The 72,089-nt window shown below is 40.6% G+C and overlaps 1 protein-coding gene across 1 annotated transcript; it reads right to left on the minus strand.

The window, feature by feature from the left end:
* Positions 1–3,847: 3,847 nt before the first annotated feature.
* Positions 3,848–32,915, minus strand: LOC124136147 (beta,beta-carotene 15,15'-dioxygenase-like). Its single transcript, XM_048399628.1, has 11 exons — positions 32,739–32,915; positions 29,813–29,922; positions 28,709–28,967; positions 19,845–19,983; positions 18,641–18,782; positions 14,710–14,921; positions 11,942–12,187; positions 10,849–10,951; positions 10,099–10,205; positions 8,081–8,195; positions 3,848–5,883 (listed from the first exon to the last, which is right to left on the minus strand). Exons 2-11 carry the CDS (start codon positions 29,901–29,903, stop codon positions 5,732–5,734), a joined length of 1,566 nt encoding a protein of 521 aa, XP_048255585.1. The 5' UTR covers positions 29,904–29,922; positions 32,739–32,915; the 3' UTR covers positions 3,848–5,731.
* Positions 32,916–72,089: the final 39,174 nt, after the last annotated feature.

Raw genomic sequence — 72,089 nt, forward strand, 5'->3', positions numbered from 1 at the left:
CAATATTCCAGCTGTATGACAGCGGTCTGTAAATAATCAAGTGATTGATATCACGAGCATCAATTCCCGCAATTGGATGACATGCATCAACCAAGTCAGCGAGTCTGACCACCCGATCCCTTTAGTCGCCTCTTACAGCAAGAATGGGATGCTGAAGACCCATTCTACCGCGAATCTTTACGGGCTGATAAAATACTTACACAAGTCAAGTTGGCATTCACATGAACATATCTGATAACTTTCAGAACATTTTCTCAAAGATTTGCTCATTTCTTAACTTAAAAAGTCACACCTTGTCCTTAATCGAAGGTAAATACCAAGACACACACCAACAGAATACATAACAGGAAGAGTTCACAACTTTAAACATATCCTTTCTCATTTATTTCACCCTTAGTATTATGTACATGGCAATATGATTCAAAACATTTCAAAATAATTACATTGACCCACAACATCCAAAATGAACAAGAACTAAAATAGGAGTCAGTGAATCCAAATAAAGTACATACCATCTAAGTTATACAAGTCAAGTATTCACGAACTAGATCAGCGACAATTAAGGGTATGCATAAGTAATACAAGCCAAGTATTCACGAACTAGATAAGCGACAATTGAGGCTATGCATAAGTAATACAAGCCAAGTATTCACGAACTAGATAAGCGACAATTGAGGCTATGCATAAGTAATACAAGCCAAGTATTCACAAACTAGATCAACGATAATTGAGGGTATGCATAAAGAAGGAAGGTTTACCTGTATTCACACCCTATGGCCTAACAGCTTGATGATGGACGGCAAGGAATTATGTCCAATAGACAACACATATAAACAGGTACAATTTAAGATATGCGGCCATATTATAATTAAATTTAATAAATATCTTTAATAGATAAATGCAAAAGTCCATGTGACCACTTGTGACCCATCTTCCCGAGGCAAGAGAGTTAACTGACTATAAAAGTCCAGTTTCCACCCTTGCCGAACTAGGCTGGTCTTATGGAGTTGCATTTTGGCTGAACTAACGAGTTGATGCAAAGTCCAATCAAAATCGCCCACCGAAATCGAAATCCGGTTCGTAAACTGTCGTGCAGATTTTGGTCAATTGCAGGATTTGCAAAGCATGAACACCACCATCTCGTTGTCAGCAGATATTTGCCAAATCTTTTCATGTTTTCAATTGAGGTGCTCACGTGATTTGATGCATTTCGGGATGTAAGACCCGTTTTGTCACATAATAGATCTTGATTATCGATCAGATTGTCCTGACTGGGCGCCACCATTTTGTGTGAAGCAAACGCAAGTGATACGAGAGGTGGAATCTGATTGGTCAATAGAGGGACATAGTAGGGACATAACTTGTAATAGCCACTGATGGCACTATGATCGAGCCCAGTAATTCCAGCCTAGTTCGGCAAGGATGGATACTGGACTTTTAATGTCAGTTAACTCTCTTGCCTCGGGAAGATGCTTGTGACCAGTATGAAGAAAGAGGTTCACTGGAAAACTATCTACATCATTGTGAAGATGTTCATCAGTTTTGGAATATTTTGTTTGATGCTGCCAAAGTATCATAAAATGATATCATCACTTATGTATGTCAAGCTGTCCAGCACTCCAGGCACATCTTCATAGTCTTCATCTTTCAATTATATTTCACTCATTGACAATTTTTGAGTGTACAGGTCTAGAGTAACACATGGAAACTGTAATTTTGTTATTTTATTATAAAGGACTTTAAAGATAAAGAATATCATTATTTGTTTAGAAAAGGAAATGTAAAGACGACGGATTAATGTTACAGAACATGAAAATATTTCCAAGCAATTTCTCAAGCAATAAATTAATAAAAAAATAATCGCACTGGTACCTCTTGCCAGGAGAGATTGTAAGGGCAAAAATGTATGAACTGTGGCATATTACGTGATGGAGTGAAATATACACCCACACAGAATGGCAAGGACCACTTTCGTGTCTAGAGTAATGTACAATCTCAGCAAAACAGGAAATAACATACTTTCAAATATCATTCACAAACTTGATTGTTAGTTCTAACCAAAAACATATACTGCAAATTTCCAGATTAATAGTTCTAATTATTTTGCTTCTATCCTCACAACATTAAAAGATACATATATTGTAAATGAATAATGCTTTTCCCACATCCATGTCATTGGTATATTAATCTGATATAGTTTGTAAACAAAATATGTAAGCTGTGTGCAAAAAGGATTTGTGTTGACTGATATTGATAATAAACAACTGCTAAAAATGGTGTAAAAGCGCCATGAATAGTATAACAGTTAAAATTGCAAACAAGTGAGTGAGTGAGTGAGTTGGGTTTAACGCCGCTTTTAACATTATTCCAGTTATATCGCGGCATGTCAGCTTAATGTGGGAGGAAAGCCCGAAGTGATGCAGGTCCCAGACGTTTATCACTTCGGTGAAACCCACGAGCACGGGTATGGTGCTGACAAACCTAGAAACATAATTTGGGCGAACCGGGATTCGAACCCACAATCATAGGTTTCTGGCGTGCCCAAGGGACGCAACTCTGCACAGCGAATCGCGGCGCCTTAGACGACTGGGCCACCCGTGCCCCCAAAATTGCAAACAAATATATACAGTATATTTATAATAATAGTCTCATCAAAATCAGATCTTCTACTCTGATTTTTTACCTCCCTCAATGAGACATAGTCTAATTATTTTGATAAGGCTGGAGTTTAAAGTTTACCACAGATTTTACCGGGTATTCGTCATCGACATGTTCAACAGATAAGTCAGTATTATCAATAGGTGGACAATACAACACAGACACGGTGACATCACAATTCTATTGTAAAAAGTGCAAATGCACACGGGATCACAGGTTCTGTTAAAAAAATGTTTTTATGATAAACATATGCTTTACAGATGTCAGCATCTTTGCTAAACACTTTTCATACATAGGTATATACTGATTATAGCCCTGTATCATATTTTATTAAACAATATTTGATTTAATTTCATTACAATTACTTTGATGTACATACCGGTATGCTACAAATGTAAGAGTTCTGTAAGCCAATATTTGTCTGGGTTTTAAACATACTTTTATGATTCAATATACATAGAGATTCTCACCCGAGTGTCTTTTGATATCAAATATATCAACACGAGTTGATAAAAGTGGAAAAAATCCGAGGCTTGCTGAGGATTTTTGCCACATATATCAACTCGTGTTTATATCAAAAGACACGAGGGTGAGATTTTATTTATCATCCAACATCATTCTTCCAACTTTTTCAATTTGTAGACAGTAATTAGCAGTGTCTTAGGTGTAAAAAGTACTGCTAACAGCTTCAGTAGCAGAGCCATTAGTGATGTCATTTGATTGTGATGTCATGGTAACCAGTGACGTCACAATGGTCTGCAAAGCATTGTGATGTAATTTCATTGCAGCAATATCTACAGTGTAGATATCGCTTGATCTCATCCAAGCGATATCTCCTGTGGGAGCCAGTTTTGGATGATAAACTTTTATCTGTACATGTTTATCATGACTGTCTGTTTACTATACGTAGTGATTGTTTTGTGATTTTTAATGCTATTTAGGGATTTGTAATTTATTATAGGGGAGGGTGGGGTAGGGGGATTAGTCTTAGGACTGTATCATATTTTGCTGACCACCCTCAAATGCATTACCATTTTTTCATAACCCCTCCCTATAAAAGATGACCAGTCCCTTAATAATGTTCAAATGTATAATTTTTATATTTGAAAAACATAGAACATTTTTTCATGCAGCGTTTCTTTTTCTGAGATTCTAGACCAAGTAGTAAAATAGGACACAAGCAAATGTACAGAGTTGATCATGTTTAATATCTGAGAAGCGTATGTTTCTATGTGACCAGTGTTTCAAATTAAGCAGGTTTTACTGAGGTATCTGTTAACCCTTGTTATATATGTAGTGGTATCCAAGTGGCTTTTACTGCATTATATCCAAGTGGTTATATATAGATTTGTTATATCCAAGTGGTTGTTATTTCATTATATCCAAGTGGTTATATATAGATTTGTTATATCCAAGTGGTTGTTACTTCATTATATCCAAGTGGTTATATATAGATTTGTTATATCCAAGTTGTTATTTCATTATATCCAAGTGGTTATATATAGATTTGTTATATCCAAGTGGTTGTTACTGCATTATATCCAAGTGGTTATATATAGATTTGTTATATCCAAGTAGTTGTTACTTAATTAAATCCAAGTGGTTATATATAGATTTGTTATATCCAAGTGGTTGTTACTTCATAACATCCAAGTGGTTATATATAGATTTGTTATATCCAAGTGGTTGTTACTTCATAACATCCAAGTGGTTATATATAGATTTGTTATATCCAAGTGGTTGTTACTTCATAACATCCAAGTGGTTATATATAGATTTGTTATATCCAAGTGGTTGTTACTTCATAACATCCAAGTGGTTATATATAGATTTGTTATATCCAAGTGGTTGTTACTTCATAACATCCAAGTGGTTATATATAGATTTGTTATATCCAAGTGGTTGTTACTTCATAACATCCAAGTGGTTATATATAGATTTGTTATATCCAAGTGGTTGTTACTTCATTATATCCAAGTGGTTATATATAGATTTGTTATATCCAAGTGGTTGTTACTTCATAACATCCAAGTGGTTATATATAGATTTGTTATATCCAAGTGGTTGTTACTTCATTATATCCAAGTGGTTATATATAGATTTGTTATATCCAAGTGGTTGTCATTTCATCATATCCAAGTGGTTATATATAGATTTGTTATATCCAAGTGGTTGTTACTTCATTATATCCAAGTGGTTATATATAGATTTGTTATATCCAAGTGGTTGTTACTTCATAACATCCAAGTGGTTATACATAGATTTGCTGTATCCAAAGTGGCTGTTTGTTGGTTATATACAAGTGATTATATCCAAAGTGAATACATCTGTATCAGTAAAATAGCATATGTCCAGCCTTGTCTACAGGAACATCAGTCACAACTAGGCATAATGTTAGCGACATCAATATGTCTGTAACCCTCTACAGTCTCTAAATATAGGTGTGTTTCTTTGTTGTTTAACACTGGACTCATTCCAGCCCTATGACAGCAGTACAATAGAAGCAAACAAGATGTACTAATATGGTCTGTGACTGCAACTACACTAACAAGCCTTGAGATTCTGTTAACAATGCAATAAGCATAATTTCATTCACTGCTTCTAACTAAATGGGTTTAGTCGGTATTGAAACCATAATGCACCTCTCTGTTAACCTCCATCACATCACTTCCTCTTACAATCTTCCGCCACTAACATCATAATTCTACTTCCTATGACGTCATCAAACTTTCTTTCTCGTCATCGCCATTGACGATTACGTTCTGCCAAAACATTTCTCCACCCAGTTTTTACAGCAATTCTCTACTTTTCGGCTACATGAACAAGCCTTGAGATTCTGTTAACAATGCAACAAGTATAGTAAGTGGTTAGACTATGCAAAAAAACTGCAAATATAACAAAATTTAAAACCAAGCCATATGAATAAAAATCAACAAAGTAATGCTTACAAAATATCTTTTTCAGTTGGACAAGCGGGACGTATTCCCACAACTTATTGTGAAGTAAAGCTAAGAAATTACTGCCAACTGTGATGCTGTCAATGCCATAGTGATATCTTTGGTTCAAGTTTCCCTCAGGGTATGAACGACCCGTGGAATGAGAGGGGCATCTTGACACCAGGGGGCGTCTCTGCTCTCGCCAGTTCCTTGAATGTCTTCCCATCAAGCACCAGGAGGAAGCCCTTGCGACCAGGTTTCATCGGGAGTACAGGGGAAAGAATTATACCTGAAACAATTATAATAATAATAATTTTGAGCAAGAATGGCATTTAGAGAGGATATACATAAGCAGACAAGGATAAGGAAGAATTTCATAATAAAGAAGTTGACATCCATAAATTATCTTCCTTAAAAATTTTGATGACATAATGTATTATGCAAGACAATACTTTGGTTTACTGATCGATCAATCCAAAAGAACTAAAAAAACATCAAATCTGAAAGGTATGTCTTCTAATATAATTTTGTGTTGATTGCCAAAACCCAAAACGTTCAGACCCCTTGCATCCCACTGGGTCAACCAGTGACACAACAATTACTGAGCTCTCTTTGTGAAACAGCAACCCAAAGCAGAGACCTGATTTTGATCACAATCATGCTCCTACTTCATGGGGTACAATGACACACGATGCAAGCCACACGCATCCATGAGTCATACAACAATCAAAGTGCTTCGATCAGTTATAAGCGGGACAAGACATCCAATGCAGAGGATACCTTAAAAATCCTCCATTGACTCGATGATACACAAAGCCAGCCTTCTGATAAGCAAGATACTTATTCTGCCCGGTATGTTTACATGATTCTACACAACATGATGGCCACATACCATCGTCCTCCTCTGTTCCCCCCCGGCAGTCCTCTCAAGATACTTACTCTGCCCTGTATGTTTACATGATTCAACACAACATGACGGCCACATACCATCGTCCTCCTCTGTTCCCCCCGGCAGTCCTCACAAGATACTTACTCTGCCCTGTATGTTTACATGGTTCTACACAACATGACGGCCACATACCATCGTTCTCCTCCATCCCCCCGGCAGTCCTCACAAGATACTTACTCTGCCCTGTATGTTTACATGATTCTACACAACATGATGGCCACATACCATCGTCCTCCTCCCTTCCCCCTGGCAGTCCTCACAAGATACTTACTCTGCCCTGTATGTTTACATGATTCAACACAACATGACGGCCACATACCATCGTCCTCCTCTGTTCCCCCCGGCAGTCCTCACAAGATACTTACTCTGCCCTGTATGTTTACATGGTTCTACACAACATGACGGCCACATACCATCGTTCTCCTCCATCCCCCCGGCAGTCCTCACAAGATACTTACTCTGCCCTGTATGTTTACATGATTCTACACAACATGACAGCCACATACCATCGTCCTCCTCTGTTCCCCCCCGGCAGTCCTCACAAGATACTTACTCTGCCCTGTATGTTAACATGATTCTACACAACATGACGGCCACATACCATCGTCCTCCTCTGTTCTCCTGGCAGTCCTCACAAGATACTTACTCTGCACTGTATGTTTACATGATTCTACACAACATGACGGCCACATACCATCGTCCTGTTCCCTTCCCCCCGGCAGTCCTCACAAGATACTTACTCTGCCCTGTATGTTAACATGATTCTACACAACATGACGGCCACATACCATCGTCCTCCTCTGTTCTCCTGGCAGTCCTCACAAGATACTTACTCTGCACTGTATGTTTACATGATTCTACACAACATGACGGCCACATACCATCGTCCTCCTCTGTTCCCCCCGGCAGTCCTCACAAGATACTTACTCTGCCCTGTATGTTAACATGATTCTACACAACATGACGGCCACATACCATCGTCCTCCTCTGTTCTCCTGGCAGTCCTCACAAGATACTTACTCTGCCCTGTATGTTAACATGATTCTACACAACATGACGGCCACATACCATCGTCCTCCTCTGTTCCCCGCCGGCAGTCCTCACAAGATACTTACTCTGCCCTGTATGTTAACATGATTCTACACAACATGACGGCCACATACCATCGTCCTCCTCTGTTCCCCCCGGCAGTCCTCTCAAGATACTTACTCTGCCCTGTATGTTTACATGATTCTACACAACATGACGGCCACATACCATCGTCCTGTTCCCTTCCCCCCGGCAGTCCTCACAAGATACTTATTCTGTCCTGTATGTTTACATGGTTCTACACAACATGACGGCCACATACCATCGTTCTCCTCCATCCCCCTGGCAGTCCTCACAAGATACTTACTCTGCCCTGTATGTTAACATGATTCTACACAACATGACGGCCACATACCATCGTCCTCCTCTGTTCTCCTGGCAGTCCTCACAAGATACTTATTCTACCCTGTATGTTTACATGATTCTACACAACATGACGGCCACATACCATCGTCCTCCTCTGTTCCCCCCGGCCTGGCTATGAAGACCGGTTCCCCAGGCTGATCTCCATCTTCTGTCGTCCAGTGGACACAGGTCCTCGTCTTCATGTCAACCTTGGTCAGCTGAAACCGAGCGTATTGTTTGGTTTTTGTTTACTCTGCACTCACAATATTCCAGCTACAAGATGGCAGCAAAAAAAACCCACATCAAGTTTGGACCAGACAATCCAGAGACTGATATTATTAGCAATGAAGCACGCTTTGGGGGTATCAGGAGCCTGATCATCCTCTACATCGTCCTAACGACAAGCTGGTTGCTGGGGACCTATTGTAACGTGGAATCCCCATGGGCCCAAACCTGACAGAATAAAGTGACTTCAGAAAACTAAAACACGTTGAAAGAAATGTTATATTTGGGATAACACATTCTTAGCAAACCCAGTGCCAGAATGAGGCACCTAATTGCCATCACACAAAGTCACCTATCCAACCCACTCAGCCACCAGGGCTTCCACAAAAATTAAAGTCTGACAATTGGTTGTCTTGATCACGTACTTTGTGTACCCATCTGACAAGTATAAATTGTTGTTGGACTTTCATTTTTGTGGAAGCCTCGGTCGATGAGTGGGTTTGATTGCTGACTTTGTGTGCTGGAGATTAGGTGCTTCACTCTGGCAGTGTGGGTTCGAATCCCTGACCGGACTCAACCAAAAGAAAGTACAAGAAACTACTTTACTAAGAAAGTGTTATCCCAAATATATTATTTGTAACATTTGGCCACTTCAAAATGGCATTGTGTGTTCACAAAACATGCTGATTATGCTGAAGTCAATGAAATTTGGACGAGGATGACATGTGAAGTAAGTCTAACGTAAAACAGATATTTCAGCACTTGCTGTAAAATATTGTATATCTCAATTTTGAATAATTAAGCATATTAGGTAAAATAGTATCTGAAAAAGCACACTAGTCTGGTTTGTGGAAGCACCACTTTCAAATATTATGTTTTCTAGTGATCATCAAACTAAGTCATCACCTACATTCCATACTACTGTTGAAGATTACTGCCGAAATCTAAAATGTCATGGCACATGACAATTCAAATTCACAAACTAAGCCCCTGACTTTCTTACTAAATATGCCTGCTTACACCATGAATCTACATGTACAAGCTTTCGAAATTCACGCTAGTCCGCTAGCCCAAGTCTACTAAACAAGTCGAAATCCAATGATGGTAGTGTATGGAGGCAAGGCTAGACTATGTCATCAACCTTTGCAATTCACACTAGTCCGCTAGCCCGAGTCTACTAAACAAGTCGAAATCCAATGATGGTAGTGTATGGAGGCAAGGCTAGACTATGTCATCAACCTTCGCAATTCACGCTAGTCCACAAGCCCGAGTCTACTAAACAAGTCGAAATTAGACTATGTCATCAACCTTTGCAATTCACACTAGTCCGCTAGCCCGAGTCTACTAAACAAGTCGAAATCCAATGATGGTAGTGTATGGAGGCAAGGCTAGACTATGTCATCAACCTTCGCAATTCACGCTAGTCCACAAGCCCGAGTCTACTAAACAAGTCGAAATTAGACTATGTCATCAACCTTTGCAATTCACACTAGTCCGCTAGCCCGAGTCTACTAAACAAGTCAAAATCCAATGATGGTAGCGTATGGAGGCAAGGCTACACTATGTCATCAACCTTCGCAACCGCCCGCCCGAGACTACTAAATTGTGCTGAGAACAAGTCGAAATCCAATGATGGTAGTCCTCATTGACTAATATCATTTGTGGCCTATAATTCCATAGCTGTTCTCCATGCTTTAATTTAGCTGCAAACTGGAACTGAATAAAACGGACAGAAAATGTAAACATAGTAAACTCTTTCAGCTTGTTCAAGCAGGACAACCTACAAACACTGAGGACTAGTGACATATGGTTGACACTGGTCCACTGGACTAAAAAATATCTAATTTCTGAGGCTGTTCTACACTATTCAATGAACTATGGTACAAAGTGAGTTACCATGGGTTTGTCTGTCAAGAATCTGGTTCCATAGGAATATCTGTATTTCTTTGTGTTGAAGGCGTAGTTGATTCTGGGTAGTTCCATCATTACGCCATTGGATGCATCTGGAAATAACCGGAGTGAGCGAGTGAGTGAGTTGGGTTTAACAGTATTCCAGTTATATCACGGCGGGTCGGCCTAATGTGGGAGGAAAGCCTGAAGTGATGCAGGTCTCGGATGTTTACCAATTCGGTGAAACCCACGAGCACGGGTATAGTGCTGACAAACCTAGAAACATAATCGGGGTGAACCGGGATTCGAATCCACAATCATAGGTTTCTGGCGTGCCCAAGGGATGTAACTCTGCACAGCGAATCGCGGCGCCTTAGACGACTGGGCCACCCGTGCCCCTGGAAATAACCGGAGAAAGGGGTTACATGCAACAGAGAAGCAGCCTCATCACCATCTTGTCCTGACTCCTTCCCATCAGAAACATGTACAGGTATCAGGTGACCTTGACCTTCAGTGTGATCCGATCACATGTCAAAACGTTTCACAGGTATACATAGGAGGCATATCAGGTATAAGTCACTGACATCTGTCATAAGTGCATTTTTAAAAAAAAACACACATCACTTGCATCGACCAACAAATGTTACAAGCATCATCTGCTGCAACTTTCATACGCCACAACCATGACAACCATCAGTTGCTATAAATAACTAATGCTACAAGCAACAAATGCTACATCAAACAAATACAACTCACCTCCAGTGATGTAGTCAGGGGTACAGAAGATGGAGCCGTCCGGCTGTTTGACCGCTGTAGCCGACGTGTCCGGTAGCGTCACCAGGTTCTTGCCTGTCTCTGCCTGTTTGGATGAAAAAGCAATTTCACTCAGAAATAGAAACCCTTTTGATGCATCTCTAACGCTGTAGAACGTTATACAATTCAATATGAAGCTCTTTTATGTTACACTTTGCAATAATTTCTGAATTATTATGTGTAAAACATAGCCAACTGATGTGCTGATGCAACTATAGCTGAACACGCTGAATTACCCTCTCAACATCAACATGAAGCACATAGCGCCTCAATTTGGCATACCGTATTCAATGTAATAAGCGCCCAGGGCGCTCTCAAAATTTGAAATAGGGGGCGCTTATTAGAATATTATTTTGAGTTGAAAGATCATAAAATTCGTGCTTTATGCTAACAGCCTGAAATGTTTACATACGACAGATATATTTTTCAAGAATTTAATTGCCCATAATTTAGGGTGATATAACACACGAGTGCGTATTATACACGAATAAATAAGTCTTGTGTACATTGATCAATCGGAAGGGGTGCTGATTGGGATTGTTCACTAGCCAATATATTAGCAAATATCGCCGTGGGCGCTTATTAGAGCGGGGCGCTTATTACGTCGAATACGGTAATATTTTCCTAAGACTCCTTTCTCGACATCACTTAGGTAAAGGTACAGGTCTCAGTTTATGTTCACTGCTGCGCCCATGAGTGTAATTGATACATTGGCAAGCCCTGCTGCTTTTCTCCTGAGAGTGGTCAAGATGCACGACACATGCGCAGATGCCCTTATCTGAGGACGTACGTAGTCTAGTAAACAATCTTACACAATGCTTGAATGCTGAGGGGAAATCCCTTCGCTTCCTCTCAAGCACACGTGCTTACATGACACATGATTAGGCTAAGCACAGTCAAAAACTACATCATATCGCTTAAAGTGAATGAACAGAAGATCAATAAGAAACTTGGTCAATGAAAATGTGCAAATTGTGATAAAACATAATAAACCAGTGATATACTGATGAAAGTATAGCTGAACATTCTGAATTACCTTCTCAACATCAAGAGGTAGCACACAGCGCCTCAGTTTGGCATAATGTTTTCCTAAGACGCCTTTCTTGACATCACTGAGGTAAAGGTCATGCACTACGCCCCCATCATCAAAGGCACAAAAATCAATGACAAGATTGCTGTCCTCTTCATAGCAGTTGATGAAGTGGAAACAGAAGAAGGCATCTGCGGTGTACTGCGTCGTTAGGGTCTTTCCGTCTGAGCGCCGAGCAAGATGAATGAGAACCTATGGTAAAAACGGATGTACCAATTCATGATCTAATTCATATAGTGATCTCTTGTTGAACTACAATTCAAGGAACTGAATCAATTTGTCACTGCAACTTGAGTGATTTGACCTGAGGCCATATACCAAGGGACAAGCCTCAGTAGATTATCATTAACAATCACTGCTGCACCCATGAGCTGCATTCCTCCTCGCAGTGCTCAAGATGCACGACACAAGCACAGATGCTCTTATATGAGGACGTCCGTAGTCCAGCAAACAATCTTATCAAATGCTTGAATGCGGAGAGTTAATTACCTTCGCTTCACCTCAAGCGCACATGCTGACATAACACTGATATTTCAAATATTAGGCTAAGCGCAGTCAAGAACTACATCATATCGCTTCAAGGGAACGAAGAGAGGATCTATAACAAACTTGGTCAAAGAAAATATTAAAATTGTGTTAAAACATCACCAGACATAATGATGTACCATTTCAATCATATTTGCTGTTCTGCTAGGCATTGTTTTCTATGCAAAAGATTTAGTTAACCGTGTGTTCTTGTCTTGTAAACTAAGCTCGAAATGGCGATTAGCAGTTCACACATTTTCTCCCGAATCTACCTGTGACTTGGTTAAAAAATACCCAGTAATATGACTTGAAGGTATTTTGATGTAATGATCGGAAGAAATTGTATCTGAATCTATTATATTTTCAGCAATGATGTATTCCAATATCGGGTTACTTTAGTTGCAGTTTTATAAATTAGCAAGAAAACAGCATTATCACTATCCCCCGCCATGGGGCACATGAGAATTTTGTTTGTTCGTACAGTAGTGAATATAAACTATCAAAAAATGTCATATAAAGCTTTAAAAAGAGATAGCCACTAAGGCTGCTTCATGTCATCAGAAAAATTGATTGAATGTAAATTGATACACACAAAAGGCAACCTTATAACTCGCTCTTGATAAGTATCTCTTACATAAGCTAACTTCAGTAGTTTCTGAGAAAACACGTGCCCACTACACACACTATGCACAACGTTGAAAAGCACGGAGCAAGGGCCATAACTCTTTAAAACATTTGCGACACCATTTCGAACTCATTGGAGGTCATGACCAGTAAAATCAGTGTGTAAAATTTCATTTCTCTGACTTAAATAGTTTTTGAAAAAATGTGTCCCCTTTGAGAAGCGGACGGAAGGAAAGATAGACAGAAGGATGGACGAACGAATTCAATTCCAATATCCCCCCCATCCCACTTTGAGGCAGGTGATAATAATGAGCATTTCTGATTAAATCAATCTTATTAAAATCAGATCTTAGTTTTCGCTACCGCTAAACAAAGATCTGAGGACATCCCATTACGGAACACGTCAGAACGAACTTTTGCGAAATTTTTACCGACCAATGAAATGACCGACAAAAAATCGACATTAGCCAATCAGAAGGCAGCTTTCTCGAGCTTTACGACACGATTTTCAAACTGGTGACTACGCTTCGAAAACATATTTTGACGTATTCTCGATTAAAAACATTAAAACTGATAAGAATATTCTGGAATGGCTTATAGATGGCCTACATTGTATTGATATAATCATAAAACCTGTAACTGTCGTTCGGAATACCCTGTGTTAAATATTTCGTGGTTGCATGATTAGAAACAACATTCCGACTGTCACTTTCATGATCTGGTAAGCGACGCTCTGATTGGTTGGATGAAAGGTCGTTCTGACGTGACCCTTAATAGGATGTCCTCAGATCTTTGTTTAGCGACAGCGAGAACTAAGATATGATTTTAATGAGATTGTGATTAAATGCAATATTTTTATACTTACCTGACACTTCATCTATAGCAGTGTGTAGCATCAGGAAAAGTAAACCAAATCAATTAAGAATAATAACCATAAGCGTTTCAGTCAGAAAGAAACCAAAAAGAAATCCCGTTAGCTTATCCTGAGAAACATATGATTATAGTGGGCAGGCAGGTTTTGGTCAGGGCTGGCAAGTATTTCAGCTAGCCAGTCCTGTGGTCTGGCTGAAATTTTTGGGAGTTTCATACCCTGCTTACACACATCACTATTTTATCTAATTTAAGGTGTTCCGTTTAATCAAACATAACAAGAAGCCAAGGCTTTTACTTATGACTTTGTTTATTTGTTTGTTGAGCGCCGCACTGGGCAATATTCCAGCTATATGACGGTGGTCTGTAAAAATAATCGAGTCTGGACCAGACAATCCAGTGATTGACATCATAAGCATCGATCTACGAAATTGTTTGTTTGTTTGTTGTTTAACGCCACACTCAGCAATATTCCAGCTATATGACGAAGGTCTGTAAATAATTGAGTCTGGACCAGACAATCTGGTGATACACATCACGAGCATTGATCCACGCAATTGGGATTGATGACATGCATCAACCAAGTCAGCGAGCCTGACCATCCGATCCTGTTAGTCGCCTCTTACGACAAGCATGGGTTGCTTTGCCTATTCTACCCCGGATCTTCATGGGTTGTCAACGAGCAGTCGTCTAACCTTTTCATCAGGGTAGTTGTACATACAACTCTCAAATCCAGTTCCGGCGAAAGACATGAGAGGCAGCTTCAAGATGTTGGTAACCAAAGTCTGTTCCAGGACAACAAAGTAGTTCTCCGACATCCCAAAGCTGTGGTTGTAGCCGATGTTCACCTTCCAGCGAGAGGGAAAGGTCGACACCAGGGATGCCCGGTTGAAGGGGTTGTCTCCCCCTGGAACGAGAGAATTGGCAAGTAAATACAACCTGTATCTGACGATGTACATGTTGACAAGATGTTCAAAATAATGGCCTGTTTTCTTAAGTTAAGCAGTGACGATGACACTGATTTACTCATATTTCAAATCAAATCAATCAACTACATTTGAACACTGTTTAAAATTGGATGTTTCAAATTCCTGGTTATCTCGAATTCATCTTCCGGTCCCTGAGATTTACTTCTATATTTATCATCATTAATACTTGGATCTGTCGAGCTGGATGTGCCAAATTCCCGGTTGTCTCAAACTTATTTGTGAGTCCCATGTATCCAAATTATGCATAAAACTCCCCTGTTGACCTCAACAGTTCAAAATAGAAAATAACGTCCCCCACTCGCCAAACTTTCAACTTTCGATTCACTTCACACTAGTGGTGGGACGATACATCGATGGATCGTGATTTTTTACTCCTCGAAACAAGTATCGATCACAGTTGCACACTAAGTACAAAATATCAATTCTGACCTTAAATGTTTGCTTTAATAATTGTTCCACTAAACACTAATCAGTAGTGCAAGTTAATAGTGAGAACATACATATTTTCATTTGTTGTGCCATACTTCACACTGCCAAATGTAAATTATCAGTGTGTCAGGTATTTGGGCATCCTGCCTATGAAAAAGATGGCTTACGCACCACAGTTAAGAGCACATGCAAGTATTGTGATACATATCAGATTGTGAGTGAGGTATCGTGAAACATATCAGATCGTGAGTGAGGTATCGTGATACATATCAGATCATGAGTGAGGTATCGTGATACATATCAGATTGAGAGTGAGGTATCGTGATACATATCAGATTGTGAGTGAAGTATCGTGATACATATCAGATCGTGAGTGAGGTATCGTGATACATATCCGATCGTGAGTGAGGTATCGTGATACATATCAGAACGTGAGTGAGGTATCGTGATACATATCAGATCTTGAGTGAGGTATCGTGATACATATCAGATCGTGAGTGAGGTATCGTGATACATATCAGATCGTGAGTGAGGTATCGTGATACATATCAGATCGTGAGTGAGGTATCGTGATACATATCAGATTGTGAGTGAGGTATTGTGATACATATCAGATCGTGAGTGAGGTATCGTGATACATATCAGATCATGAGTGAGGTATCGTGATACATATCAGATCATGAGTGAGGTATCGTGATACATATCAGATCATGAGTGAGGTATCGTGATACATATCAGATCGTGAGTGAAGTATCGTGATACAAATCAGATCGTGAGTGAGGTATCGTGATACATATCCGATCGTGAGTGAGGTATCGTGATACATATCAGAACGTGAGTGAGGTATCGTGATACATATCAGATCTTGAGTGAGGTATCGTGATACATATCAGATCGTGAGTGAGGTATCGTGATACATATCAGATCGTGAGTGAGGTATCGTGATACATATCAGATTGTGAGTGAGGTATTGTGATACATATCAGATCGTGAGTGAGGTATCGTGATACATATCAGATCATGAGTGAGGTATCGTGATACATATCAGATCATGAGTGAGGTATCGTGATACATATCAGATCATGAGTGAGGTATCGTGATACATATCAGATCGTGAGTGAAGTATCGTGATACAAATCAGATCGTGAGTGAGGTATCGTGATACATATCAGATCGTGAGTGAGGTATCGTGATACATATCAGATCATGAGTGAGGTATCGTGATACATATCAGATTGTGAGTGAGGTATCGTGATACATATCAGATTGTGAGTGAAGTATCGTGATACATATCAGATCGTGAGTGAGGTATCGTGATACATATCCGATCGTGAGTGAGGTATCGTGATACATATCAGATCATGAGTGAGGTATCGTGATACATATCAGATCATGAGTGAGGTATCGTGATACATATCAGATCATGAGTGAGGTATCGTGATACATATCAGATCGTGAGTGAGGTATCGTGATACATATCAGATCATGAGTGAGGTATCGTGATACATATCAGATCGTGAGTGAGGTATCGTGATACATATCAGATCGGACAGTTGGTGTATCATCCCAGCCCTACTTCACACACAGATGAGTGACCTCACTATGGCTGTTGCAACTACATCAAAGACAGGATGCCTTCTTACAACATGTGAACACCTCATCAAGCCAGAGTAACAAGCAGAGGTGCACACTGATTTCACTGATTGGTATGGGATAAGGTGTCAACAACCTTGAACTGGAGTAGTCAATGATGCCTAGTTTGACACGAGTGGGAAGAACTCTTGATCACAGCAGTGATAACTCACCGGATGTCTATTGTGTAATTCCTATTCTTTGAATGACATTATTGTGTACTTGTTACAACTGCAGCTCAATAAACCGTGTTTGTGTTTATATTCAAATTGGTATTTCTGCAACCTAAAGAGCGCAGTGAGGCCATCTTATTGTTGATTTTTGCAGACATAAATGCAAAGTTTCATTAATGCGATCAAAGGCCACTCGCATTTTTCACATTTAATTCACGCTTGCATTAATTTCAAGATTTATAGTATTCAAGCTATGATATATACCATGACATCGATGATATACCTAAATCGCGTAAGTTCGACACAAGGCTCGACTGTATGTATTCGACCCAATAAGCACCCATGTCCCAATAAGCCCCCCCCCCCCCCCCCCCCCCCCCACCGGTTCCAGATATTTATATAGTAATTATTTCGTTTTAAATGAAAATCGTCCGGGAAACCAAGATTTCCGGATATTTGAAGTCCGTATAAGCGGGGCATGACTGTATTCTGTTTATTTTAGATATTTGTGACTTAAGGCTTACTGATGAATTTACGCCAATTTGACTCTGAATTGGTCCCAATAAGCGCACACCCCTTCTGTCTTTATTTTAAGCGCCCTGGGAGCTTATTGGGTCGAATACGGTATTTAAGATAATTACAAGGCAACATTGCAGTTTACCGGGCAGAGTTCACCACGCACTTGGCTCAAGCTGATGGCTGTTTCCCCTTGCAATCTCACATACCTCTTTGATCCTTAGTGTTAGTTGCGTTCCTCTTTCTGATCAAGCATCCTTAGATTACCCATGTCCCATCAAACACCCCTTCATGATCTTGAGGGTTTGGCACCACTTGCCAATACAACACCCCTTTTTTAACCTTAGGGTTGGGCATCCCTTTAGGATCCTTGGGTCAGTTGTTTCTTATGGTATGAGTAAGCCATTTCTTTTAACAAATCAATTAATCAATTTGAGGAAAGTCCATACAATTTTTATCAAGTTTCGAGTTTTGCAGAGAAATTGGCAACTGCACATGCACATAAAGGCAAATTAACAGGTCCTGATCACTTGGAAAACGAACACTAATTAATTGAGATAGCGCCAGTGGTCCTATAGTAAAGTGTTGGCTAGTTTGATTAACTCTTTAGCCATTATTAGCTTCAACCTGGCAACGTGAGTTCGATCCTCCACACAGCGCTAATTGACAAAAGAGCGCCCTGCAAAGTGCATTATACAATAAATTATACCTGCATTTTGACAAGCTGACATTAAATTGATGCAATAATGAAAAGAAGTTTATTCATCGATAAAGAATGCCATAGACATTGTGAAAGAGACCCATTCATACTTCCAAATAAATACGACTAAAATGACAATCTGATCACTTATGATCACAAGGAAACCCAAGGTCAATCAGTTAGTTACCTTTTTCTTTTGGTGGTACTTTGATGATGTTGTAAGCTTGTTTGTGGTTGAATGAAGTGCCCAGGTTGTACATGGTGCCGTCAGAGTCTGTGTGAGGGTGAGCCGTGGCGACATGAACTGCAACCAGCTTGTCTACAGGAATCTAGGAAGGAGATATATATATACTGATGGACAAAACTATGGGAACTATGGGTGTAGGATCAAACCCTCATCCAAGGGATAAAAGGGGCGTCAGAGGGTTTTAAATCTCATAAAAACCTGAGGGTAAGGGCTTTATCTAACTTTTACCCCGAAATAACAAACTTAAAACAACATTTATCAACATTTCTAGGAAGAAACATTCAAGTCAATCTCATTAAAATCAGATCTTAGTTCTTGCTATCGCTAAACAAAGATCTGAGGATATCCCATTACAGATCATGTCAGAACGACCTTTCATCCAACTACATCCAATGTGTTTTCTGATCATGCAACCACGAAATATTTAACACGGGGTATTCCGAATGACAGTTTCGGGTTTTATGATTATATCCATACAATCTAGGCCATCTATAGGCCATTCAAAGAATGTTTTTCTTATCAGTTTTGACATTTTTCATCGAGAATACGTCAAAATATGTTTCGAAAGTCGTCGCCAGTTTGAAACCAGTGTCGTAAAGCTCAAGAAAGCTGCCTTCTGATTGGCTTATGTCGATTTCTTGTCAGTCATTAGTCGGTCAAAATTAACGAAAGGTCGTTCTGACGTGACCCGTAATGGGATGTCCTCAGATCTTTGTTTAGCGGCAGCAAGAACTAAGATCTGATATTAATGAGATTGCATTCAAGTATAAATAAAATTCCCAGGATCTTATATAAAATCCCAGGGATGTTATAACATATTATATTACACACATCCCTGGGATATTATATCATCTCTGTTTATGAGAACCAACTGGAGAACAATAGGATGGCGTCACTGGAGGTTTATATTACATGAAGATAAAACAGAAGATGAATACGATATGGGGTGTGGGGGGGTTATGGAATTGTTTTTAAAGAAATTATTTGTTCCAGAAAAAAGTGGAAACAATAATATTGCCTCTCCCTTCAGAAAATACTGGATGTGTTGTGAAAATCTATTTTCGTTTGCTATGTGCATAAAATGTCTGCTTGAACAAACGTCTCTCAGCTAAAATGATGAGTCAAACCATTCGCATACACATACCGATCCTTTCTTTGTGAGCGTCTCGGGATCAACAATATTGACGGATGGTGTCTCTGTCAAAGCCAGAAGCATGTCGCCATGGGGGACGATGTTCACTGCTGTGTTGTCGGTCATTTCCGGGGTGAAATAGGAGAAAAACCTTAAAATAGAAATATGATAGCACCGTAGGTATTGTGTTCAGGGCATCACATGCCATCTTGGTCATCAATAGTGTATGGAGGCAAGGCTAGACTATGTAATGCTGTCTTCACACAGCATCAGGAAAGTAAACATTTACCAGCCTGTATAGTGATTACATACAGGGAAAGGTAAGCCTCAAATTCTCCTAGCCCTAGACACCTACAGCATCTGACAAATTCTCATAGCCCTTGACAAATACAACATCAGATTAATTCTCATAGCCCTGGACACCTACAACATCAGACAAATTCTCCTAGCCATGGGATATCTACAACATCAGACAAATTCTCCTAGCCGTGAGATATCTACAACATCAGACAAATTCTCCTAGCCCTGGACACCTACAACATCAGACAAATTCTCCTAGCCGTGGGATATCTACAACATCAGACAAATTCTCCTAGCCCTGGACACCTACAACATCAGACAAATTCTCCTAGCCGTGAGATATCTACAACATCAGACAAATTCTCCTAGCCCTGGACACCTACAGCATCAGACAAATTCTCCTAGCCCTGGACAAATACAACATCAGACAAATTCTCCTAGCCCTGGACAAATACAACATCAGACAAATTCTCCTAGCCCTGGACAAATACAACATCAGATTAATTCTCATAGCCCTGGACACCTACAACATCAGACAAATTCTCCTAGCCCTGGACACCTACAACATCAGACAAATTCTCCTAGCCGTGAGATATCTACAACATCAGACAAATTCTCCTAGCCCTGGACAAATACAACATCAGACAAATTCCCCTAGCCCTGGATACCTACAACATCAGACAAATTCTCCTAGCCATGAGATATCTACAACATCAGACAAATTCTCCTAGCCCTGTACACCTACAGCATCAGATAAATTCTCCTAGCCGTGAGATATCTACAACATCAGACAAATTCTCCTAGCCCTGGAACACCTACAACATCAGACAAATTCTCCTCGCCCTGGGATACCTACAACATCAGACAAATTCTCCTAGCCCTGGACACCTACAACATCAGACAAATTCTCCTAGCCCTGGACACCTACAACATCAGACAAATTCTCCTCGCCCTGGGACACCTACAACATCAGACAAATTCTCCTCGCCCTGGGACACCTACAACATCAGACAAATTCTCCTAGCCCTGGACACCTACAACATCAGACAAATTCTCCTCCCCCTAGGACACCTACAACATCAGACAAATTCTCCTAGCCCTGGACACCTACAACATCAGACAAATTCTCCTAGCCCTGGACACCTACAACATCAGACAAATTCTCCTCGCCCTAGGTGACCTACCACATCAGACAAATTCTCCTCGCCCTGGGATACCTACAACATCAGACAAATTCTCCTAGCCCTGGACACCTACAACATCAAACAAATTCTCCTCGCCCTGGGATACCTACAACATCAGGCAAATTCTCCTAGCCCTGGACACCTACAACATCAGACAAATTCTCCTCGCCCTTGGGCACCTACAACATCAGACAAATTCTCCTCGCCCTGGGACACCTACAACATCAGACAAATTCCCCTAGCCCTGGACACCTACAACATCAGACAAATTCTCCTCGCCCTGGGATACCTACAACATCAGACAAATTCTCCTAGCCCTGGACACCTACAACATCAGACAAATGCTCCTCGCCCTGGGACACCTACAACATCAGACAAATTCTCCTTGCCCTAGACACCTACAGCATCAGACAAATTCTCCTAGCCCTGGACAAATACAACATCAGACAAATTCTCCTAGCCCTGGACACCTACAACATCAGATAACTTCTAGCCCTGGACACCTACAACATCAGACAAATTCTCCTCGCCCTGGGATACCTACAACATCAGACAAATTCTCCTAGCCCTGGACAAATACAACATCAGACAAATTCTCCTCGCCCTGGGACACCTACAACATCAGACAAATTCTCTTTGCCCTAGACACCTACAGCATCAGACAAATTCTCCTAGCCGTGAGATATCTACAACATCAGACTAATTCTCCTAGCCCTGGACAAATACAACATCAGACAAATTCTCCTAGCCCTGGACAAATACAACATCAGACTAATTCTCCTAGCCCTGGACACCTACAACATCAGATAACTTCTAGCCCTGGACACCTACAACATCAGATAACTTCTAGCCCTGGACACCTACAACATCAGATAACTTCTAGCCCTGGACACCTACAACATCAGATAACTTCTAGCCCTGGACACCTACAACATCAGATAACTTCTAGCCCTGGACACCTACAACATCAGATAACTTCTAGCCCTGGACACCTACAACATCAGACAAATAATCCTAGCCCTGGACACCTACAACATCAGACAAATTCTCCTAGCCCTGGACACCTACAACATCAGACAAATTCTCCTAGCCCTGGACACCTACTACATCAGACAAATAATCCTAGCCCTGGACGCCTACAACATCAGACAAATTCACCTAGCCGTGAGATATCTACAACATCAGACTAATTCTCCTAGCCCTGGACACCTACAACATCAGACTAATTCTCCTAGCCCTGGACACTTACAACATCAGACTAATTCTCCTAGCCCTGGACAAATACAATATCAGATAACTTCTAGCCCTGGACACCTACAACATCAGATAACTTCTAGCCCTGGACACCTACAACATCAGACTAATTCTCCTAGCCCTGGACACCTACAACATCAGATAACTTCTAGCCCTGGACACCTACAACATCAGATAACTTCTAGCCCTGGACACCTACAACATCAGATAACTTCTAGCCCTGGACACCTACAACATCAGATAACTTCTAGCCCTGGCTACTACAACATCAGATAACTTCTAGCCCTGGACACCTACAACATCAGATTACTTCTAGCCCTGGACACCTACAACATCAGATAACTTCTAGCCCTGGACACCTACAACATCAGATAACTTCTAGCCCTGGACACCTACAACATCAGATAACTTCTAGCCCTGGACACCTACATCAGATAACTTCTAGCCCTGGACACCTACAACATCAGATAACTTCTAGCCCTGGCTACTACAACATCAGATAACTTCTAGCCCTGGACACCTACAATATCAGATAACTTCTAGCCCTGGACACCTACAACATCAGATAACTTCTAGCCCTGGACACCTACAACATCAGATAACTTCTAGCCCTGGACACCTACAACATCAGATAACTTCTAGCCCTGGACACCTACAACATCAGCTAACTTCTAGCCCTGGCTACTACAACATCAGATAACTTCTAGCCCTGGACACCTACAACATCAGATAACTTCTAGCCCTGGACACCTACAACATCAGATAACTTCTAGCCCTGGACACCTACATCAGATAACTTCTAGCCCTGGACACCTACAACATCAGATAACTTCTAGCCCTAGCTACTACAACATCAGATAACTTCTAGCCCTGGACACCTACAACATCAGATAACTTCTAGCCCTGGACACCTACAACATCAGATAACTTCTAGCCCTGGACACCTACAACATCAGATAACTTCTAGCCCTGGACACCTACAACATCAGATAACTTCTAGCCCTGGACACCTACAACATCAGATAACTTCTAGCCCTGGACACCTACAACATCAGATAACTTCTAGCCCTGGACACCTACAACATCAGATAACTTCTAGCCCTGGCTACTACAACATCAGATAACTTCCAGCCCTGGACACCTACAACATCAGATAACTTCTAGCCCTGGACACCTACAACATCAGATAACTTCTAGCCCTGGACACCTACAACATCAGATAACTTCTAGCCCTGGACACCTACATCAGATAACTCCTAGCCCTGGACACCTACAACATCAGATAACTTCTAGCCCTAGCTACTACAACATCAGATAACTTCTAGCCCTGGACACCTACAACATCAGATAACTTCTAGCCCTGGACACCTACAACATCAGATAACTTCTAGCCCTGGACACCTACAACATCAGATAACTTCTAGCCCTGGACACCTACAACATCAGATAACTTCTAGCCCTGGACACCTACAACATCAGATAACTTCTAGCCCTGCCTACTACAACATCAGATAACTTCTAGCCCTGGACACCTACAACATCAGATAACTTCTAGCCCTGGACACCTACAACATCAGATAACTTCTAGCCCTGGACACCTACATCAGATAACTCCTAGCCCTGGACACCTACAACATCAGATAACTTCTAGCCCTGGCTACTACAACATCAGATAACTTCTAGCCCTGGACACCTACAACATCAGATAACTTCTAGCCCTGGACACCTACAACATCAGATAACTTCTAGCCCTGGACACCTACAACATCAGATAACTTCTAGCCCTGGACACCTACAACATCAGATAACTTCTAGCCCTGGACACCTACAACATCAGATAACTTCTAGCCCTGGACACCTACAACATCAGATAACTTCTAGCCCTGGACACCTACAACATCAGATAACTTCTAGCCCTGGACACCTACAACATCAGATAACTTCTAGCCCTGGACACCTACAACATCAGATAACTTCTAGCCCTGGCTACTACAACATCAGATAACTTCTAGCCCTGGACACCTACAACATCAGATAACTTCTAGCCCTGGACACCTACAACATCAGATAACTTCTAGCCCTGGACACCTACAACATCAGATAACTTCTAGCCCTGGCTACTACAACATCAGATAACTTCTAGCCCTGGCTACTACAACATCAGATAACTTCTAGCCCTGGACACCTACAACATCAGATAACTTCTAGCCCTGGACACCTACAACATCAGCTAACTTCTAGCCCTGGACACCTACATCAGATAACTCCTAGCCCTGGACACCTACAACATCAGATAACTTCTAGCCCTAGCTACTACAACATCAGATAACTTCTAGCCCTGGACACCTACAACATCAGATAACTTCTAGCCCTGGACACCTACAACATCAGATAACTTCTAGCCCTGGACACCTACAACATCAGATAACTTCTAGCCCTGGACACCTACAACATCAGATAACTTCTAGCCCTGGACACCTACAACATCAGATAACTTCTAGCCCTGGACACCTACAACATCAGATAACTTCTAGCCCTGGCTACTACAACATCAGATAACTTCTAGCCCTGGACACCTACAACATCAGATAACTTCTAGCCCTGGACACCTACAACATCAGATAACTTCTAGCCCTGGACACCTACAACATCAGATAACTTCTAGCTCTGGCTTCTACAACATCAGATAACTTCTAGCCCTGGACACCTACAACATCAGATAACTTCTAGCCCTGGACACCTACAACATCAGATAACTTCTAGCCCTGGACACCTACAACATCAGATAACTTCTAGCCCTGGCTACTACAACATCAGATAACTTCTAGCCCTGGACACCTACAACATCAGATAACTTCTAGCCCTGGACACCTACAACATCAGCTAACTTCTAGCCCTGGACACCTACAACATCAGATAACTTCTAGCCCTGGACACCTACATCAGATAACTCCTAACCCTGGACACCTACAACATCAGATAACTTCTAGCCCTAGCTACTACAACATCAGATAACTTCTAGCCCTGGACACCTACAACATCAGATAACTTCTAGCCCTGGACACCTACAACATCAGATAACTTCTAGCCCTGGACACCTACAACATCAGATAACTTCTAGCCCTGGACACCTACAACATCAGATAACTTCTAGCCCTGGACACCTACAACATCAGATAACTTCTAGCCCTGCCTACTACAACATCAGATAACTTCTAGCCCTGGACACCTACAACATCAGATAACTTCTAGCCCTGGACACCTACAACATCAGATAACTTCTAGCCCTGGACACCTACAACATCAGATAACTTCTAGCCCTGGCTACTACAACATCAGATAACTTCTAGCCCTGGCTACTACAACATCAGATAACTTCTAGCCCTGGACACCTACAACATCAGATAACTTCTAGCCCTGGACACCTACAACATCAGATAACTTCTAGCCCTGGACACCTACATCAGATAACTCCTAGCCCTGGACACCTACAACATCAGATAACTTCTAGCCCTAGCTACTACAACATCAGATAACTTCTAGCCCTGGACACCTACAACATCAGATAACTTCTAGCCCTGGACACCTACAACATCAGATAACTTCTAGCCCTGGACACCTACAACATCAGATAACTTCTAGCCCTGGACACCTACAACATCAGATAACTTCTAGCCCTGGACACCTACAACATCAGATAACTTCTAGCCCTGGACACCTACAACATCAGATAACTTCTAGCCCTGGCTACTACAACATCAGATAACTTCTAGCCCTGGACACCTACAACATCAGATAACTTCTAGCCCTGGACACCTACAACATCAGATAACTTCTAGCCCTGGACACCTACAACATCAGATAACTTCTAGCCCTGGCTACTACAACATCAGATAACTTCTAGCCCTGGCTACTACAACATCAGATAACTTCTAGCCCTGGACACCTACAACATCAGATAACTTCTAGCCCTGGACACCTACAACATCAGCTAACTTCTAGCCCTGGACACCTACATCAGATAACTCCTAGCCCTGGACACCTACAACATCAGATAACTTCTAGCCCTAGCTACTACAACATCAGATAACTTCTAGCCCTGGACACCTACAACATCAGATAACTTCTAGCCCTGGACACCTACAACATCAGATAACTTCTAGCCCTGGACACCTACAACATCAGATAACTTCTAGCCCTGGACACCTACAACATCAGATAACTTCTAGCCCTGGACACCTACAACATCAGATAACTTCTAGCCCTGGACACCTACAACATCAGATAACTTCTAGCCCTGGACACCTACAACATCAGATAACTTCTAGCCCTGGCTACTACAACATCAGATAACTTCTAGCCCTGGACACCTACAACATCAGATAACTTCTAGCCCTGGACACCTACAACATCAGATAACTTCTAGCCCTGGACACCTACAACATCAGATAACTTCTAGCTCTGGCTTCTACAACATCAGATAACTTCTAGCCCTAGACACCTACAACATCAGATAACTTCTAGCCCTGGACACCTACAACATCAGATAACTTCTAGCCCTGGACACCTACAACATCAGATAACTTCTAGCCCTGGCTACTACAACATCAGATAACTTCTAGCCCTGGACACCTACAACAACAGATAACTTCTAGCCCCAAGTCCAAAGTAATGCAGGTTGTAAACACACAAGCAAGGTATGATACTGATGCTGTTAACAGAACATAGAATATAATCAAGGGAAACCTAGCAGCTGAAGGACACCACACTGTCATTAGTGTCAATGAACTGTAGAGCCTCCTAAGACAACCCTGACTCCTGCAAATACATGGGATAAAAAGTGTCAAGTATTCATATGTTTCTATTTTTAGGTGTATGGATCCGACCGACCAGGGGTCAAAGCTAGTAGGGCTGTGTATTGACCTGGATTTTGTATTGCAATATATTGCCATACTTTAAGCTGTATTGCAATACGTATTGCAATATATTGCCAAAGAGTTGCAAGACATCAGCCTTGGCTCGCTTATTTGGGACGATGTCGAAATCATCTGCCATTTGGTATCCTGGCAACGATCAAGGGAGATAATACAGTCACATGGTAGGGCAAGCTCCTTCCCAGCGTGTGACGCCTTCGTTATACTCTCCGTAGAGCTCCGCAAATGGGCTATTGCTGTGAGGAGCTTGATAGTTGTGATGTGTACACGATAATTGATAAAAAGATTGTCAGAGGCAAGTTGTATCAGAAAGATACTATTTTCCATCTCCATATCAATTAGGAACACATAAATATACTTATTCATATTTGCCACAATATATTGCTACAATCAGAAACGTATCGCAATATGTATTGCTGAAGATTTGCACCACAATATACCGGTGTACCGGTAATACCGCACACCCTTAAAAGCTTCAATCAGAAAATAAAATTTAAAATCCCTAGATGTCATAGAAATATAATATGAAATAACTACAAAGCCCAAGCAAAGTTTAAGTAACCATTACTATTTACATGATTTAAATAATAGTTGATTGTTTCAATATCATATATAATAATATTCAAAGGGAAAGGCCCTATCAGTCAGATCAAACTAGTCTGCTGTTCATTTTGGGCTTGAAGTTCAAGTAAATTTTGAAAAATAAATAAATTGTAGGAGAAATCAGTTAGTGTCTGAAGATTTTCACTGGTCTCTACGCTAACGGACTAGCGGCTGTGTCTACATAAAATAGCAGCTCCCTTTTTAAACTTTAAAAATAATTAAATATTTTCACGGATTTATCTAGGTATACAAACTAATTAAGGCAATGGAAGAAAAATTAGGAACAAATACTATTTGGTTCAAAATGTGAATTTCTTCGTAATTCTTATTTTCTGAGGTAGTATAATTCCTGTGTTGTGGTCCCTGAAGCAGAAACTTCTCTTGAGGAGTAAGCTTGGGGGTTATCGGCTATTGTTTGGAAACAATGCTTCAGAACAGTCTATATCCTGGCACTTTAAAAATTGCTCTTGTGTGTACTGCAGTGTAAATTCTTTCATTTTGTCAAATATTTGATGAACATGTTAACAGTAATGCATGAATCACAGAAGAGAGACAGGCCTACCCTTTTTAAATTACAGTGTATCCTTCCTCATCAAAATACCTTGCAAAGATACTCTTGCAGGGATCTGGGTATGCAGCTGTAGAAAACTGACCAACGACCAGTCGATTTGCCTTCAGACTTCTTGTAAGGGTGTCCGAGTCCAAGAGTTTGTTCTGATACTGAACTTTTCCGTCTTTGATGATGAACTTGTGGAGGACAGCCATGCCATCAAACAGGTGCTTCACAGTTGTCTCCCCTACCTTGAACATCCCTGATCCATTCCGGTACAGGGTCCCCGTCACCCATTGTGGGATTGTCCCTGGACAATCAAAACAGTTTGTGTCAATAGAAGGATGTTTTATTTCTTATAGCTTGATTTATTGGTTCATTAAGCTCAAATTTAGACTAAAACAACAATTTGAAAACCATTTATTTCTTACCCCAGAGTCCACTTAATTATGAAACAACACAAGACAAAGAACAATTCTGGATCAGTTTTATAAAAGTTATTCCCCTTGACGTTAAAAAAATAAAAGCTTATAATTATTTCTCAATTCTTATTAATGATGTACCTATGATTTGAGACATTGATTGGATATTTTAGTATTGATATACTGACTTTCACAATAACAAATCAAGATAACCATTGATATAATAATTAATAATTAATTTAATTATTTTGAAAATATACAGGTCCTGTGAAGATTCAGGTAGGAACAGGTCTTTAGCAATCCATGCTTGTCGTAACAGGTGTCGTATCATATCCCAATTGTGTATATTGATGCTCATGACGTCAATCAAAGGATTGTCTGGACCAGATTCAATTATTTACAGACGGCCGTCATATAGCTGGCATAATGCTGAGTGTTGCGTTAAACAACAAACAAAACAAACAAGTGTGTAAAGATACAAATTACTTGTGTAGACCTGCATTTAATAACTTAATGCTAAGTACGAACTAGGCTGATCAATTAAATGTTAAAAATTGTATTTTCTGCCTTCTCACTGTCCATCATAAACATGGTAATCTTAAAAAATGAAAACATTCCATTCGGAGTGATTTTATTAATATTGTATCAATATTCATAGGTTTGTATCGATTAAGTTTCGACATTCACAATTTATTGATGCATCACAAATCATGATACACAATGATATCCCTACCTGTGACATCAGTATCCACAGGCTTCTCAAGTTGATCCTCTGGTGTGTAGTTCAACCATCCCGGCAGCTCATCAGGACCATCAGTTGACATGACTGCAATCTGGTGTCAGCTGAAAGAGGGGTACAATGTCAGCATTAGGGCTCAGTCACACATTCAGGATTTTTACTGCCTCCCTGGATAGGACCATTCCAGATTAATATTTGTCAAAAGTCTGATCAAGATCCTGTGATTCATGGCGGGAAATTCACAAACAATCAGATATTGTTCAAGAAGCGTCCTGATTCAGCCGTTTCCAGCCGAATTCGTCCCGATTGTCCTGCTCTCAATCCGAAGCTTATCCGATTTGTATCCTTCGAATGGTAAAAAAAGACCGAATCTGTCCCGACAGCATCCCGATTCTCCGGAATGCAATTCGACAGAGATCAGACAGTGACTGGACAGTGAACCGACAAAGACGGTTCACATTCGGCAAGATCTGGACGCAATCTGGACTCGATCGACAAGAAACGACAAAACAGGCTGAGTTTCCCGAAAGTTACGGGACGCACCATAATGTCGGGAGTGCTGTGTCGACCTCTCAGGACCTTTCCGGATCCGTAGGACTCTGTTACGAATGTATATGACTGCGTTCAGACAATGATAGGACATTCCAGATCATTGAGGATAGAAATACGACTTTTTCACTTTTCGTGTCGTAGCGCTGTCCGATCTCAAACGGGAGCCACAATCAGCTTGTGTGAACCTGGCCTTACACCCGATAATCTACTGGTGGGTACTTCATGTGCAACTTGACTGCATGAAGAAAAGCAAAGAGGGAACTTCATTAGGCAAAGATGAATGTCATCATGCTGAAGGACTTCTAAATCACTGTTTTTTATTTAAAACCTTGGACTTCTGTACACTTCACAGAAACTAAGAGTAGTAATGTAGAAATACTTTCTACAGTTATTTATGTGTTATCACTTTAAATTTTGTTTCTTGTTTAACGGCACACTCAGCAATATTCCAGCTAACAATATCATGGCAGTCTGTAAATAATCAAGTCTGGACCAGATAATCCAATGATTGACATCATCAGCATCGATCCATGCAACTGGGATACGACATGCCTCAACCAAGTCAGCGAGTCTGACCACCAGACCCGGTGACGCCTCTTATGACAAGGATGGGTTGCTGAGGACCGGTTGTAACCGAGATCTTCATGGGTCGTAGAAATGTGAACTGCTGCTGGAGAATACATGGTTGTGGAAAACTTAAAAAAAATTGCAGGATTGTTTCCTGAAATCTTTTTTGCATCACATTATATAATATGATGCAGCATTCACCAGCCATGCTAACACGATTAGTTTGTCATTGAGCATGTCATGGTGAGTATTATTCGCAGCGTGGTCCATGCCTAGGCTCTACAATTAGTGTCTTGTGTGAAACTTCTGACAAACTGAAACTGAAACTGAGGGTCTTTTTAACCCTCTAGATCAGTAGTATACTCGGACCCCGTGGTACCGCGGCATTCATCGTATCGCGGCATTTGTGATTTCCGATAGTTCACGCGGGACACGCCTCTTAGCGGCTATCTATTAATGCAAATCAGTAACCAGGAAGTGCTCACTTAGTAAATAATTTCAGTTTCCTCGGAATGTTCCGTCTGCTGTAAGTAAGGAGTTATTAATCCGTTGATACATATTTCTGGCATCTGTTGTAATATTGCCTTACCCCCATCTATCAATGGCCAACGATATAACCCGCAGTTCCCCAAGTAAACTTTCTCTATCGACCTGAACTAGATCATCTGCATATTCATGGCGACTAATGAGGTAACGGAAGTTACGTAGTCCGTACATTTTTTCCCGCTCTGTGCCCAGAGTCTATTGGGAGATCATAAGGGCTATAATGTCAAACTTAGAAATACGTTCTTCACTAGTAACCAAAAGATAAATACATACTTTGGGCATACTAGGAGTGCTTTTTATATATTTATTGTTGACTTTTAACATTTTTCCATTTTGTGACAAATTATTGTCATCCAATTTTTTTTAAACAATCTTAAAATATCATTTCTGATATTTTGTTGTTGACTTATAAAAATATTTTTCTCTTACTTTTCAGTAAAAATGCATTGAATACCTTTTGCTGATAACACATTTAGAATTTTACTTGTGCTGTCTTTGCACTTGTCTGGACAAATCACTGATGTCTGGCATGATCATACCAAGTGGTTGGTAGAATTATGTCCTCTTTTTGTCCAATTCGGACCTCCATACACAACTTTTCTCACTACCGCGATACGATGGAGTTCTCTCCCTTGTCAAACGGAGCAAGGCCCGGCTTTTACTCGGAGCTACTAATGTAAATAATGAACTTTTATCAGTACAATATGCATTGTTTGATAAAATACATGATATCTGATAGGCCTATAGAGAACACGAATAATCATAAAGGTTAGTGAGTGCATTTTGTTCCGTTAGCGTACATGACAATTACCGCGATACCCCGAGGTTGCAGGCTACTACTCAGTAGATTCAACAATTTAGAATTTGATATGCAAATAATAGGATGTCATAATGTGATGACTGATGCAGTATCGAACTTGCCTGCAGAGGCTAATCTGGTGTCAAATATTTTTTTCCTGAGATATAGTTTTTTTTATGATACAAATGGGTGGGGAACAGATTCTATAATCGCACCGGTGTGCGTTCAACACTGACAGTGGCAACACTCACAGTTGAAGTGTTTATTGTATTGTCAATATCATCTAGGCCTCTTATCAACAGTTAATATTATGGTGATCTCTTGCCCCTGCGAATGAGAGACATTTCAGTTTGTGACAACCACAATACTAGATCTACCCATTGTTTATAATAATACATGATTATCGTGCATTTTTCCCAACAGTGTCTGTTAGGTGTATGTTTATGTTTAACAGACCGTATCTTTCCTTTTCCTGAAGCCTTGTTTCCCGGAAGTCAATACGGTTAAAGGGAGCTAACTCTCACTTCATCTAAAAATGGAAATAGATGCGTCAGAGGCACGTGAGGTATCGACCCTCGACGCAAGGCTGATTTCGGAGGCAAAAATGCAAAGCGCCCTCTGGTTATAGCTGTAGTCGTCGTCAAAGATTGGTTTCCGTTCGTTCCTGCGACAAAGAACAGAAAACATATGACATTCATAAATAAATATGGATCGATCTACTGATTTTCTTTATCGACATATTAATACACATATTAATGTAATATTGATATTATTGATATTCAATTTTGTGCAAATATATGTATCTACTGTTTCGATAATCATATTCAAAACTTACCTACTTTGATGGGTTATTTTAAAAGTTTACTTGTGTACAGAGCTACAAATTCCAGTAGGAGAGGATATTTTCAATTTATATTAACAATGACAAGCTAACATGTGATATTACCCCGAAGCGCTTAAAAGCAATTAAAGTAGTATATATTCATGTTTCTAAAGAGCACGCAATTCAATCATTTAAATATTGAATGAAAGATAATCGAGGATCCACTATTGCCAAATTATTTCCAGCCAAAAATCCACGTGAAATAGTTTTGAATAAAAAAACCCACCTATATATGAATGAGCACAACATATCGCGATCATTAATTAACGAAGATAGCTGCAAGTGTTCTTATACTTCTAAGGTGAAAACAAGTCATTCCGGCGATAAGGAATATTACATGCAGAAGTGAAAACATTGCAAAAGGCGCTCTTCAAGAATTAACCATTTTGCTCGCGATATCATCACCTTTGAATTTAAGTCTTTGAAAGGCATCTAGAAGTGATACACATAAGGAAGAGAATTTATGGATGTCAACTTCTTTATCATGAGGAACATATACTTACTCCTTCATCAGGTGAATAAAAGTATTTGCACGGGTGTTACGGTTTTTTGGAACTCTGCGCACTGAGCTACAGATGTGAACTATTATTGTTATCTAAAATAATCGCCTAAGTAAATATATTGAAGCGTTCATAAAATATACGCATATAGTCCGGTTTTGGCCGCTAGCACCTCAAAGCAATCTTCGCCCAATCAATGTACTGTTACCTGTGTTGGGCCTACAATTATCTTACACAGACTTACGATCGTCGTAAAACTGAGATTGCTTTGTGGAACGATCCTTGATTTACAAACATAAAACAATATGTTTGCATTTTTTCCTTAAAACTTGATATGACTCTATTCATTTTGTCAAACTTGCGAGAACCGTCCAATTGCTTTAGTCTAATCCTCACTTTCAGGGCTAGATGATTCGCAAGTTAGTTGTACTTCTCTTAACAAGGACATTTTACATAATTTGCCCCAAAGCATTATATCTAACACCTTTGTAAATGTACCCCTTAGTCAGCACAGATCTATGTAGGGTGTTGCGAAACACTTCTACCCACGATACAGATACACGGGACCTGGCTGTGTGTCCTTCTGTACAAGCTCGTACGTACGTTTATCATAAAACCGTTGCTCTGTCTGTCAGATATATTATTTTGCAGTGAAGCAAAAGAAGTAAAATCGCGTATTGCATGATGGGTGTTATATTGTCGCCAAGAATGGATAATACGAAGAATCGTGTCAGTCCTGCAACATTATACGCTGGCGAAGCCGTACTCGTACATCTTAGCAATCAAGCGAAAATACAAGTTATACGTTTCGCTTGTATCTAAAGATAAAATTTATTTTAAGTTTAAAATTACATTTATTATACTATCAAAAAGTGAAACTTGTGTTATGTGTAAGTGAGTGAATTTCAATCAAGGCCGTATTGAGCTGTGTTGCAGTCATATCACGGCGTGTCATCTTGATGTGGGAGGAAAGCCCGAAGTGATGAAGGTCTCAGACGTTTACACTTTGGCGAACCCACGAGCACGGGTATGGTGCTGACAAACCTAGAAACATAATCGGGGCGACTCTGGGATTCGAACCCACAATCATAGGTTTCTGACACACATAAAGGACGCATATCTGCCCCCACTGCTACTTTTCCCTGTACACCTACCAGCAGCTCTCTACACGACTAGTCAATGCAAGCATAGCCCAGGCTATATTGCTCCAGACAAGCTTATTTCTTTGTTTTCCTGTAGCCTGATTCTATAAAGTTTTTCGCAGCCCGATACATTTATTTTCCTTTACTCTTAAAGATACCATTTATTTGTTATCGAATGTTCTTGTTAACATAATGATAATAATAATAACAATACTTTTAGGTAATCCTCCAAGCATATGTGAGAAAAAGAACAGCATTTAACAACACCGGACAATTTCAACATCTCATTAAATTCTTAATTTTCATCAGAGAGAGTTCCCTCGGCTAACGGTAATCCCCTCTGAGTGACGGAAATAAGTCCGAGCTTCCGAAAGAAACCTCGCACCTGCTTGCAAGCCATTCACACCTGATCTGATATTTTGATGTACACTCAGGTACATCAACTTGTGATAACTGTCACAAAAGTCTAAAGAATGTTTACCAAACTGTACAACTTGCGGATGAATGACAGACGCGCTTCGCCGTAAGGGTCACACGGGAGAGCAAATAAAAGACCCCTAGAGAGAACTTGCCATACTCATACAGTACTCCCGGTGCTTAGCCTGTATTGTTTGAGTCAATTAAAGGGTTTAAGATCACTTTCCCGTTCATAATACTATCCCAACAGCTACTTATGCAGCGTTGTAGTCCGTGCAATCTACCCGATGAAAATGATCCAGTAAACTCTCTGGTTAGCAGAAGGCAGAGGCAGGATTTCACCCTAATTATTCTCAAGGGGAACTTTGCAGCGGGTACCTAGCCGCTTTCAGTCGGAGGCTAGTGGGTGTTTGTCCAATATTCAATGGCCCTTGGCATAATTTAGGGGCATCGTAAATCCCCTGTTTTGAGTTTGAGGAGCACCTAAGGGTCATTTTATAGCTTAAAGGTCAAGGTCGATGAGGAATTTCTTTGAATGAATTATAGATGGTAGATCACTTGTTAACTGTGGTGTCATCGTGATTCGGCTGTATTAATTTAGGATATTTTGAATGTCTGATTATATTAAATAATTTATTAGTGAAAAGGACCCAAGTGTTTATACCACGAATCAAGCGTTCTCTGGGACTGTTGTATCATTTTAAGGCATCGTCTTACCGATTTCTTTCCAGTATTTTGTTATTGGTCTCGCTTTTTATTGTATAATCTACGGAGGAGATACAACACCTGACTAATTCGTTTCGTTTTTCGTTTTCGCAAGACCCGTGAAGATCCGGGGTAGAATAGGTCTTCAGCAACCCATGCTTGCCGTAAAAGGCGACTAACGGGATCGAGTGGTCAGGCTCGCTGACTTGGTTGATGCATGTCATCGATCCCAATTGCGTGGATCGATGTTCATGATGTAAATCACTGGATTGTCTGGTCCAGACTCGATTATTTACAGACTGCAGTCATATAGCTGGACTATTGCTGAGTGCGGCGTAAAACAACAAACCAAATCGTTTTAACAAACTGCAATTGCCTTCAAATATATGTATCCATTTGGTTGCAGTGATTTTTCTTTTTATATATGTGGGTGGATGTTGTTTTACGCCTGACGTCAGTATTTCAGGCATACCACAGAGGTCTGTACATTATCTGAGATGTGTCTGGACCAGACAGACCAGTGGTTGATAGCATGAGCGACGACCCCGCAATAACAGCGTAAAATGACACACAGTCAAGTCACAGACCATGAGCACCCAATCCCTATTCTGGTCGGCTCTAACACACGCATAATGATCCCGTGGACCCATCTGGACCAGGAATCCCCACTGTAGCTTTAGACATTACATATCTGGATCCATGTGCACAAAGCTCTCTTGGAGCTACGACTATCGCGAGCCTATGTTAAAGCCCGGTTGTTACGACCATCTTAGCGCTAAGATCGCTTTGTGCAAGCGGATCCGGTAATATATCGGGTATCGGGTAAACGTCCCCTGTAAGATATTGAATAAGGCTCTCTGGCGTCTGATACAGCTTCCACAACCATGTGTTTCTCTGACATATAACCAGAGGCGATTAGGTAGTACAGTGGATGTTTTCGTTCGTCATGCCAAAGACCCGGGTTCGATTCTCCATATAGATACACTGTGGCCTCCGCGCCGCGCTATGACTGGGGTATTCCCAAATTGAGCGTAAGACAAATACCCACTTATATAGAGCTTACTTGACCTACTCGTGACGGACATGCACATTGACATGCATATGACGGTCATGCACATGCTAGCTGACCACTTGTACACAATGTGTTCAACTTTCAACAGTTGCGGGAGGGTGAATCACAAGTGTGCGTGCTGCCATGGAGTCATAAGTTCATACCTCATATGCACAGAATTACATAACCATGCTTGTAGGTTACTGCAGGGGGGTCATCGCTGACATTTTCCGCAAAAAATCACGAATGTTTATTTAATCAAAGCAGATTTATTTTTTCCTTCTTAATTTTTTTCGTTTTCGGAATATGTGTTAACTGTGTGTCGGTGATGGTAGCCAGGTCGACCCAGTTCATGGCAGTAGCCATGTAAATTCACTACCTTGTTCACAGGGTCATCAGGCCATGCTGCTGTAGTTCCAGGACTTCCTCGTCAGTTCAGTAGACGCCCGTTCTGAGAACTGGGGATGTTCAGTAGACGAGACGAGTGACGACAACACAAGAGTCATGCGTCTTATTGCCGCCCAGTATGTATTGCATGAACCTGCATAACACGACAAGGTTACAACACTGCTTGGCTGTAGTGAGTCAATGACAGTTAATAACACGACTGCATTGCAGGCAGGGGCTGTATTCAACATGACTGCATGACACGCAAGGGATGTCTATAACATGACTGTGTGACACGCAAGGGTTGTCTATAACATGACTGTGTGACACGCAAGGGTTGTCTATAACAGGATTGCATGACACTCGAGGGATGTCTATAACACGACCACATGACATTCGAGGGATGTCTATAACACGACCACATGACACTCGAGGGATGTCTATAACACGACCACATGACACTCGAGGGATGTCTATAACACGACCACATGACACTCGAGGGATGTCTATAACACGACCACATGACATTCGAGGGATGTCTATAACACGACCACATGACACTCGAGGGATGTCTATAACACGACCACATGACACTCGAGGGATGTCTATAACACGACCACATGACACTCAAGGGATGTCTATACAACGACCAATGACTCTCATGGGGTGTATATACAACGACCAATGACTCTCATGGGGTGTCTATACAACGACCAATGACTCTCATGGGGTGTCTATACAACGACCAATGACACTCAAGGGGTGTCTATACAACGACCAATGACTCTCATGGGGTGTCCAACACGCTTTAAAGTCGAGAAAAGAGTTGTTCTTGGGGAGCTTGAAACAAACTTGCCAGGGTCCTGTTCCACAAAGCGATTTTAACGCAAAACTCATCGTAACGTCAACATAGGCCTACGATAGTCGTAGCGCTAAGGTGATCGTAACTGCGGTACTTCAACATAGTCTTACGATGGTCTTAGCGCTAAGATCGCTTCGAGGAGTGGGACCCTGGACAACTTAATCTCTCGAGCCTACATCCCCTTTGAATAATTGAACTGTTGTGTGGATGTCTGCATGTGTAGTGCCATTCGTCATCAGGTATTTGCTTTTTAACGCCGCACTCAACAATATTCCAGCTATATGACGACGGCCTGTAACTATTCGACTCTGGCCCAGATAATCCAGTGGGTGATATTGTGAGCAACGATCCACAACGTCGAGATACAATGACGCGCCATCAACCACGTCACCGAGCCTGACCACCCCTCCATTAGGTCGCCTCTTACGACCAGCAATGGTTGCTGGGGACCAATTCTAACCCGGAAACCCCACGCGGTTTTTGAATTGAATAGAAAGCCATACATTTTGTATTATCTTATTTAATGAATATATTAAGCGGAATAGCGTTGGAACATCGTTAACATTAGTGTCCTCAAAGCGTCGCCGTGAACTCTTCGACTGAACTGTGGACTTCCCAATTTGGTCATTTAAATCACGTGACCAGAAGTTGCAGTCATGATCAGCGAGTCGTCACTGACTCATTTCCAGGGTTGAAGACATCACTTACAGGATGATCAAAGCGCCAGACTCTGACTCATCACGTGACTTATCTAGGTCATCAACAAGTAACTAGGTCACACAGTCGTCCACGCAAATGATGTCAATGACACCAAGTGTCAAAGTTCCAAATTTGATTGATAGCTGCCATTGGTTATGTTATATATGTACCCGGGGAGCAGATCCTGTTTAATGCTTATTCGCAGCTTTATCTTAAAAAAGTTTTTGCAATCTAGTAAAGTGTTGACTGGTGTTTTACGAGACTGATTTATGATGTTTGTTTGTTGTTTAACGCCACACTCAGCATTATTCCAGCTATATGACGGCGGTCTGTAAATAATTGAGTATGGACCAGACAATCCAGGGATATCATGAGTATCGATCCACGCATTTGGGATACGATGACATGCACCAGTCAAGTAAGCGAGCCTGATCCCCTGATCCCGTTAGTCGCCTCTTACGGCAAGCATAGTCGCCTTTTACGGCAAGCATGGATTGCTGAAGACCTATTCTACCCCGAATCTTCACGGGTATACTGATGCATGAAGGTCATGACACTGTACTCTGTGAAACGGAGATATTTGGATATTAGCTAGACGAACGCTTAGTTTCTGAAAGTATGTAATTTTTATAAGCAACAAGCAACTGCGTTTATATTTAAAAGGCGCCCAAGTTAGATGGGAGTTTCTGAACGTGTGGAAAGTCCTAACTTGCTTCATTCAAGGCTATAGCCCTACAGTAAGTGATGGGCGGAAGAGAAAGGCGACTAACGGGATCGGGTTGTCAGGGTCGGGACGTGGATCAAGCGTTTCATCGTATCACAAATGCGAGGATTGATGCTCATGACATCAATCACTGGATTGTCTGGTCCAGGCTCGATTATTTACAGACTGCCGTCATATAGCTTGAATATTGCTGAGTATTGTGTTAAAAACAAACAAACACACATCATAATAGAATGGAAGATAATACACTTGATAATCAAACATGTTACCGTACATTTTAAGAACTTTATATGATTAATATGGGCCTGGTGTCGCCACCAGGATCTGCTGGTAGGTGTTCGAACCCTGATCATTAGCCTTGGTATATCAACAAAGTGGTAAACATCTGAGACCTGCACCACGTGGGATTTCCTCCAACACTACCTGACATTCCGTGATAATATAAGGCACAACGGTGTTAACTCACTGACGAACGTCCTAGTGTATAGAAATATGCACATAGCGTTTGTGCAGGACCATGGCGACAGCCCAGTTTACTGAAGAACGTCGGTCAGCCTGAAAATATACCTTTCAAATAATATTATTGTTCCGAAATATATATGTGGCATTTTATGGACTGATAAAATACGATATTCTTTGTACACTGATATAGGAAATCCAGCCAATGTTGCTACCTTGATCTTTCACCTGCTTTTTACACACTTGTGTAAGTCAACTGTATTGCATTATTCGATTACATTTATTTCATATGCGTCTAGTCACTGCCTGTAGTTATCATGCTTTAACTGCATGCATAATCAGGTCCGACTGCACCGCGATCAGTTAGCATTTGTATTGCAGATGCGCATAATTGCAGCGACTTCGCCGGTTCTTATCAACTTCCGGAGTGAAGCGACCTACTTCCGGTGTGTTGGGATCAACTTTCCCCTCTGTGCACGATTTGTCCCTACTGTCTCACGCTACGCTCTATCCTCATGCTCATAAATTATGCAACCATTCGAGTTCTTCTCATTTTTAATTACGACACATGCAACATTTGATTCTCTCGTCCTGCAGATGGATGCTATCCCCCGGATGGTCACACTGTGCGAAGTCCATTGTTTAACCTCTAACTGCTATAGGGCTGAAACATTGCCAAAAGCAGTGTCAATGCATGCACAAGACACACAGACAAGGAAAAGATACGATACGTAACACCAGTGCCGTAGCCAGCCGGGGGGGGGGGGGGGGGGGGGGGGGGGGGGGGCAGGGAGGACTGTTATATTTGAATCATGAAAATACGAGTTGGGGATAAGTGATACTTGTCACAAATATTTGCCTTGAAGACGTTAAAATTAATGTCGATGCTATATCGAATCACGAAATTATAAAGGTCCCTGGAATACAGGGTATGTATGGGTATGACAAGTATCACGATATAAAGCGCAAATGCGATACGTCTCACGATATATGGGTTCAAATACGATATTTATCACGATATAGTAGTGAAAATATGATATTTATCACGCTACAGGGGTGCAAATAGGATACTTATTACGATATAGGGGTGCAAATATGATACTTATCACGATACGGGGATGCAAATACGATACTTTTCATGATACAGGGGTACAAATGCAAAACTTATCCCGACACAGGGACGCCAATATGGAATTATCAAGATTCAGGGATGCCAATACAATACTTATCATGATACACGGGCGCCGACACGGTATTTATCATGACATGCGACAAAAAATAATCACCTTACAGTGGTGTCAAAAACGATACAGGGGATACGATAATTATGACGATACCGGGTGCTGAGATACGATGTGTTTCACTTTAAAGCGACGTTGATACTATACATATCACAGTACAAGGTTGCCGATCAGATACTATACGTTTGACAACAGTGATTGAGTGAGTTGGGTTTAACGCCATTTTTAGCATTACTTTATTTATATCACTGGATGTCAACTTGCCCAAAAGTGATGGAAGTCCACTTTTAATAAAGCTTAGAAACCTAGAAACATAATCTGGGCTGGGGATTCGAACCCACGAACCCATATGTTTTCGGCGCAGCGAATTGCGGCGGACATATGATGATAGATACTAGCAATGTCAGAATGACAGTTTTTATATAGCCGTTTATATCCTTTCTTCATTTTTAATTACTTATTTACCCCGCCATACAGACACCTTCTTCATGTTGAAACTGGGGCAGTGGGGTAGCCTTGTGGTTAAAGCGTTCGCTCGTCACGCCGAAGACCCGGGTTCGATTCCCCACATGGGTAAAATGTGTGAAGCCCATATCTGGTGTCCCCCGTCGTTATATCACTGGAATATTGCTAAACGGCGTAAAACTATACTCACTCACTTATGTTGGAACTGTAGTGAGAACCATATTTCCACGTAGTGTAGCTCACTAGCGTTTCACGTGGCTTTCTGTCACTTTAATACGGGTAGTCTCTGATCACGTCTACGATCTTCCACCTACATTTTTCTACGTTCATGCCCCCACAACATTACACGTCTGACACTCAAAAGGGATCACATGTAAGTTAAGACAAACTGGAAGTTAGAAGATGATCATGAAAATGCAATCTGTCGTATTCAGCTTTTCTTTGAGCAGAAGTGTGTGAGTTGGGTTTTAAGCATTCTTCAAGCCATTTCATGGCTTCAAACACTGTACCCATGCGCCAAACGTAAAACGAAAAAAAATTACATCCTTGGTAAGGGCTAATGGGGACCTGTTGGGTGCCCAAAACAGGTTAAAAATTCTTCTATGTAAGAAAATGTCCCCATACCCGTGCCTGACGCCATACCTTTCAATTTAAAGTCAGGGCCACGTGACCTCTCGACCGGAAGTTTGCCATACAGCAGTGACGATAACCATCGCCCTGGGTTTCCGAGCCTCGTTCTGACAAGGAAACTGTTCGCGCACGGAATCAAACTTTCCCTTCCGCCTTTCTGTGGCTTAGTCAATGAGTCGATGACACATGTGGCGTTTGTGGATTTGTCTGATAAATATTCTTAATGAGACCTCACGAAGTAGTTAATACCCCCACAGTCTGACTGGTACTAATTAGTGTAATGACACTTCATATGACTCAATATCATCTTGAATAATGACCGACTTGTCCTGACTTGTTGACTGATAACAGCCTCATCTTTAATGTGATGAGATGACAGACGGTATGAATGTTGAAATCCTTGACCTATTCCGCGCGCGCGGACTTGTTTAATTTGCTTCCCTTATAAGGCTAAAGAACTCATTTTAGAAAGCATTACACCGGTAAAGTTGGAACCACAAAACATAATATAGGTATTTCACTATTATCTATAACACTCCTTTATACTTCTGAAGTCAGGGGCGGTGGGGTAGCCAAGTGGATAAAGCGTTCGCAGGTCGCGCCGAAGGCTCGTGTTCGATTCCCCACCTGGCACATTGTGTGAAGCCCATTTCTGGTGTCCCCCGTCGTGGTATTGCTAAAAGCGGCGTAAAACCAAACTCACCTACTCTTAAGTAAAATAGCATTGAAGTTTCAAATGAGTATTTGTAACAGCATTTGAGTATTTGTAACTTTGAAGAATTTAAAATCATAGTAATGATGAAATCATAATCCGGACAGCAAAGTAATCTTTTCAAGACACTATTCCTGAGGTATTCTTTGAAAATTCAAAAAATTTCATATAACCGCCAGCAGAATGAATGTTCAGTCAAACTTAGTGGCATGCGTATGTGGTTACTTACAGACACATATTGCATGCCAAATCACACATACTAAAAATCCTAAACGGTTTAATATTATATAAAAGTACATTTCAACATGTCCTCCATTGCGCCAAATCTCATCCGATTTTCAAGGTATAGTCTATAAATGTCCTTAAAGTTGGAGCATAAAGAAAAAAAATGTTACATAAAATATCGCAAATAGTATAATACATAAGGATGACACATTAGGCTACATGAATATTCATAGTTTAAGGACGGAAACATCGACTGACTGGGAACATCCCCTAGTGCTGGCAAACTTACGTATAAACTGCGATTGTCAATTATATTTTTGAAATAGACATTCGGCCAGTATAATATAGTGACTGTGTTTATAGCATGGGTGTTTATAACTGGAGGGTCACATTAACATATATTCTATTACCTATCAGTCAGTTAACATCTTAGTCCGAGTACAATATTCGGCTTGTTTACAATTTTTGTTTTCAAGCCACGTTTTTTCACGTTTCAGTACACAAACTCTGAAGGTACGTTGACTAAACATATGGAAATGTTCACCTTGCATTTTCTGAGCATTATGCTGGGTTGTACGGAATTGACAAGATATAACTGTCTTAAATATGCAATTAAGTGTAACTTAATCCATATAAAGACAATAAACTGCAGGGAAAAGATAGTATAAACTGTCTTGAAAATTCGATTTGACCAAAACATTGGACACGTTATCAAAACGGTACTAGGCTGAAAACAGTCACCGAAACACTGCAAACTTAAGGTCCAGGGCCCACTTGCACAAAGCGATCTTAGCGCTAAGATGATCGTAACTCCCATACTTTAACATAGGCTTACAATAGTCGTAGCGCTAAGATCGCTTTGTGCAAGTGGGCCCAGAACACAACTATGATGCCTGTATCAAATACATCACCATCCATGACCATTTGTTGTTTGTTCCATTAAACATGGTGTATACTTTTCTTTTAATATACTTTTCCCATGTAATAAGTAGGAAAGGATGTCAAAGGTAGCCACAAGCGACACATAGTAATGCGAATTTGAAGATGGGCTTACACAATTATAAAACGAATGTAAAATGGATTCCATGTAATGGCTGTCATATTCTAAACACATACCCATATTGTATATCACATTCGTATATGAAAACCCATTCATGTACGATTTTAAGTAACCATACGACAACATCATATTTAGTAACACGAATTATAGAGTTTATAAATTTGTAAAATATCTTATACACTTCACATTTCTGCAGTAGAATTGTTTTGTTGGTTTTTTTTAAAAAGAAGTAAATTTCGAATATGAAGTAATGTCCGGGTGTAAATAATTTATGGTAAAATAGCAAATAACGGACCTATTTGAGAAGTTCAGTAAGTTATATTTCATCCGGAGTTTGCTGTTGGTCAGCGAAATTGATTGTAAGGTGATATAAATGGGGATTGGGGACCGAAATGGTCGACAAGTCAACATTGCTCAGATTTGGTGAGCACACACACAGAGACGTCTCATCTGCGCCAGGGCCTCGTTACAATACAATTCAGTCTATTGTATCGAGGTCATTTACCACATACAATGATACATAATTATGAAAATGGCACTACATCAAACACTAAAGCAACACAACGATCTCGGCGCTCATGCTTCTAGTGGTTATGTTAAACAAGGCGCAAGATTATGTTATAATTCGAGGGCCTGGGTTATGACGTTGAGAGGTGCTTTAACCATCAACCTTTATTTTTTAATGATTAGACATATCTGTCCTTAACATTGTATTGCCATAAACATCAAACCATTACTTCAATACTATAGTATCGCTTTACATGGGGCCATTTTACTTCTTTACAAAATTTAATTTTATTGTGTCAATTTACAACCATTTTTCACATTTTTGTCAAAACTGATATTTCACATTTTTTACGGAAATATATCACACCTTACTTTCTCAGTTGCACAGTAAAAACATGTTTATCAGGCTTATTGAACTGGCTATATCTTCACAAATAATCATTATATTATTACAATACCCACAGTTATGTGTTTAAATACCACCTACCTGCAGCTACATTGAACACTTGTTAAACCTATCTACCAAACAAACCCATCTCTGTTTGACTATGGCGACAAATATTGACACAAAGCAAGAGAGGGATTTCAATAACTTCATATCGGACGTTCAGCGGACTTGGATTTAAACCGACAAACAAAACAATATCCCTCTTGACTGGTGAATTATGTTACTAGCACCAGGTGCCTAGGCCTGCCCAGAAACAGCTCGAGTGTTTCGTGTCTGTTACTATGAATTGCGCAGAGCTCCAGCGTTTCTCTCTTGTTAGTCATCGAGGATCAAATCAAAAACATAAATCTTTCTTGATTAACTTCTCTGTCTTTAAACTGTGCATATATGTTTTTTAAAGTGGTAACATATTTGTTTTAAAAAGGCAGGGTTTCTTTTGCTTAGATACAAGCTCTTGGCATAAAGCCAATGCAGCGTGTGATTTCACGATCGTTCGTCGTTTATGTTGGTATACTACCGGCTATACGTGTATATTTATAACTATGGGGTTTTCTTGTTTAAATGTGCAATTGCATTCTTAGTAATGTATTTTTTTGGATAGGAAGGGTTTTGCGGAAAGATATGGTGGAAGTTTTACACGTAAGTATAACATTACAAAATATATATAAAATAATTATTTTAAACTGAAATCTTGAAATACACAAAGAATCTAAATAATATATGGACGGCGTCGTTCCCAGTGAAATCTTGGTCATTATATTTCCGATTTAAATAATGGGCACGGTGGAATTCCGTCTGTAATAACATAGACCTTCTAAACAATAACCGCCCGGTAGGTGGTGTTTCCGGATTAACAGGGTCCTGAATAATGAGGTTTCTATGTGAACTGTTAGTTGACACGTTTCTACGTTCACCAATATTCTCTTTCTCACTCTTGGTGGTCTCAGGGTCGTGCATGTTCTCCACGTGTTCTGCACTTGTACATGTATTATGTCAATCAAACAGTTGGAATCGCTTTCCTGCCTCTAAATATCATAATCATATACATACATAATAAAGAGTCAAATTGTGCCTTTTTAATTATTCTTCTATTTTCAAAACGATTTGACAAACTTCACAAACTACAAAAACGTAAAAGACAATTAATTGGAACAAAACTATTCCCAGGTGTCTGAACTAACATCCCACACTGTCATGTTTGTCTGTTTGTTGTTTAACGCCGCACTTAGCAATATTCAAGCTATATGAGGGCGGGATGTAAATAATTGAGTCTGGACCAGACAATCCAGTGATTGACATCATGATCATCGATCCACCTAATTGGGATACGACATGCATCAACCTGGTCAGCGAGCCTGACCATCCGCTCCCGTTAGTCGCCTCTAACGACAAGCCTTACAGTGTCATGTTTATATTGACGTTTCAACTTTAGGGTGTGCTTTCCGCACACAATCTTTCTATATGTAGATCTTGACGGATACACGTCAATGAGCTGTTGTACTGCTGCATTGATAAGGCACCCGTTCTAAGTTATATATAACGGGTTCTCAGGCCATACCAAAACGTGTCTTATCGTTGTAGTACGTACCTAAAATTTGTGACTCTAGATCTGTTACACGTATGAACTAACAGTCCATGTTATTGTATATATGAAACATACAGGTACATCCTTCGTGTTTCTTATTCATAAATGTATTTTCCTTCCAAACCGGACCGCTTCCGTAGTGTAGTGGTAGAGGGTTCGCCCGGAGAGCGGAAGGTCCGGGGTTCGATCCCCGGCCGCGTCATACCAAAAGACGTTAAAAGATGGTACTTGTTGTTACCCTGTCTAGCGCTCGGCATTAAGGAGCTTAAACAAGGACTGGTCGGCTCGGAGTCAGTATACTGTGTGGGAGTGGGGTATTCATGTTAAACTGCGGCGTGGTATCTCAGTGAGCTAGCACTATAAATCGGCATCAGTCCGGACTAGTACAAGCAGCCACACAAACACATACACGTACATGCACGTATAATCTTGGACGCGACGTTAAACCCAATTCACCTCACCTTCCAAACCGAACTTACGAAATAGGGAGAATTTCCTGAAAAGCCATCTTGTTTTTAAAATTTCTTTAATAATTATTCCAACTGATTCAGATACGTGTGAATCATTTTTGTACGTGTTCACGTTGAGACTATCTGTTGAAACATGGGTGAGTACAGATGTTGATAATATCAAAGAAAAATATCAATCTGTATCTTGTTTACGGTACAAACTCCACCAATACCACCTCCACTATTATTTGATGGAGGAGATGGGTTGACATATGAACAAAGAACGGCCAATGGGGAGCCTTCAAAAGTTGGATTCAAGACCCCAATCTCCAATTCGTTCGTTTGCCAAATACAAATGTTTTGATGTAACCTGCCGGACAAAAGAAGTATACACCCATGTTTGATGGTGGCTAAAATGAAACAAACAAGGAATGGTTTTTCGATAGTTGTATTTTGACCTTAAGTGTGCAGTGTTTCGGCGACTAATGTTTCAGCCTAATAACGTTTTGATAACATTTGTAATGTTTTGGTCAAATTGACTTTTCAAGTGCATGCTTTCTTTTCCCCTGCAGTTTATATTGATATAACAGTTAATTATTAACATAGACCGATACTTCGAATGGACGTGACACAGTGACGCATGGTTATCCTTTAAAACCGCTATGAGTTGTATTTAAGTTACATCACAGCGATTTGTGTTTTCCAGCGCGCAAACCATGAATGCATTCCGAGTAATGTGTATGAACATATCGATACTTCATTTCAGAAGGGGGCAAGGGTGACCCAGTCGTCTAAGGCGCCGCGATTCACTGTGCAGAGTTGCGTCCCTTGGGCACGCCAGAAACCTATGATTGTGGGTTCGAATCCCGGTTCGCCCCGATTATGTTTCTAGGTTTGTCAGCGCCATACCCGTGCTCGTGGGTTTCACCGAAGTGGTAAACGTCTGAGACCTGCATCACTTCGAGCTTTCCTCCCACATTAAGCTGACACGCCGCGATATGACTGGAATAAGGTTAAAAGCGGCGTTAAACCCAACTCACTCACTCACTCACTTGATTTCAGAAACCATTTCCGGGAGTGGCAGGTGCTACTGGTATAGCAGAGAATGCTTACCCTTTTTGCAAACACCTTGTGTCATGGATTTTCAATGATCCATTCATATTATTTTCATCACTGTTTTGTCTCATATGTCCAATGTTATCTGTTTCGGTAGATATACAAGACTGATGCTCTCTCTGGCGTTGACGTTTTCAATTGCCAGTGCTCTGATACCTCAAACACTTATTGCGTAAAATGTGTTGATCACTTTCTCTTTCACTTTCTTATTCCTTTAGCCCAAAGACGACACAAGCCTGTTTTAGGAAAGGGAAGCTCGCGAGGTCGCTGAACTGTGTGTCATTTATTCAAGTCAGGAAAAGAAACTGACAATTGTCTAGTTGATAGGAAATGTAGTTTGTCAATGTGAAACAAAGACACTTCACAAATACTGTTTCGGCTTGACTGTGGGTGAGAGGGTAGGTTGTGGAGGGGGTGGAGAGACGTACAAGTATTTTCATTGAAATACGCAATTTCATTAAAATCAGATTATTTACTCAGATACCATACCTTTAATTCTACGTGATGTCCGAAAACCCTAGAAGCTCGCATCAGATGAACCCTCAGCCAAATTTGACCGTACAATCTTAACGCCGGATGCGTAGATCCAATGAGATGTCAGCTTTCTTAAACGATTTGGCTCCTTTTCTTTACCACCTCGATATAAAATTTCGATTTACCAACAAAACCCCACACAGAAAACAGAATTCCTTCGAAGATACATTGCGCTCAGAAACAAATGTATCTTTGCTGTGAGCTTCTGTGACAAGTGACACACTTAGGGCAGCATGTAAATGTTTAACGTTGCTACATAAAGTAATATGGTTCCTGCATTATTTACAGCAAGTCTGACAAAATTGAATTGAAGCCAATCGCTACCCTCATATATCGAATTTCACATTATTAAAGGGGCGGTCGGGTAGCCTAGTGGTTAAAGCGTTCGCTCGTCAAGCCGAAGACCCGGGTTCGATTCCCGACATGGGTACAATGTGTGAAGACCATTTCTGGTGTCCCCCGCCGTGATATTGCTGGAATATTGCTAAAAGCGGCGTAAAACCATACTCACTCACTCACATTATTAAAAAATACCGACACAACCCCCACCCCTACCTCCATCCCCGCCCCGCATTCACGTGACCGCGCCGTCTCTACACCACTAATTAAGTAGATATTCACCAACCAACCAAATGACTGTCTCTCCACCGCCATCTATTTCCATGAAATTAACGAAAATAAGGATTTGAAACGGGAAAGTATTGGATGTTTACCCTTGATTACATAACTTTCATTTCATCATTTCCCTTTCAAGTGTTTATCAAAAAGCAATGCTGACGAAACAAAAACAGTCGTGACATTCGATATCAATGAAAATGACACTTTGGTTATATTACCTTGAATAAATGGGCCAGCATATGACACGTCAATTTACAATTTTTCTCAGATTCTCATCTTACCAAACATTCATTTTCCGTTTTTTTTATTTTCTCCTTAATTTTGCAGACATAAACATAACTCTATGACCAAATGCGGTAGTTTCACAGTATGATTAGGCAGAGAGAGAACCATGCGTGAGAAGACATACTGCAAGTCCAATTGTTCCCATCTGGGCATCTTTGATCCTGCCGTGAGAACGCTCTCATTTCGGCTCCTTCACGCGATCCCAGTTTTTGTAAAAACCTGTTTGTAGCTGTTCCGCTCACTAAGGGTGCGTTTTGGCGTCCGCAACATGTGTGTTTGGGTTTATTTAATTAATTGTTATTTGTTTTAGCTGCGTGATCTTGTTTCGACAACCAGCCACATTTCATCCCAGCGTGGTCGCAGCTTTCGGAACGTAACTTCAAGGAACGGAGTCAGCAGCGGCGACGAACCAACAGGGGACTTCCGGTATCACGGACTGAATATCAACTGTATTATTAATCCCGTGGTGTATTGGAAAGGAGAGGTTGGAATCGGTTCCCTGAGTCAGTAAAACAATTAAAGGGAGGCAGACAATCTGCCCTTACCAATAAATTAACAAGACGATAAAAGTAGATCCCGTGGATTGTTCGGATAGTTTTAATATATCATACAAAGACTCGCTCCCTCGGTTGCCAAAATCTGTTTATCATATATTAATTCAGTGAAGAAAAAAAATGACTTCCCTCTTGACCTCTATAAATAGGCTCAGCAGAGCTATTCATTCAAAAGTTGATTTCAAATCGTCGCCTGAAAGCTTCTTTTCTTGGCGCAGATGTTCGTAACTTGCACGTGCAAAACATAAACTTTGGTCTGTCTCGAATTCAGCAAGCGACTTTCGTGAGACATATCTTGATTTGCTTCATTTTTGTAAAGGCTTATACTTAAAAACAGACCAGACATGGCAAACATATATTCAAAATAAACCTGTAACACAAACAAAAAAGTTAATTGGCTGGTTTCATGAAACTGTCGGTATTTCTCACTCCAGTAGTTGGTTGTTGTTGAACGCCGCACTCAGCAAAACTTCACATATACGGTGGCGGTCTGTAAATAAATACTGTGGACCAGTCTGTCCAGTGATTATCATAATCATCGTTCCACGTAATTGAGATATGATAACTGATCACCGAGCCTGACCACCTGATTATTTAGTCGCCTCACAAGCATAGGTGGCTAAGGCCAATATTCTTACCCGGAAATCGTCACGGGTTCCAAACTCATCATCGATATAGAACAAATTTTAGTATAATGGAATACAGTTCGGTTGTCGAATCGCAGGTCCTCTTTGTCATCAATGATCTTGTTAATCAGGGCCGTACCTGTCCACGTGAAATCGTCGCGGTAAACCGATTTCCTGATTAACGAATCACTGGTACAAGGTTATGTCTTTTGAAAATACATGCATTCCTAAAATAATTGTCCGTAAATAGGGTTTCCGGATTATCGGGATCCTGACATTTCACGACAATAGTCTTGAAGGAGCAGAAACGTTTAAAGTTCAACGGTGTTACGAAGACAACAGCGTTGACGTCAAGGTTAAACGGCTTCTGAATACTGACGTTCTTGGCTATATTTACAACGACCAATTCCAGAAGGTGACATGTGCTGTTCCCGTCTAACTGCAGGCACCTCGGATTTTGTATCAAGACAAGATATTTTTCAGCTACAGATGAAAAAAGACAGCTATTTTCTAAAACTTAACCAGGAGACTTAATATCTTTACAAACACACCCTTCAAGAATGTAATTTATGTGTCAAACAATTTCTTTTTCTCCAACAACCTGAAGCATAATTATTTTTTCAATCATTTGTTGAAACAATTGCGATAAAATTCCAGCTCCCCTTTCCCTAAATCCATTTGGAGAATCGAACCAGGATCCTCAACTCCAGAACCCTCACAACTCAAACTGACCCCCAGGTCACACTCTTTACGACGATGTATCGCATAAACTATTTGATACAGTTTTACGTGGCGGTTGGGTAGCCGAGTGGTTAAAGCGTTTGCTCGTCACGCAAAAGACCCGGGTTCGATTCCCGAAATGGGTACAATATGTGAAGCCCATTTCTGGTGTCCCTCGCCGTGATATTGCTGGAATATTGCTAAAAGCGGCGTAAAACCATTCTCACTCACTCATGATACAGCTTTACAATTTTGGGTGAGTCTTATGGTTTTACGCCACCTTTAGCAATATTCGAGCGGACAATGGGCTTCACACATTGTACCCATATTAGGAATCGACCATACCAAATAGAACTTATACGTAAAATGATACATCCTCGGTTTACCTTCCTACTGTCGTGATTCATAGTGACGTGACATACATCATATCGTGACAACACCAGTAAACATAGATAGCATGCAACTCAGCTTGTCCCCGCTACACATGGTCTGAGTGAGTGAGTGAGTGAGTTGGATTAACCGCCGATTTGAAAAGTATTTTAGTTATTTGACGCCGTGTCAGTTTGATGTAGAAGGCGCGTCTTGCACGTTTACAATTTTCATGAAACCCACCTGTTGACAAACCGAGAATCATTAGGGTGAATCGGCCAGCGGGTTTCAGCAGCGATTTGCGTCCCCCTAGACTCAGGGCCCACTTGCACAAAACGATCTTAGCGCTAAGATGATCGTAATTCCCATACATTAACATAGGCTTACGGTAGTCGTAGTGCTAAGATCGCTTTGTGCAAGTGGGACCTGGACCAGCAATGACAATAATAATCAGATCCGGCCATTCAAAGGAAGGCAACTCTGTACAGCGACTTGCGGCGCCTTTGACAAGTAAGCCAACAGCCCCCCAGCACGAATCAGTGTGATAACATATTTATATTTTTTGTCAAACCTCTCTCATTATCAATATGGCTTTCAAATCCGTACGTATGTCGCTACAGATTCGCAAAAACGCTGCTTGGGTCTTCCTTTTGCCTTCTAAACCAGATTTCTTAACTGTCCCATTCGGCTTACCCAAATCTCATAGATCATCTCTGTAATCGGTGCGAGGAATCCCTATAGGAACTGGAGTCACTAGTTTCACTAGTTTATGTGACTATATCACGTAACATTGGTTGCGGCAGTCGTGACCGTAATATTAATGTTGCTCGATATGAATTTGTCTACCTACTTTCGATTAACACCCCAAAATACCTTTGCTCAAATAAAGCTGTTCGATGCGCGGAGGGTTCATTTTCACTTTTCCACTGCTGCGGGAAGAATTATGTAGTAACGGAAAAAGCCGAGTGGACCCGAATGATAACTGTCCTTGGGGAGCCACTCTCGGAGAAACATGTGATGTTTCATTTACCTTGGTCAAGCTGACAAATTAATGTCGTATGGGAATATGCCGCATATTTCGTGTTGTTTCCATTTTCGGTTCCTGGTTGACAAAGAAACATGTATATTGCCAGTAATTCTGCGTCTTATATTTTAGACGTTTCGAAATAACAGGACCTTTGAATAAACAGCCCCTGCACACGTATAGACCGATTATCATTCTCGATCTATAATGGAGATAAAATACACAATCGACCGGATAATCGAGGGTGCCGTAATAAAGGGTTCAAGTTTAATTCTCAAATATTACAGCTCAGTCACGACATTCACCATCAATAAAATCGGTGCTAGGTCCATGCTAGTCTGTCTTACAGACCCTGATACAAATATATATCAAATACAGCCCATGCAAGTCTATAATATTTGGCAAGTCTAGATCACTGCTTAGTCTAGGTCCATGCTTCTAACACCAGCATACCGTTTGACAGAGGCGGGGTATGAACATACTCACTGACCATGATAAAAACAGCGCTCAGAACAATTATGCGTTACATCATATTTGAAACTATTGACACAGTTTGAGAAACTGACATTTCAAATTTCAAAACATGGTGTACTGTTTTATTTTCGCAGCCCGAAGGTAAATGACAATGACCATGATTAACGACGTTAGCACAAACTTTAAAGCATTAAAACAACTACATTTGTTCGACAAAGAAAAATATATCTTTGTCTTTATTTAGAAAATATTATTTTCTAATCAACATTAAACACACGTGGTTTAACACCCTTTTATGTATGTCAAGGAATAACACAATTATATCATTAATGTGTACTACAGTGTACTCTGCAATCATTGATGTGTGAGTGAGTGAGTGAGTTGGGTTTAACGCCGCTTTTAACAGTATTACAGTTATATCACGGCGTGTCAGCTTAATGTGGGAGGAAAGCCCGAAGTAATGCACGTCTCAGACGTTTACCATCATTGATGTGTACTACAGTGTAACCTGCTATCATTGATGTGTACTACAGTACTCTGCTATCATTGATGTGTACTACAGTGTACTCTGCTATCATTGATGTGTACTACAGTGTAACCTGCTATCACTGATGTGCACTACAGTGTAACCTGCTATCATTGATGTGTACTACAGTGTACTCTGCTATCATTGATGTGTACTACAGTGTAACCTGCTATCATTGATGTGTACTACAGTGTAACCTGCTATCACTGATGTGCACTACAGTGTACTCTGCTATCGTTGATATGTACTCGAGCGTACGCTATCATTGATGTGTACTAAAGTGTAACCTGCTATCATTGATGTGTACTACAGTGTACTCTGCTATCATTGATGTGTACTACAGTGTAACCTGCTATCATTGATGTGTACTACAGTGTAACCTGCTATCATTGATGTGTACTACAGTGTACTCTGCTATCATTGATGTGTACTACAGTGTACTCTGCTATCATTGATGTGTACTACAGTGTAACCTGCTATCATTGATGTGTACTACAGTGTAACCTGCTATCATTGATGTGTACTACAGTGTAACCTGCTATCATTGATGTGTACTACAGTGTACTCTGCTATCATTGATGTGTGCTACAGTGTAACCTGCTATCATTGATGTGTACTACAGTGTAACCTGCTATCATTGATGTGTACTACAGTGTAACCTGCTATCATTGATGTGTACTACAGTGTACTCTGCTATCATTGATGTGTACTACAGTGTAACCTGCTATCATTGATGTGTACTACAGTGTAACCTGCTATCATTGATGTGTACTACAGTGTAACCTGCTATCATTGATGTGTACTACAGTGTACTCTGCTATCATTGATGTGTGCTACAGTGTAACCTGCTATCATTGATGTGTACTACAGTGTAACCTGCTATCATTGATGTGTACTACAGTGTAACCTGCTATCATTGATGTGTACTACAGTGTACTCTGCTATCATTGATGTGTACTACAGTGTACTCTGCTATCATTGATGTGTACTACAGTGTAACCTGCTATCATTGATGTGTACTACAGTGTACTCTGCTATCATTGATGTGTACTACAGTGTACTCTGCTATCATTGATGTGTACTACAGTGTAACCTGCTATCATTGATGTGTACTACAGTGTACTCTGCTATCATTGATTTTTTCTACAGTGTAACCTGCTATCATTGATGTGTACTACAGTGTACTCTGCTATCGTTGATATGTACTAGAGCGTACGCTATCATTGATGTGTACTACAGTGTACTCTGCCATCGTTGATGTGTACCACAGTGTACTCTGCTGACATTATTGTGCACTACAGTGGTCTTTGCTATCATTGATATGTCTACTACAGTGTACAGGGCTATAAAGTAGCTGTGTTTTCCGATTTTTTACAAAGCGTTTTACGAGCCTGTGCTATAAATAGAACACCTAGTCAACATTTTCCACGTGTTTTAGACAGTGTAAATCAGTTTCTCGGTAAAAGCAATCCCTCACCACGCCAAGTGATGTAAACACTAATTCTGTTATTAGGCCTCCCGAGTGAAGATGTTTCTCATCCCAGCGTCCCAACTGCAAGTCGTTTATGTCTCAAAACTGTTTACCTTTTCTGCAGCCAGTTTTCAGACTTAAAATGTTTCTATATTTTGGGTGTTGCCAGTTTTTTCCTAGCGATGTAATTTAGTTAGCGAAGTTGTGATGGTTCCTATATGAGGCGAGCGAGCGGCAGCCATATTGCCTGCAGGTGTTGGGGGTTTGGGTCTGGACAGTGCTTTGAATACAGCCCGCGTCACCTGAACATTCGTATTGTCATGTCTAATATCTGAAAAAAATTACGTCACGGACGTCACTGACGATGCTATATCTAAGTGACATTTAAGAAGCTGTAATAGCAATAACACACACTTGCTGGATAAAGGTAGAAGAATATACACCGAAACGTTGCATTTAAACAATAAGAAGTTGAAATCCACGAGTCGGCTCATGCTTCAACTTTAACACTTCTCCGCAAAGGAAGTCTTTTTAGCAGAATTCTTCAATTCCTCTGTGTTAACAACAATCACACATGTTGAAATACACCACGTACGTAGTCGTACGTACCACACAATCACGCATGTTGAAATACACCACGTACGTAGTCGTACGTACCAAACAATCACGCATGTTGAAATACACCACGTACGTAGTCGTACGTACCACACAATCACGCATGCTGAAATACACCACGTACGTAGTCGTACGTACCACACAATCACGCATGTTGAAATACACCACGTACGTAGTCGTACGTACCACACAATCACGCATGTTGAAATACACCACGTACGTAGGCGTACGTACCACACAATCATGCATGTTGAAATACACCACGTACGTAGTCGTACGTACCACACAATCACGCATGTTGAAATACACCACGTACGTAGACGTACGTACCACACAATCACGCATGTTGAAATACACCACGTACGTACTCGTACGTACCACACAATCATGCATGTTTAAATACACCACGTACGTAGTCGTACGTAAAACACAATCACGCATGTTGAAATACACCACGTACGTACTCGTACGTACCACACAATCACGCGTGTTGAAATACACCACGTACGTGGTCGTACGTACCACACAATCATGCATGTTGAAATACAACACGTACGTACCTCACAATCACGCATGTTGAAATACACCACGTACGTAGTCGTACGTACCACACAATCACGCATGTTGAAATACACCACGTACGTAGTCGTACGTACCACACAATCACGCAATCATGTTGAAATACAACATAGTGAATGAGTATGGTTTTAAGCCGCTTCTAGCAATATTCCAGCAATACCACGGCGGGGGACACCAGAAATGGGCTTCACACATTGTACCCATGTGGAGAATCAAGCCCGGGTCTTCGGCGTAACGAGCGGTCGCTTTTAACCACTAGGCTACCCGACCGCCCCTGTAATACAACATAAAAGTATCACATATATCTTAGTGTTTTAAACATCATTATGAATGTCAAGCAATGTTAATTAACCGATATCCACCTCTTCTGTCGAAACGTCGTGATGCATTCTTTGGCTATGCAAAGCCGATGTGCAGTACATATTTTAATAAACGCTCTTGAGAGATATATACACGCTTTGAATATATCCTTTTGTTTAAGGGTATTACAAAATGGATGTATTTCTTTTAAGTATACTTATATTTTATGATTAGGTGCTGAGAAGAATTTACATGGTAGAATATATTTTGATTTGTTTCTAAAAAACCTTACCGGGTCGTGAATAAATGCCTTGTGGACGATGCACGGTAAGAAAGATTTCCTATTCCGATCGGTAAGTGGCCTGGCCTGTTGGGGTCACTTCACATGGCAATTACCACACGGGGCCGGCTAATGCAGCACGAGTTGATGTAATGAGGACGTCACTGAAAATATATCTAAATTTGATTAAAATATATACGTTATCCGCATAACCAGAACATATACTTTTGCCACAACTCATATGGACAGTAGGTGTAATTTAGATTAGTTGCAAACTTTGATTACTTTGATATATTTAAATTACCGTTACATCAACATTCTGAAAACGTAAACTAGGTCACAATAAATTAATAATGTTTTCTTTGGACCCTTCTGTTTGTAATACTTGAGCCGGGAGTAATATATTTGACATTAATTGTTTTTGCTTTCAAATACTTATCACATGTTGTTTGTCATGCATTGTCATTGTGTCAAAATGACATAAACTGATTTTGAAGTTTTTGTGTTGTTGGATCTGAAGAGAAAGCACCTGATGTTACTATCTCTGTTTTGTGAACAATGTGTCTGGTTAATACCTAAATTCCTAAGTTTTACTTATCTAAACATCAGAACAGTACCACAAACGGAGGGGGAGATTTCGAAGAACAAATAGGTGAGGTGAGGTGAAATTTGGTTTAACGTCGCGTCCAAGATTATTGCACTTATATAGCGACGTGCATGTACGTGTATGTGTTTGTGTGGCTGCTTGTACTAGTCCGGACTGATGCCGATTTATAGTGCTAGCTCACTGAGATACCATGCCGCAGTTTAACATGAATACCCCACTCACACACAGTATACTGACTCCGAGCCTACCAGTCCTTGTTTTAGCCCCTTAATGCCGAGCGCCAGACAAGGTAACAACAAGTACCATCTTTTAACGTCTTTTGGTATGACGCGGCCGGGGATCGAAACCCTAACCTTCCGCTCTCCGGGCGGAGGCTCTACCACTAGACCACGGAAGCGGTCCGAAGAACAAATAATTAATATTACCTGGCCTCAGGAACCACTACATTGCGAAAGCATTGAAAATACAAAGTTCGTCATCATTTAAAAGTTTTAAAAGCGTTATTGGGCACTGTACAGCTTTCACATTTTAAGCATAAGTCTTCTCAGTGCTAAGAGGCGACTAAAGGGATCGGGTGGTCAGGCTCGCTGACTTGGTTGATGCATGTCATCGATCCCAATTGCGTGGATCGATGTTCATGATATCGATTACTGGATTGTCTGGCCCAGACTCGATTATTTACAGACCGCTGTCTTATAGCTGGAATATTACTGAGTGCGACGTTAAACAACAAACCAACCAACCAACCAACTTCTCAGTGCTTGTTTAAAGTCCTGGGCCTCGTTCCACAAAGCGTCCTTTGTGTAAGGACGATCGTAACCCCTATTCTAAAACAAAGCTGGGGCCCCGTTCAATGAAGCGATCGTGGTGCTACGACAATCGTAAGTCTATGTTAAAGTATGGGAGGTACGATCACCTCAGCGCCAGACTGACTAGTGTGGTTTAAATTATAATTGGCAACTTGAAACATGCACATGTTTAAATTATATGACAGAATTTAATTCTCAAATAATACACAAAGAATATACTACTTGTTCTTTTGTATATTTCGCGACCTTTGAAAAGAAACAAAACGTATTGTTTATTATCATATTATATTATTTATCTCATTTTATCTATTCATTTTTATGCTGATATTTTATCTTATATTTGAGTATAATTGTAATTATGTTATAATCAGGGACAACTTAAATATTTATCTAGCGAATTACAAAATTCACAAAACATTAATAAATTTTTTTGAGCCAAACATCTTCTTAGGAAAATTGTAAATACTTATGTTTGTAATTTTTCAATGTCTTTATCACTCACATTGCATCAGTTGATAGATTTTAACACCTATCAATAGAGTATATAGCAATAGCAAGTCTTCGAATTATATCATGATGCCATGTCAACAATAGACTAACATTTAATCCCAGAAATGAAGTTATTTTAATTAAAAAATTATACATGTATCTACAAAATAAATATAAAATTCAAATGGAGCCCAGAGAGATGTTTAATTTCAGGTACTGATGAGGCAATCTAGACTTGCCACGTCATCCTAGACAGGAGTTGGATGATTTTTTAATTTATTCTCAAGGGTCTGGGAGACAGACTATGACAACAACTAAATGTCAACGAGAATTTTAAACCAAGTGCACAAGAACCTGTAAGTACTGTATAGCGACATATTCATATGCTATTTATTCTTTTCCGCCAAGACAACATCCTAAACGACAACTAGTACTCTGCTTGTTTGTGTAAATGATTCTCACCCCCGCCGAAACTTTCGTAGATGTATTTACCCCCGATATATAAGTAACATAAGTAAATATAGAGCCAGTAGATAAAGTGTTAAGAACAACATTGTGTTTGTGACGGAAGCTTAAATCCCTTGTCTGTGTCTACACCTACCCCCAACATACCAACACTGAGGTGATAAGTGCACAGGGCTTTACCTCAATATATACATGGGTTTTAACCATCAAAGTCAACCACTGGATGGGTTTGATATGGCGTCAGATTAATGTACATATGCAAGTACTTGAACTGTCAAGTATTCACTGAAGTGAGCTCGTTATGGTACAACGTCACACACTTGATGTAATATACAGGATATATGTATCTATATACTTATCATTTCACGTGTATGTGTTGATATGTGGCGAAAGTTTATGTACGGGCTTGTGCGAAATGTGTTTTTGAAATCTGTTTTGTAGAAATGAAGAGAGAATAAACATGATGAACTTTTATATGGTCGTGCGAATAATTTGGGGGTGAAATTAATTTTGCATATACGTCGGACGGATAATGTTATAAGTAAGGGATAGGGTCAAGCGGGAGACACGTACAGACGTATAACGGTTGTTTGTCAAGTGTTGGTTTAACAAAGTGCAGTTGGTTTTTAGTACAGTGACACAAATATATATCAGTGTAGTGTTCAGTGAGAGAATCCGAGTTAGAATTGGTCTTCAGTAACCCATGCTTGTCGTTAGAGGCGACTAACGGGATCGGGTGGTCAGACACACCAAGAACATGATCATATATAGGCTGTTTCTGACTGTTACATGAATGAATGAATGTCGTTTTTCACCGCAGTAGTAAAGCTTTATCCTAGACCGTAAATAATCCAGTCTGGACCAGACAAAATCGTTGTGGACAGCGTTTGGGGGGGGTACCCAATCAGCCAGTGGCCTATGCATTGAATCTGTCTTAGCACTAAGATAATCGTAAAGGTGTCGTCGCTTACAAAATAAGCTGAGTCAATTCTTTAGTTTACGACAAAAAATCAGACAGAGTCGGACCTGTTTTCAGGCTTACGTTGCAGTTAACGATTCTAAGCTGAGAATTGTGTCGTACGCATGATAACGCCGCGATAGATATCTCAAAGGATAGCTCTTATTGCAGTCGTAATTTTTGTAGTAGGTCGCTAAGATTTGTCTAAGCTAAGACAGCTTCGTGAATAGGTCGCCAGGTCAGCCATTGTGACCCCTCGATCCTCATGAGATGACTTACGACAAGCATGGAGTATTGGGAACCTATTATGCCCCGAATGGCCACGGGGGTGAATAATACAGAGAAAAAAATATTTATTGTGTGAATCCCCGTAAGTACAAGTTGGTATCTGTATCCCCAAATAACCGTATGAATAAGTGAGTGAGTGTGGTTTTACGCCGCTTCTAGCAATATTCCAGGAATATAACGGCGGGGGAAACAGGGGAATGAGCTTCACACATTGTACCCATGTGGGGAATCCAACTCGGGTTTTCGGCGTGTCGAGCCAACGCTTTACCCACTTGGCTACCCCGTGTGAATTGAGTGGACATTAAGTTAAGAGTGCCAGTCATTCCGTATTGTATTCAACTCAAATTGTGTTGCAACAAGTACACTGTGAGTTGTCGGACGGCAGAGAGATGTGAAACTTTGATGAGTCTGACAGGATGGAGATGCAGACACGGCGACTGGGGCTAGGCCCGACAGACTATGTTGACAGAATGCGAGGTTGATTGAACAAACTTCGCTGACAACATCGAACGGAAGCTATACTAAACTCAGTTGCAGTTATACTTTCCGATATTGCCCGAAATAACTTTCCGCTGGTTACGAAACGTTGACTCACAGAGCTAGTGTCATGTTTGAACCAAGTAGGGTTCACTGTGGAAATGCCTGTTAGATCACCACGGTAACTTTACTACTGTACACGCCCGCTAGCATGTTCACATCGCGTTGCGTCTACAACTCAATTACCATACAGTTTTTGAAAGGGTATTGGTAAATTGCGAGTCGCGAGGTTTTCTTTAATTTATTTTTTTCAAATTCATCTTTCATATCTTTGCTTGTTTGTTTGTTTGTTGTTTAAAGCCACACTCAGCAATATTCCAGCTATATGACGGCGGTCTGTAAATAATCGAGTCTGGACCAGACAATCCAGTGATTGACATCATGAGCATCGATCCACGCAATTGGGATACGATGACATGCATCAACCAAGTCAGCGAGCCTGACCACCCGATCCCGTTAGTCGCCTCTTACGACAGATATAGTGGCCTGTAGGACAAGCATGGGTTGCTGAAGACCTATTCTACCCCGTTTTTTCACGGGTCAGTCACCTTAGAGACTGGATTTGACAGATTGTGTGAAATACAGAAGGGGCCACGTAGAACAGTACCTGGGAGGCGGTGCCCTCTTAATGGTTACTGTAGATGAATATACTATATTGCATTTTAATCGATCTTTATCGCATCGAATTTAAACTTTTGACAAATCTACATACCCGATACTATTCAATACAAATGGTATATCCAAAAACCAAATGATGTTAATAAAACTGCACGCCAAAATGCAGCTTATATTGAGGTTGTGGAAATGCACATTCCACTAAAAGGGAGTGAAAGCTGATTGAATGTTGGTATATTATCTATATAGTAGCGCCTGTACCAAGGGTTAGCCTTCGTTTCAAATGCCTATATTTTACCTTTCCAAAGAAAATGAAATCGTCAACTTATTTATCACAATTTGCAAGTAACGACTCTCAAATCGCAACTTGCAGCTCGCAAATCGCAAAAAAAGTTAATCTATTTTATAACATGGTTACGGTTTTGGTCTGTTTGGTTTAAGATTGTGGTCAAACTCTAATCTAAAGGCGTTATGAGGGACACATGGTGCAACCATTCGTTGATTATTATTCCTACTTTGAGGTAGTTTTTATGCTCGGCGTATCTGAAACACATTACCAGGGATCAAACAATAGATTAATAACACATATGAGAAGTCTACAAACAACAACACAGTTGGAACATTTGAGAGATTAGGTTTCGTTGACGCTTAAGCGTGGAGAGATCGTCAAGATTAAACAACTCCTGATTATACGGTGCACGAGTGCTAGATCAGAGTAGATATTTCTCACGGTTTTATCAAAGGATTTCCTTATGGTCAAAATTATTATCTTTCCAGTCTTTCTGTCAAGATTGTGTAAAATCACTGGCAATATATTATGTATATTATTTATCAGTCCAAAAGGTTTTACACAATCAGTTTTAATCGACATAGTTTAACAAACCAAAGTTGAAATGCGTCTTTATCTGATAGAATCATTATACAAAAACTTCAAAATGGCACAAGAAGATAATGGAGTAGTAGAAAGTGAGTGAGTGTTTGGTTTAGTGAGTGGTTGGGTGAGTGAGTGGTTGAATGAGTGAGTGAGTGGTTGAGTGAGTGGTTGAGTGAGTGAGTGGTTGAAAGAGTGGTTGGGTGAGTGAGTGGTTGAATGAGTGGTTGAGTGAGTGAGTGGTTGAATGAGTGATTGAGTGAGTGAGTGGTTGAATGAGTGGTTGAGTGAGTGAGTGGTTGAGTGAGTGAGTGGTTGAGTGAGTGAGTGGTTGAGTGAGTGAGTGGTTGAAAGAGTGGTTGAGTGAGTGAGTGGTTGAATGAGTGGTTGAGTGAGTGAGTGGTTGAATGAGTGAGTGAGTGGTTGAATGAGTGATTGAGTGAGTGAGTGGTTGAAAGAGTGGTTGAGTGAGTGAGTGGTTGAGTGAGTGAGTGGTTGAAAGAGTGGTTGAGTGAGTGAGTGGTTGAATGAGTGGTTGAGTGAGTGAGTGGTTGAATGAGTGAGTGAGTGGTTGAATGAGTGGTTAAGTGAGTGAGTGGTTGAATGAGTGGTTGAGTGAGTGAGTGGTTGAATGAGTGAGTGAGTGGTTGAATGAGTGGTTGAGTGAGTGAGTGGTTGAATGAGAGGTTGAATGAGTGAGTGAGTGAGTGGTTGAATGAGTGGTTGAGTGAGTGGTTGAAAGAGTGGTTGAGTGATTGAGTAAAAATGTAAAGTCGCAGCGAGCCAAACTCTCACAATTGTTTGCTTTCTCGTTTCACAGGAAACAATGGCGTGTTTGGAAGCAGTAACCGAAAATAAATCTCAGCCCCTCCCGTAGAATATTAAATGGCAATCCCTTACATCACATATTTTTTAGTTATAATATTTTTTCGAAATGAACCACATCACTAACTATAAGTCGGTTTCCTGAAACCATAGAAATACATCGAATTCAATACAAACAGAGTACAGATAATAGATGAAACATTGATGCAGACATAAGGCCATATTTCCTTATACTATATATAGTAGACATTCAGAGGAATTTACTAAATAAGGACATGTCCCTTGTCAACATGATGAGTGATACTATATGTGCTATGATCTTTATGCTGAATATTCACTGAGATCCTTACTCACTGGCATTGTTGAATGGCTGGTGCTACCAGTAGAGCAGGACATGGTTACCCTATTCGCGAACACCTGGTGTCATCACTGATTTTCAGTGATCCATTGCCATCACTATTTTGTCTTTTACGCCAAATGGAATCTGTTTTGGTAGATGTTCGAGGTTGATTATTCTCCGGCGTTGACGTTTAGAATTGATGAACGCGGCTTCTTATTTTAATTTCGTCCTGTCGACATGGATGACAGGTTATCCAACTAAGTAAACCTGACTCGAAAGTATTTTACAGGAAATATTTACCCCCCACATTCATGGCCCTTGCAACATGGCGTAAAGCGATACATGAATCATAAGGAAGTATATCAGCACCGCCGAATGCCGAAATGCATCACCAACGTCTGAAATCCGTCTTATTGTAGTTTTATCAAATAAAATACATAATATATATAAACAGTTTTCATAATCAACAATACAATTAATGACGCACATATAGTACCTTTAAATGTTGAATTTAAATAAAAACATTTTTTTTTTTAATCTACAATAGGAAAAGTATGGATTTTGAAGCTATATAAAATACAAAATACAATTATTATTTTTTTAACAAACTGAAGCTACTCAGTGACTCAGTAAATTCAACAAATCATTGTCAAACCTAAACTATTATGTCGATTTTGTGCTTCGAGCTTCTGTTTGTCAATCTTGGCACTTTGTTTCGTAAACAAATCGCTGATGTTTTATTGTTTCCAGAAATCCGTGTCTTGTTCTATTTTTCTATTAAATCATTGCATCATTCATACAGCGGCACATTTCCTGCTTGGCCAACTGCTCAATCAACGTTCTGTCCCGTCTCTTCCCCCTGCTCACATCCCTTCCCCCATCCCCCTGGCAGGCGGAACAGTCTGGTCCAAATCAGGAGAAAACAATTTGTGTTTGTAGGAAATTGCATATATTTTCTTTTGCGAAACAAATGATGGCAACATGGCGATTGTCCTCAAGCTGTTTCTTCGGGGCAGATGGCATATAGAGCCCACATTAAAAGAGGACCTGAGTGTTTTGACGATCATGTATCCGCACATTGCGCATGTCAGAAAAGGCACATCTGCGCATGCGCAGTGACAGGTGGTTTTAACTAGCAAGGACCACCTCGCAGCAAGAAAGTCGAACAGATCTGTGCCGGAGAAAGTATGGAGGGAGGTTCCTTGCTTTGAGGGATCGTGGATCTGTCAATGATTACAATCCATTTGATACGGGGAAAAGTTCCCGGTGTCTAAAATCTTTTTTCCCAAGGGAGGAAGCGACTTCCATCTTGAATTCTATTGGACCATGCTGGGTTTGATTGTCAGGGATTAATAGGGGGCCGGGGGAGTTAGGGAGGGGGTGGTAGTGTCCAAACATGCGCCTTTTTGCAAATAATCACAAGCCATATCTGGTACTACATTTATATAAGATCGGAGAGGTATCACTTTTAATCCCTTTTTGTACGACGGTTAAAAGTTGAGTCGTCCAGATTTTACAGAAATATATGTAAAATATCACAGTTTGTCTTGATTACAGATGAATTAATTCATGGATGATTCAATATAGTTGATATGATGACACTATTGGTTACGTCACGTGTCGCGACATAGCATATGCATATATTCAGCTGTTCGCGTCCGCCCTTCCTCTCAAACTCTCTATGCTCTGGCCCTCGTCGCGTGAAAACACGGGAATTGATACCAGAATACTAGCCACATGTTAGACACTAGTACCGGTGGATGCCATACACAACTACCCTATAGTATTCACAGAGATGCATGTTAGGTATATCAGTATACTATTAACAGGGGACAAACGTATACAGGGTACCATAGGAAACATATCGAGTTACCAGAAGTTTGATATAACTGTAATACTGTTAAAAGTGACGTGAAACTAAAGTCCCTCACTCGGGGGAGAGGACCGGTCTAATGGAAGAGCGTCCGTCTGGGGGTTCGATCCCCGGCCGCGTCATACAAAAGACGTTAAAAGATGGTACTTGTTGTTACCCTGTCTGGCACTCGGCATTAAGGGGCTAAAGCAAGGACTGGTCGGCTCGGAGTTACTATACTGTGTCGGAGTGTTCAACTGGGGCATGGTATCTCATTGGGCTAGCACTATATGTTAGTGTGGACTAGTACAAGCAGCCACACACACACACACACACACACACACACACACACACACACACATGTGCATGCACGTCTCTTTAAAAGTGCAATAATCTTGAACGCGACGCGCGACGTTAAACCCCATTTCACCTCACCTCACCTCACCTCACCTCACCTCACCTCACTCGGGGGAGAGTATGTGGGGATATGTTTTCATGCCGCTTTTAGCAATATTCCAGGTTTACACGTTGTACCCATGTGGGAAATCGAACGCGGATCTGCGGTGCGACGAATGAACGCTTCGACACAAGCGAACTGTCGATGTTTAAGGATGTAGCCTGGGCGCTGAAATGGTATCGTGGCAGCGAGGCTTTGCCGTACTTTTACTCGGCATAGCAACGGGGATGTTTTGGTGTTCGGAGCTGGACATTTTAACAGAAGGTAAAACGTGTTTTTTTGTATTGGGGAGGAGTGGATGAATGTTTTTTTTGTCACTAATAGTCCAGCTGCATCGCGGCGTAAACAATCATATCAGAATCAAACAAACAAGGTGATGTGAAATGGATTCATTATTATTGAAATGGGTTCACGATTATTTCACTCGTAAAGCGACGTGCATGTGTGTGTATGTGTCTGTGTCTGTGCGTGTGTGTTTCTGTGTGTGTGGCTGTTTGTATAAGTCCGTTTTTATAGTGCTTGACCACTGAGAAACCATGCCGCGGTTTAACATGATACACCAATCAGACACATGTTGGAAGCTGTAATTCCTTTTAAAGAAATAATCTGTTCGCCAAAATGTTTGAAAAACAATTGTTCTCAGGTTTTACAGAAAAAGTATATTGTTCCCTAAAAATATGTGCTGCGGGTAACTTGATTTTGTTTAGCTTCTTTTTTCGGACAAAACTATTGTTTGTTTTGAAGCACACTGAAAGCAATATTCTGTCTCATCCAAAAATCCCTGCCTCCTCAATAACGCGTGTACAACGATGGATTATTCCGGAAATCGCACTCTCAGTGACTGAACCCTTATCTCGCCCTTTTTCTCATATCTATATAACTTGCCAGGCAAAATAATGCATACACTCAAAACTTGGATTTGGCCAAAAAATTACAGGCATTAGCAAAACATTGCTAGGCTGGAAACAGTCACCGAAACACTGCAAACGTAAGGTCTAAAACACAACTATGATACCCGTATCAAATACATCACCATCGAATAACCATTTTTTCTTTGTTTCATTTTTAGCTACCAACAGACATGAGTGTATACTGTCTCTTTTGCCTGACAGTTTAATAGGACCGACGTCACACGGGCAAATGCAGGCGGGTTTAAACTCACTTCTGAATTACCGTTCCTTTTGTTATTAATTATGTTACCAGACATATAGAATTACATCCACTTGATACTGGAATGTTACGCTGCATTTAGAATCGGATTTTAATTCGAACCAAACTATAATCATCATCAAGTGTGATATCATTTCAAGTTTGCCATTTTATGTTCATATCTCATAACCATAAAGTAATATTTTCAGCTTTCAACGAATTATTGTGTTCTTAAGACCACTGTTGGGTGTTTCATAGATGTTGTACCACATGTGAAGGTTATAGGTTTATAAACCATCACGTGACACGTGTATATACATATCAATATAAAAGCAAAACCGGTCTTTTAAGTTGGATGTAAATTTGAAAAGAAAACTCCCTCGGTGTTATTAGAATGAATCATTTAGTAGAACCATAATCCCTAGTTTGACATTTTGTTTAGCTACGAGACTATTAAAGACGTTAAGCGTAACCCAATGTGTCTCCAATTTGCTCCAAAATATAAATCTCTCCAACACGCGCCCCGCATTAAGTTAAAGGGTCCTCCTTGGCAAGCCGAACCAAGTCTAACATTCAGCGCAAGATTCTTTAGCAATGTGTAGCTGGGCCGAAACCACTGATGGCTTCCATCGAGGTTGTGCTTACTGAAAGAAGACAAATTTGTTGAGTAAAATTTCATACTGAATCAATCTAGTTTTGATACCCTGCAGAAAGGTTGGGTCTAGCCGGAAGCGAGTTTGGCCGTGTTTTGACAGCGGGGAAGGCTCCACCCAAGTAACTGTCGGGACGGAAGCTCACGCAACACGCCGAAAAGTGTCGCGTGCGGGAGGGGGAAGGGCAGAGTGGGGCGGGGGCGGTGTCCATATTCCTCAATGAAATCTATTCTGCTTACAGTGTATCCTAAGGTGATATTTGTGGATGTGGACTAAGTGTGACTAATGTATGTCATTTTGACTCATTTTTACTTTCACTTTCAAATTTTAGAAATTATACTTCATTTTATTGTTTTACTTTCAGTTTTCAGAGACAGAAACGTAATCTTTCATTGAGCGGAGTTCTTAACACATTGATACCTGATGCGTTCGCTCTTTATGCCGAGGACTTGGGTTCGATTCTCCACATGGGTACAATGTGTGCATCTCATTCTCGATGTCAACGTCGTGACGTTGTTGGAATGTTGCTCAAGATGGATTAAAGCCCGGTTCACAACATCTGTAATCTCATACTCTCGCAAACATTCATTCTAGTCCCTATAGGATTCAGCTTTTATATTGTAAAAAAAATCGTTTTTCAAAATTGTTGGACTCCTACATGAATAACCCTCTTTTGAAATGCTATATAACACTAATACCCTCCCTCAAGGGGTAGCGTCTACCAAAGGGGACACAAACGGGGGTGGGGGAGATGGGTGGGTGGGAGAGAAACCTTTTTACTCCTAGAGATTTCAAAGTTCGCTTATCATTTTGTTGTGAAAAAAGTCCCCCGCGCGCATGACACATGCTGCACGTGCAAAGTAGGAAATGATTAACTGAGATCGGTATGAAGAGAAGAGCAGAGAGAGGCGACCTCTTGGAACTTAATACCTCACTCCCCATGAAAAAACAAGAAGCTAAAAAATTCTTTCTTCCTCCCTTTGGCGTGGATTTAATGTGTTTTAAAACAACCACAAAATCCCAGAGCTCCAGATAAGCTGCGTATCTGCGTGAAATACGCATCAGAAATGCAGAAATACACAGTAAAATATAATCCAAGCGTATCAAATACGCAACGAACATTACAGATACGCTACAACGAACATTACAGATACGCTACAAAAATAAAACTTGTGCGTATCATCAAAATATTGTGAAGTAACCCTGCGTATTAGATTAGCAAATCAACAACTTATTTTGAAATTATAAAGGGGCATTCCGTCAACCTTGCCAAACTCCACGATGACAGTTACATCATTTTGATCATTTGCCATCACACTTTCTTGTGGAAGTGTCGTGGTATTTTTGAGTCCTATAAAGCTCTCGAACCCACACGACACCAGTTTGCAGGGACCAGATGAATAGTGTTTTTAAATATTTAACTTACATACCCACATGTGTAAAAACTAGTGGGTAACAGAAATTTGAATACGCAGGTAGAATTACTGATACCCAATGATTTTAAAATGCATGGGTAAAATACTCACAACACCAAAAGCTTATCTGGAGCTCTGAAAACCTGTTCTAATGTTGAGGGAAAGTTGTATATCTACCGCATAATTATTTCATTGTATTCTTAGAGATGCGTGTACAATCGTGAATGCAGCTCTTTGAAGTTGACATGCAAGCGATTATCCACCTTTGATTATCTTGCATTTGATAATCGTGGATTTTGTGTACGAATGATTTTGTAATACGTTACTGTGTTGTTATACATATGCACCGTATACACGTTTTCTTAGTTTTGTTTGTTTGTTTGTTTGTTTAACGCCGCACTCAGCAATTATCCAGCTATATGACGACGGGCTGTAAATAATCGAGTCTGGACCAGGCAATCCAGTGATTGACATCATGAGCATCGTTCGACGCAATTGGGATACGATGACATGCATCAACCAAGTCAGCGAACCTGACCACCCGATCCTGTTAGTCGCCTCTTACGACAAGCATAATCGCCTTTTACGACAGGCATGAGTTACTGAAGACCTATTCTACCCTGGATCTTCACGGGTCCTTATAGACATGATTATCCTTTAGACTACAAAGTGCATGTTTAGTATGCATGATTTTAAGAATTTTGGAATTGTTCCCATGAGGTATAAATGTTTGTCTTGCCCTTACACATTCACGTGACAGTAGCTTTGTGACAGCACGTTTACTAATGAAGTCGTGCTAAAGAAGAGTCGTCCAAGATTGAAATTAGGTAGAAATTTAAATCAGTTAAATTAACTATTAATCTTTGACAAAAGATGGATACAACTGATTTTCAACATTTTGTGAGTGTGTTAAGGCAGGAAATATTTTTTCAGTTGTTTCATAGCACGTGACGTGCAGGTTTACCCCATTTATATCTTTTTATTGATCAACAAAGAATCAGTGAGTTACCCGTATGAGAAAGAGAAGGGATACCAAGACAATGTAGAATTTGTAGTTTGTGTAAAAATAATGTTTTGGAAGATGAGTTTCATTTTGTGCACAAAGGTCTAGTATATAATGATTTGCGACATATACATGATAAACATTTGCCGATGTACATTGAAAAGAAGAGCTTTGTCGAACAATTCAAAGTAAAAAGTTGTCAACTTCGGTGAACTGCTGTAAGTACACTAGAGATGCGCCAGCCTCGTGGGATATATGGAAGTGGCCCCTTCATATGATCATAACACCATTCAGCAAATGTCTTCAAAATGATGTATTTCTTTTGTACATGAGCCCAAAGACTGACATGAAAATATACCATGAGCACTTGTATGGTACTGAGACACCAAGGGCAAATCAGGGCGCATCTGGGATGAGAGGTGAGGTGAAATGGGGTTTAACGTCGCGTCCAAGATTATTGCACTTATATAGCGACGTGCATGTACGTGTGTGTGTTTGTGTGGCTGCTTGTACTAGTCCGGACTGATGCCGATTTATAATGCTAGCTCACTGAGATACCATGCCGCAGTTTAACATGAATACCCCACTCAGACACAGTATACTGACTCCGAGCCGACCAGTCCTTGTTTTAGCCCCTCAATGCCGAGCGCCAGACAGGGTAATAACAAGTACCATCTTTTAACGTCTTTTGGTATGACGCGGCCGGGGATCGAACCCCGGACCTTCCGCTCTCCGGGCGGACGCTCTACCACTAGACCACGGAGGCGGGATGAGAATCAACGAGGGACACAATTCTGCACTTCGAATTGTAGCATTTGTTTTTTGTTTGTTTGTTTCTTTCTTGTTTAACGCGGCACTCCGCAATATTCCGGTTATATGACGGCGGTATGTATATTGTAGAGTCTGGACCAGGCAATCCATTGACACATGAGCATCGATCTACGCTATTGGGACACGATGACCACCTAAGTCAACGAAGTCAGTCCCGTTAGGCGCATCTTACAAGCATAGTCGCCTTGGGCTGCTGAAGATCAATTCTACCCCGGATCTTCACGCGTAAGCATTTATGAAGGACCATGGGAACTCAGCGTGGGTATTTTAAATTTCAATGTTTAAAGTATTCTTTACCAACACCATTTTGGATATACTTCATGCATACACAAGCATTCGCAATCAAAGATATACACCGCATCACTCTAGGGTCCAAGGTGTCAGCTCTAGGGTCCGGCGTG

This window comes from Haliotis rufescens, unplaced genomic scaffold, assembly GCF_023055435.1.
Source record: "Haliotis rufescens isolate VD_foot unplaced genomic scaffold, xgHalRufe1.0.p SCAF_2, whole genome shotgun sequence".
Taxonomy (NCBI): domain Eukaryota; kingdom Metazoa; phylum Mollusca; class Gastropoda; order Lepetellida; family Haliotidae; genus Haliotis; species Haliotis rufescens.

Coding starts and splice junctions, on each gene's coding strand:
- LOC124136147 (XM_048399628.1), bottom strand. CDS start 29,903: ATGTCAACTGATGGTCCTGATGAGCTGCCGGGATGGTTGAACTACACA. Junction 14,922..18,640: donor AGTACCACCAAAAGAAAAAG/GTAACTAACTGA, acceptor CTCTCGTTCCAG/GGGGAGACAACCCCTTCAAC. Junction 10,952..11,941: donor TACCTCTTGATGTTGAGAAG/GTAATTCAGAAT, acceptor TCATCCAAACAG/GCAGAGACAGGCAAGAACCT.